Source organism: Mesocricetus auratus, unplaced genomic scaffold (assembly GCF_017639785.1).
Source record: "Mesocricetus auratus isolate SY011 unplaced genomic scaffold, BCM_Maur_2.0 Super-Scaffold_100328, whole genome shotgun sequence".
NCBI lineage: Eukaryota > Metazoa > Chordata > Mammalia > Rodentia > Cricetidae > Mesocricetus > Mesocricetus auratus.
In genome coordinates, this window is record NW_024429262.1 from 26,151 (window position 1) to 98,239 (window position 72,089).

The window sequence follows — 72,089 nt, forward strand, 5'->3', positions numbered from 1 at the left end:
TGTCAGCTAGTGAGAGCTCTACAGGTTAGATTGGGAAAGACTGCTCACAGAATTCAAATAATTTTCAAAAGTAATTTGGACACAGTATAGTTTACAATCTTTGAGTGATTTTCAGAAGTTTTTGGGAAATATTTAATGGATATGTCCTTTTTAATGGGCATCTACAAGTAATCTAAATTTACCTAGATAGTCAACCAAGGAGGGTAGACAAATCCTTCTACTATTATGGTCCAGCTTCAACAGTTCAAAAAAATTTTTTTAGAAAATAAAAAAGGGGGAATAATGTCCCCAGTTCCCATATGACTCATCAAATAATACACTCCTCATTTAAAAATTTTATAATGTGAATGCCAGTAAGCTTCAGACAGATTCTGGCATGATGGAACTTGAGCAACCATTGCTCAGGTCAAATGGAGACATCCATATACTAAACAGTGGAGAAGACCCTAATTTGGGGTCGAGGGCATGTTTGTGTTTTCTTGCAGGAAAAGAATAAAGCTTCGCCAGCTGTCAGACCATTTAGTGAGATGCATGGAGCAGAGAAAAACTGGACCTGAGACCATGGGAGCCTACCCAAGCCAGTTCGAGATCTCCTAAATCAGTGTTCCTGAACCTTGCTGTCATCGAATCTAGAGCCCAAGAAAGAAAGAAAACAGTCGGTTCGAGATTTCCAGTTTCTCAACAGACCTGCTGCATCAACCTTCCGGACCCATGAGTTTTCATCGTGAAGCCAACAGAGAAAAAAGGACCCATTTAAAACATTTGGACATTGGTATGGACTGTGATGAGGGGCAAAAGCCTCTTTTCAGTAATTGAACAGGACATGGTCACTTGAAATATCAGACTTGATGGTTCCTGTTTCTGGAATCACGACTAGGCCAGTGTATTTTTCTAGAGAGATGCAACTTGTCCTAATGCGACAAAAAGGAGACTTTGACTCAAGTCGCATAATCAGCTGACGTTAAATCAACAAACTGCATCACCACAGGAACAAATTGGTGCTCTGTGGATAGTGCAACAAGCCTATTGTTCATATTTTTCATAATGCTACATGTGTAACATCAATGATTGTACCTAATGTATCTGTGCAAGTGCACTTTCTAAATGCTTTCCTGAGCAGAACTTGGAACAATTGTAACTTTATCAAATTGTAAATCTAAGTCACATGCGGGTTACCCTTGTAACAGAATGTAAATCACGTGCATGTTACCCTTGTAACAGATGAAGGCTGGTAGAATGTTATGGCCCAAATCTGGTGATGGGTACGGTGATGGAGAGGCGCTATGTCAATGGGGGTCCTGGAAATGGTGGCAGTGGCGGTAGGCATTCTGGCTTTATGCCGAGCTCAAACGTGCCTTGTTCCAGAGGCAAGAGATCCGTAACCAAGTATTGCTTAGCCTAGCCCATGGCAATCCCGGTAGCCAAGAAGGTTGGTTACAGATGATTTAAAGTTGGGGTGCTCTGATGACGGGCCATCTGTGGGGAAGACCCTTCCCGCCTAAGACAGGGGTTCAAGGTCCCCCAAGGACGGGAAAGGGAGGGTGACCCTACTTGACCTAAGCCAGGAGTGCCTCATTTAAAAATAAAAAGGGGTGAATTGTGGGAACACCAGACCTTGAGCAGAAACCCACTTCCCCTTCTGCCTGGGAGTAGGCAGCTGTAAGACAATGTTTACTAAAAACAATACAATGCCTGGGGGCATTAAGTTCCTGGAAAAGGCCTGCCCACAGAAACCACCCTGACCTCGACCTTGTCCAAAGACTAACCACCTCTTCTGCCACGCCCAGATCAGTTTCTGGGGTCAGAGCAGAACCAGCCAGGGTAGAGGAGAGAGCAGAAGCTTCTCTGGTGGGGGCCTTTCTTGGGAAGTTGTCTTGATCCCTTTTGGAGCCTGCTTAAAGTTTTCTTTACATCGTTGAACGAGTCTCTGTGTTGTCAATCCCCGACACCCTCCGCACGTTCTCGGACACAGGCCGCGCAGCAGACGCGACAAGGACCTTCTGTTAGTAAATATATAGTATTAGTTTTTCCTTCATCTGTGCTTTTCTCACGGGAGGATAATTGTCCTATGAGATGACTTCTTAGCTTTAGGGTGTGTTTTTTTTCATGTATCTTATCTTTGAATAAAAACTCAGGATTTTCTTGTGGATAGGATTGAGAGTGTGTAAGGATGTTTATTTCTTTTTCTTACAAAGTGAAAGAATGTTTTAGAAATTATAGTTGCCCTGATTTTCAAATTTAAATTAACCAATTAATGGATATATTTGAGCTAGTTTCGATAGGTAGCTGGCCTGGATTTCAAATATGTAGACCAGGTTGGCCTCACACTTGTGGTAATCATGCTACATTCCAACAGCTGGGATTACATTTGTGAGGTCAGTATAATATTTTTTATCTTCTAGTTATTTTTATCTGCTAATATAGGTCTAAATTACTGATTTTGTATCACAGAAAATGAAAAATGGAAATTTCCTCTTTTTCAATTTGTAATTAGGAATTTCAAGTTCAGATTAGTTAAATGTGTGATACATTTTCAGTGCTATGGAAGTATAGAGAGATTATGTGTGTTGAAGTGAAGCCATTATTTCTTTTTGGTAACACTAACAATGTACTGGAAAGGTACAGTCAAACATAAAATTGATAAATAAAAGTTTTAAGCCAGGTGTTGGTGGCACACACCTTTATCTTCAGCAATGAGCAGGCAGAGGCAGGTGGATCTCTGTGAGCTTGAGACCAACATGGTCTACAAGAGCTAGATCCAGGGCAGCATCCAAAACCACAGAGCAACCCTGGCCTTTAACACTTCTCACTCCCCTCCTCCTCGCCCCTACCCACAAAAAGAAAGAAAGTTTTCCTGCAGTCACAGAATATATTATTTTAGGTCACTGAGAACAGGTTGTGATCCTTGTGGGGACACTCAGTGATTTCTTTTGTCATGTCCCTAGACCTGCTTAGTCAGCTGACTTAGGATCACTTGATGTTTGCAGTGAATGTAGGAGCCCAAGATAAAAATGAGGCAGGCAAGAAATTAAGTATAGCCAGGATCCAAGCATGCCCTGTCTCTAATTCAGCATAGTGAAACTATGTATGCAACCCTGGAGCTTGTTTTATACTATTATTTCATCTTTATGTTTCTGTTATAGCCCAAGCCATTATGTAGCCCCTTCTGCTCCACTCTTTTCTTACCAAATTTCCTATTAGAAGACATTGGCTGTTATTTATGTTTGTATGTGTTTTAACTTTGTCTGCATGTGCATCATAATGTGAATACACAGGCAAGATGAAAAGAAAAGGTGCAGATTAGGAATAGTGAGAAGCAAAAATGTTGAGGAAGTTTTTAATAACACTGATTTTTGTTGCTGGAGGCCAGGTTGAAGTTTGAAGCATAAGGAAGCTCATTAAAGTCTTAGTGATGGAATATGATTCAGAAGAGTCATTGAAGTTAAGAGAGTTAGTAGGAATGATTGAGTGTAGATTTTGGAAGCAGATGTTGTTGTGGTAATGGCTATATGATACCAGAAGGTGTCCTTTCATCAGGGGAATGAAAGAACATGAAAAGAACACTACATGTGTTGCTACTGGAAACAAGTGCATTCTGTATTACACTCTTTCCAGATAAACACATTTGACAGTGCTTTTGTGGATGCCAGAGGACTGCTATAGGGAATTTCTTTCCTTCTGATATGGTCTTGTGATTCAAACTATGCTTTAGTCTTGATTGCAAAAGACTTTATTGTCTGAAGCAACCCCTAAGCCCTCATATTTTTCATTATTTCTATTTCTTGTTCAGATCTAATTTGCATGTGTTTCTGTGTATCTGATTCAAATAATCATGCCGCATTCTGACCAAATTCTGGATCCCAAAATCACCAAGAGGACCATTTCCATGAGAAAGCAAAGAGTCTTTTCCTGTTGCTGTTTAACAAGCTAACCCCATTAGTTCAGTCCTTTCAGCCATCCACCAAAGCTGATTACTTGAGAAAAGACCCCAAGAAATCATGAGGCAAGGATCTTATAGGGCAGCATAAGGGATGTGTCTGGGGCTGTCTCAGGACTGGTGCACTTCCAGGTTTGGATGACTTGCCCTGTGTTAATTTGTCAAGTGGCTATCATGGCCAGGGTGGTTGCTCTTCTCTGCATATCTCTGTTGTGCATTTGTCCATAAGGCACAGCCAGAGCCTAAAGCACAGTCTTGCCTGCTATCTTCTGATTGGTTTCTTGCCAGGAGGAGGACATTTGGCCTCCTAGTGACCAGGACAGGAGCTGCAAGGTTATGAAAGCACATGTTAATGTGTCATGGCTCCTAAAACAGTGTGTGGGGGAGTTCTGGTCCCTGCAGCTGATGTATCCTTAATGCATTAACTATACGTATGTTTGCTTGCCATCCAACGACATTCATCAGTTGATGCAAACCTATGGTGTTTCCTTTTCCTGGATATTGTAAATAATATCACAGTGAGTGTGTATTAATAAATGTCTCTAGAGTAGGATATTGACTTTATTCAATATATATATAGGGTGGTACTTCTGGATCATCATGGTATATCTGGATTTAGCCTTCATACAAATTTTTGAAATGGTTGATCTCTTTTCTGCACTCAATGCCAGCATATGCTAATTTTTTTTTTAATTTTAGGCATTCTGACTTTGGTGATAGAAAAGTAGAGAGAAGTTACAATTTGTATTTTCCTAGTTCCTAAGTGTGTTGATCAATTTTAAATGTTTGTTAACCAGTATTATTTAATTTTCTGAAAATTCTTTTTCTCTGTAGCCTATGATCAATATTTAAAATATAAACACATAATCACTCCCATCCTCTTTGTCTAATCACTTCATGCCCCTGTTGTAGACTAATGACATAAGGTTTTATTACATGTGTTTATGCTGTGGAAAATTGCTTTATTAATATGAAGGATTTTACATTTTTTCCTGTTACATTTGTCCAATTATTTAAAGATGTGATGTTGTTTATCCTTGCCTATTTAAGGAATGTGACCTAAAAAAATGACTAGGCAATAGCTACGGAAAACAGGGATAAGTGGTCCTGGCTAGAAGGAAGGATGAATAGGAGGAGAAATATAAAAGAAGAGGAGAGAATTGGATAGACAGATAGGGACATGTACATGACCAGAGGCAAAACATATACCACACAGACAGATCCCAGAAGGAGGAAAGTAGGAAATGCAGAAACAAAGGCTAAACGGTCTGCAAGAGAAACAGCTTAAGATATAATGGCTAGCAAGAAACAAGTTAGAGCTGAGAATTAAAAACTAATGAGAAATTCCCATGTCTTGATTTGAGAGCACCTTCTTGGTCCCAAAGAAAACCTGGTACATGCCACCACTTTTTATGTCTCTAACTGGTCTTTTTTCTTCTGTCATTATTGTGTGCATATTTATGTATCCATATACATAAATGTATAAATATGAGCTGCTGATTGCATTTGGAATTTCTTCTATGTATAGGATAAAAGGAAATACCTCTTTTCTTTGGATAACAAAATATGATCACGGCAGGCAAAAAACAATTCTCCCTGTGCCAATAATAATTAGTTTCCTGTAGTACTTTGTCATGGAAGAAGGTCTCATTATATCCTCCCCCCACCTAGTCAGTTAGTATATCTACTGGCAAAGTTTTATGCCTCACTGGAAATCTTGCAGGGCTCAGGGCATGTCTAGCATGCCATCTGTGCCTTTGGCTTCCCGGGTCCTGTATGAATTCCTGGTCTAGAGGTCCAGGTCTCTCCCATGTCAAACCTCCACATAACAGTTGTTTTGAGGCATTGTATTGCATTGGGTTCTTTGGAAGAGCATCTTGTGCTCCTGACCACTGAGACATCTCTCTACCCAACCTTTCTTTGGGTGGGTTGGATTCTCTGTGTAGCTTTCCTTTTCCTGGAATTTTATGCAAATCCATATGGGGAATCATTGGATAAAGAACCCAGGAATAGAAGGGTTAAATGTAATTACATAATGCAATAATTATAATGAACTTCTGTTAAAATGATCAGGACAGTCCTCACTATATAACAAATGAAACCTTCTTATCTGTATACCAAGCACCTTCTAAGTGCCACCCAAAAATTGACTTATGCACAGATTTAAAACATAACAAGTGAATAGTCACCTGAGAAACCAATCCATACATTTTTGATGCCTCTCTTTAGAAATGGGTAAGACAAGTTAGGAACTGTTAAGAGAAGAAAGCCTGGAGAAGGTTGTTTAAATTGTAACTCTTTGGTGAATAATGCACCCTATTTGAGATTAAGAAAGCACTGCTAAATTATACACTACTAAGTGAAATGTGTGCATCATTTTTTGTCATTTTCATGGGACATTAAAATTTACAACAAAGTTAACTCTGTGTAAAGACAGATGAACAAATTTTTAGAAATTTCATGTGACACTAGAAAACAAAATATTTATGAATCCTCAGAATAGAGTCAATTTAGTGATATAATTGAAAACACACAGATCAGTGTTCATATTCAGAGTTAACAGTGTGACCAAGGGAATTTGTGTTTCTTGGTTAGTTTCTCAATTTTGTTCTTGAAGCATGGTGTCATTATTTTTCTCTGGCTAGCCAAGAACTCACTTGTATAGACTAGCCTCAAACTCACAGCAATCCTCCTGCTTCTGCCTCCTGAGTCAATGACATGTGGCACCATTGACAGCATTCATGCACACCGTGGCCCTGGCCCTGCCTGAATATACAAAATGTTATTTAAAAGACAAGCTCTGACTTTTCCCATTATCTCTCTTTTGAAGTGGCAGGCAGGTTATTAATGTTATGCATTATGTGAAATATTTTTCAGAAGGAGTTATACTTTGGTATCATAAAGCATAACTACACCACAATGTTCCTTATTTTCTTTTCATTATGTAAATTATCATGTTTTTCATTCTTAACTTACTTGCTGTTACTAACAAAATCCTAAATATAATTTAATAAACATGAAAATATTTTCTGTTACATTGCCAAAATAATTTCCATTGATGCTAACTGTCCAAAATACAAGCATGCCATGAACTGTAGAACTCTAACATAAATGATAGAAAAATGTCATTTTAATTGCATTATCTGCTATCAAAATCAAAGTGCTTTTCATATTTCAAATTTACGCAAAATATCATATATCCAAAAACCTCAGGACATTTTAATTTTAGAAGCACACAAATGAAAATGAAATGGGTGCCAAGGAGAGCTGATTACTAAGAGCTGAGTGTAGTTAGAACATTATATAATTGTATTTTTTCAAATGATAAGACATTCCTCTTTGCACGTCCAAAGGATTACACATAAGCAGTAGTGCATTTATGTACCTGTCTTAGGCCTCTAACTTTGTTTAAGACATACCAGATATCATAGCAATGCATTTAAGGTAAGCAATGATTGATCAAGAGACTACGCTAAAACTCAGATCTAAAAAAAAGGATTTTCAACAAGAAATTTACATGTAGAAGGAATGGGTAATTTTGTCACTGTAAAGAATCAAACCTCTAGATTCAGGTGTTAAAATAATGAACTGTCCAACATTTCCAGAAGAATTGTGTTTCAGTTCTCACACCCAATCTTTTGCAGACATGTGTTCCCTAATGAACTGTTTGTTCCCTAGTGTGTAAACAACTTCTGAAACTTTTCTCTTGAATACAAATGAGGGAAAATGAAATTCTGAAAAGAAAAAAAACCAGCATCAGCATCTAAACTTCATGATCTGAGCAGGGGACCACCTATCTTTCACTGAGTTAAAGAGGTAAAGTAAAGAAAAAGACACACCTGCATATTATGCTAAAGGCACTTGATTATCTGAAGAGGGCCTGCAGGAGGAGACCATCACATCAGAGCTAGTCCTCCTCAGGGGGCTCAAGCTCTGGGGGTACTCTTTGTGCACTCAGAGGCGAAGGGGATGTAGTGGCCAGAAACCTGGGAGCCATTCAAAGGAGTTAGGGGGCAGATATGTGGGCAGTGGAGCTGCTAACTCTTGGGGCAGAACTGGCAGGGAAAAGGTTCCCCCATGGGGTGACATCCTATTGCTAGCAGGAGCCAGGTCCAGGCTGTGGTGAAGTGACACAGGACTGATATCTAACAAGTTTCAGCACTGTTGATGGGAGAAGTTCTTCTGTGTGTCTGTCTGTCTCTCTGTATAATGAATAAAGCATGGTTGGCCAATAGGGAAGTGAGAGAGGTGGGACTACGAGTCAAGTCGGATTCTGGGAAACAGGCACTGTCAGTCACCATGTAGGATGCCAGAGGAGTAAGAGGTTCGGACCCTTTCTCCATTAAGAGAAAGTCACCTGGAAATACCCAGATTAGCAGTTATGGGTTAACAATTGAGTCACGGCTAACCAGTGAGAAACCAAGCAATGTGCCAACAGATTCATAATTAATATAGTGTCCTGTGTTATTTGGGGACTGAGAGAGCAGCGGGACCCAAGTAGCTGGCAGGAAGACTACACATTACACACTGTTCCTGGTGTCCCCTGCCACCCCTGCACCACAGTCCATAGCTGGTACTCCCACAGGGCTGCAGACACTACTTGCTGCTGTGTGAGGAGGATCTCCATACAGGTCTGGGTTGGAGACCATGGTTTTCTTCGGAGGACTCAGCTCAGGTTGGGAATCAGCACTTGAAGGCTCCAGGCTGCACAACCCAGGGAGAAGGCAGGGAGCTGGGAAGAGGTTGGGGAGAGGAGCAGAGAGAAAGCCAAAGCTAGGGAGTCATGGAGGCAGGGCTCAGGGGCCCCTGTTCATAGAGAACTGCCCTGAGCAAGGGCCCTTGTGCAGCTCACCTATCTGCTCACTCAGGGCAAGGCCAGGAGCCACCTCAGAGCTCTTGGTGGCAGGTGCAGTGGGTGGGGCAGCTGCCTGTCTGCTTGAACTGTTGACATAATTTGGGGGATTATAAATGCACTATTCCCACCATCATTTTTCTCACATGTTTTGGAAGTTTTGATTTCAGTCCCTGCTTATTCAGTTAATTATTTTCTTCTTGGGACTCTGAGGGACTTGAAGACTGGACAGTTATAGTTATTGTTTTCCTCATTTACCAGGCTCATAAAATAAACTCAATATAGACGTGAAATGTGTAAAAGTTTGAGAGATATTGAAAGACAATTTGATAATGCAAATTAGAATGGAAAGTTCAATTAGGTACAAGAGTTTGGACTCACCAATATTTAATAGATAATGGAGCTTTTTCCCTGTATTTCTCAAATGTAAATGGACTATACATTGATGTATTTATTACTTGTATATAGTGAAGTAACTTATTGTAAAGTATTTCTTATGTTAGTTGTCTTCCTTTTCGTGATAGACAATGAAGGGGAATTGTGGTGATATATTATTTATGATTTAATAAAAAATCTGGAGACCAAAACGCAAAGCTATTCACAGCCTTAGAGCCTAGCCTGGCAGTGGTGATACACACCTGGGATTCCAGTAGCCTTATTAATTATCTATAGAAACCACAAAGTGTTGGCACACAACTTTATTCCCAGGACTCAAGAGACAGGTAGATGTATCTCTTCTAAATTCAAGGCTACCCTGGGCTACATGAGAGTACAACAGTTTACTGAGTAACAGCTCATGCCTTTAATCCCAACACTTGATGTCACATGCCTTTAATCTCAGCACTAGGGAGGTGGAGACAGGAGGGACAAGGTTGGGCAGAGAAAGGAACATGAGGAGGCAAGAGACAGGATCTTAGAGCACTTGCCTCTGAGGATTCAGGGGAAGCATTATTCCTGAGGATGCGTGGAGATGGGATTGTCATTTCACCTTGACAGAGGTAAGATTTACATCTTCTTTGGCTACTTTGATTTTCTGGTCTTCACCTTGAACCCCAATAACTTTCTCTGGGTTTTCATTGTGTTACATTTGAATAAGGGTTTATGTATCTTGTCTCTATGTTTCAGTGATTCTGTGTATTTTGTTAATTTTAGCATTGCTGTGATAGTTCCTTCCTGTCTACTTCTCTTTGGTATGCTTTCTTCTTTTTGTTCTAGAGCTTTCATGTGTGCTGTTAAGTTGCTAGTATGAAGTTTCTTCATGTTTTTCTATATAGGCACTCAGTGCTATGTATTTTCTGCAGATTACCACTGTTGCTGTGTTCTCTTAATTGAGTATGCTCTATATACAATTTCATTGAATTTTAGAAAGTCTTTTTGCTTCTTTATTTCTTCCCTGCCCATTTATTTCAGTACAGAAATATTAACTTTCCACGATTTTGTAATCTTACATTAATTTTTATAAAGCATATACAGCTGTAATCCTTTGTGTTCTGATAGGACACAGGTAGTTATTTCTATTTTATTGTATCAATTGAGATTTGTATTTGTGTCAAGGATGTCATCAACATTGGAGCCAATTCCATTTTGTTCTTAGAAGATGATGTATTCTTGACTGGAATTTTTAAAATATATGTTGGGTTTATTTGGTTTTTACAGTTCATTATCTATTTCCATTTAAATTTGCCTGGATGACTTGTGCATGGGTGAGAGTGGGGTATTGAAGTCTACCATGATCAATCTCTGTGAGAGTAAATGTGTGATTTAAGTTTTTATTTGTTTCTTTTATACAATGGGATTCCTTGAGTTTGGGAATGCAGATTTTAAGAATTGAAATGTCATATTGGCAGTGTTTTCCTTTGAAGAGTAGGGAATAATCCTCTTCATCTCATTTGATTAATTTTTGTTTGAAATCTATTTTTCATGACTATATCAACTTGATCTTAGTTCCTTTTGCTTGAAATTTGTTTTTCTTTCCTGTTCTTGAGGTAATATCTATCCTTGATATTGAATTGAGTTTCTTGTATATAGTGGAAGGATGCATATTGTTTTGGATTCCATAATGTTAATCTCTGTCTGATGCTTGGGGAGCTGATGCCATTGATATTGAAATATCAGGAATAATGTCTATTAATAAATGTTATGTGTTGTTGTTGTTTGTGATGATGGTGGTGGTGATCTGTGTATGAGTGTACATTTTTCCCTGTTTTTGTTTTTCACAATGTCCAGTTATTTATTTCCTATATTTTCCTATGTGAATTTGACTGCCTTGGTTTGGATTTTTCCTTCTTGTACTATGAATAGGCCTGGATTTTTGCATATTGTTTAAATATCTATGATTTTTTTAATTTGGCAAAGGATGGCAAAGCCCCACAGTATTCATGACAATAATGCTGCCTGAGCCTTCTGAGTCACTGGATTAGAGGTATGTGACATTCTTCCTGCTTGATATGTTTATGTTGTGTTTATGTGTATCTTTTTAATAAACATGATTCGTTGTCTGAATACATTGATATGCATAACATGTTTGCCTGGTCCTCACATTATTCAAAAGCTGATCTTACAATGTATGAGTTTGTTATAATGGGTAATTGTGGTCCCCAATGTAAGTCGTGACATTTGAGCTCACTTATATACAAATGCAGCAAGACCTAACTTCTGAGCATTTCTCCTGGTTTGTTGGTTATTTATGATCAACATTTACACTGGTAGTGTCTTCATCTGTCTATGTTTAAATGCATAGTTCCTTTCAGTAATATTTATTTAAAATTACAATTAAAACTTGAGCATTTCAGGTTTCTTGAAGATGGATACAGAACAGGAGTGAATGCATAACTTATATGAACTTCAGAAAAAAATACACCTATCAGTTCTTCCTGTTTTTATTGTTAATTTCATTGATGTTTGTATGGGAGACAGGTTCTTAATATTTACCACTTGCTGTCCTATAACTGATTCAGCAGACTAGGTGAGCCATCACCTGATAGGCAGATATACCTATCTCTTTCCTTCTGAGTGTTAGGATTAAAGAAATGAGTCAATATACCCAGCTTGCTCAAGAGATTATAGTAAGGAATTATTCACACAATTTCTCTAAAGTAGACTCAGTCTGTTAATCTGTTTGCATGCCTCTCTGTGTCTGTTAATAGGTATTTCTCTTGCAATATAATATACCATCTGAACATTCAGAAATAATAGAGGTTAAACCCCATCAGGCTCCTTCTTAAATGACTTATATATAATACCTGTGTCATAGAGTAAGAATGAGTAAAGTGCATCATTATATGAGTATATTCTGGAAGAAGTATACAGTTACAGTGTTGTCTTTATCATGTGTTTTTGTTTTTTACATGTATGGCTTATTGTAGTATGCAGTAACCTATCAAGATTTGCATATCAACTTCACTCAGAAAGAGTGGGCTTTGCTAAATGCTTCACAGAAGAATCTTTACAAAGATGTGATGCTGGAGACCTATATGAACCTGAAGGCTATAGGTAATTCTGTGTATTTTCTTTCACTCTTCATAGTAAGGGGACAACTGTTTCTTGGTTATTGATGATCTCTTGTAATTTTGAGTGAGAATGAAGAAGACCAAGGAAATAAATCAGTCATCTTTCTAAGGATCACTGAAGACAGTTAAATTTCAAGCATTTTCAATAATATATCATACATTTTTGATGCAATATTTTAGGCTACAAATGGGAAGATGATAATATCAAAGAACATCACCAACGTTCTCCAAGGCATGCAAGGTAATTTTCATGTTTTTGCTGATATAAATTTGCCTCTGAAGATACTTTAATGTATATGGAAGTTGCAAAGAAAAGCATCAGTGTACATAATCACATCATGAAGTGCAGTGACTATCATTAAATTGTCACGAGATCATATACCTTATCAGGTAGTAACTGCATTATGTTTACAAGTCCTCTTTTAGGAAGGAAGAGAAGATATGACTGCCTTAACACCATTTGAGTCACAGCTCAATCAGAGGTGTGCCGATGAGAATTGCAAATCCATGTAGTTTCATAGGACTCATATTACAGAAGGTATACACATTGAAAAGGTAATAAGTATATTCCCAACACATTTTCATCAGCAAAAGTTCATAGTAAAGCTATTGTGACTCACATAAATGTTCTGAGTTTGCTGAGTACAGTCAGATAGATAGTTTAAATCATGATTTTAGTTGGGGGTGAACATGTACATCCTTAATCGCTGCACCTTATGTCCATGAAGAACACAAATACAAAATCCATTATTTCAGTGTGGAAACCTTTTTATTTCTTACTCTTTTAGTAGGTATGTCTTTTTGGCACTCAAAATGCAGACCATATGAACACAGAGACATGAAAAGGAGCAATGAACTTCTCTCCATCTCAGAACAATTAGAAGATATGTAGTAAACTGTGTATTTAGCACAATTGTTGAACATGATTTAAATTTACAAGTGCTTGATTTTCCAGCTTCATTTTTATATTGCAGAAAAGCTCTATGTGTACAAGCAATGTGGAAATATTTCCCATTGTGTTGATTCATCTTGTAAATGTAATTTGAGTCACAAGAGAGGAAAATTTATCAATGCTAAAAGTGCCATGAATGCATGAATTGTTTTTTTCTCGATAATTATGAAAAAAATCTATGGAGAAAAATATGCAATAATTGTAAACCAGGCAATAAAGTTTCTTAGCATGAGAATCATCAAATATGGAAAACAACCCTTAATGAAGGGGAACACCATGAATGTAAACAAAGTGAAATGAGCTTAATACCTGATTAGTTTTTGAAATTAGACAAAATTGTAAAATTAAATCATAGTTATAAGTATTTAAGTTCAAAAAATTTTTTTAATCATAAGTTAATTTTACATTCCAACCCCAGTTCTCTCTCCCACCCCTCCTCTTGCCCTCTTGCATCCTCCCACCCCTATTTCCCCCTAGTACATCCACAGTCCACTCCCCTTCAGAGGTCATGAATATAGTAAAGCTTTTACATGTGTCAATTATCCTTGCAGGCATGAAAATAGTTCAATGGGAGAGAAGCCTTCTGCATATATGCAATGTTGTAAATATTCTGTATATGACAATCAGCTTCCAAGTCATGAAAGAACACAGACTGGAGGGAAACTCCATGAATGTAATCAATGTGGTAAAGCCTACCTATGCCACAGTCATCTTCAAATGCATAAAAACACACATGCCAGAGAGAAACACTATGAAGGTCATCAGTGTGGTAAAGCCTTTGCTCGGCACAGGTATCTTCAAGTGCACAGAAGAACACACACTGGAGAAAACCCTATGGATGTATCCAGTGTGATAAAGCCTTTGCTTGGCAGTTATCTTCAAGTTCATAAAAAAAGTCATACTGTAGAGAAACCCTATGAATATACTGAGTGTGGTAAAGCCTTTGCTCGGCAAAGCCATCTTCAAATGCATAGAAGAACACACACAGGAGAGAAACCCTATGAAAGTACTCAGTGTGGTAAAGCCTTTGCTCGGCAAAGCTATCTTCAAATGCATAGTAGAACACACACTGGAGAGAAACCCTATGGATGTATCCAATGTGGTAAAGCCTTTGCTCAGCACAGTGCTCTTCGAGTGCATGAAAAAACTCATACTGGAGAGAAGCCCTATGAATGTACTCAGTGTGGAAAAGCCTTTGCTCAGCACAGTTATCTTCAAGTGCATAAAAGAACTCATACTGGAAAGAAGCCCTATGAGTGTACTCAGTGTAGTAAAACCTTCACATATCACAGTCATCTCTGAAGACATAAAAGAACACATACAGAAGAGAAACCCTATGAATGTGATCACTGTTGTAAAGCCTTCACATGTCACAAAATGCTTCAAAGACATAAAAGAACACATACTGGATGAAACACTATGAATATAATCAGTGTGGTAGAGCTTTTGCATGCTCCAGGAATCTTCAAATGCATAAAAGAACACATCCTGGAGAGAAACCCTACATATGTACTCAATGTGGTAAAATCTTTTTCAGCACAGTAGACTTCAAATATATAAAAGAAAACATACTAGAGGAAAACTCTATTGATGGTAGAATTCTGATATTTCTGAGTAATAAAATTCCTGAGTCATGTATGAGGCTAAATCTGAAAGATCAGAGAAATAGTGCAAACAAACACGAGTTCTTACCTATACAAATATTCAGAACAAATAGGGTATCCTGTTTACTATAATCTTCACATTGAATGCCTTCACTTTTAAACCTCAGACTTATTCCTGAATTTCTGTCTCTTTGCTCCATACACTCTCTCTTCACACAGTCACAGTCATCCCTGCTTCCACTCTCCTAATGCTGGGATTAACTTGTGGCTATCACCACTTGGCTCTGCTCCTCTTTTAGATTGATTGTATCATAGGGTGGTCTCAAACTCACAAACCCCATATGCCTCTGTCTCCCAAGTGGTTGCATTTAAAGTGACATCAGTGCCTGGTCTGCATGTGTCACTAGAATGACTAGCTCTCATTTTTAGTCTAATTTCCTTTATTAAAGCAACTCAATGATCCTCATGTGTCTGCCTCCTGAGTACATGTCCAAGGATAGATCATACACTATACCCCATGTGTACTGTTTTGTCAACACCATCTAAAAATGTTAATCTTAAAATGCTTAAGAGTATATAAGAAGCTGGGCATTGGTGGTGCACGCCTTTAATCCTAGCACTTGGGAGGCAGAGGCATGCGGATCTCTGTGAGTTCGAGACCAGCCTGGACTACCAAGCGAGTTCCAGGACAGCCTCCAAAGCCACAGAGAAACCCTATCTCGAAAAACCAAAAAATAAAAAAGAGTATATAAGAGACATTAATTACTTCATGTATGTATTCAAAAAAGTATTTTCATTTATCTGGTAGAGATGTAATAAAGTAGGATAATCAGCAATCAGCTGTGTATATCATATCATAACTTGATGTTACTGGCATGAGAATGCTGGTACTGGCATACACGTCATACATACATAAAATGAAATTTAATATCAGCATGTAAAAATCAATTACACTTACATATACTAGCAGTAAACTGTATAAATAAAAATTGCAAAATTAATTCAATTTAAAATAACATTAAGAATAAATTAACTTAGGAAGGTAAAACATTTTTAAAAATGGAAGTCATAAAACATCATTGAAACCAGTTATGGTAAATCTCAACACTAGGGAAGCTAAGGCAGGAAAATCAACACTCTGCATGGTAGCCTAGGCTTTGTGAGTCCATTTCAAAGATACCAAAAACAAAATACTAAAAACAAACAAAAACCCAACAAACCTGTAAGACTCACACTTCTTGACTTTAAAACTTATTATAAAGGTATAAGTAATCAAGACTACATGGAACTGACATAGACAGACATAGATCAGTGGAGCAGATGGCCACAACAAACCCTCTCATATCTGGCATATGCTTTTAGGTAAGTGTGCAAAACAGTATGAAAAGATCAGTCTTTTTAACAAATGGTGCTAGGGAAAGTGGGTATTTACACACTGAATAATGAAGTTGAATGTTCACCTAAGAAAAAATAAACTCAAAGTGGACCAAAGACTTGTACCTAAGACCTAACACTGTTAAACCATGAAAAACAAGGAATAAAAAGCCTGCCAATGTTGACTTTAGCAATGATTCATTGGATAACAGAAATAACAACATTGAAAACAGACATGGTGGCTCACACATGTACACTGTAACTCAGGAGGCTGAGGCAGGAGGACAGCATCAGAGTTCAAACCCAGCCTACACAGCCAATTCAGTTTGAGGCTAGACAGAAAGATATGTAGTGAGACCTTGCCACCAAACACAGATTCCAGACAAGTTTAATCACAGATTTGTACCAGAAATACTTCTTGACAGGGATAAGCCTAACCAGACAGGAAATAGAAAAGCCTTTCCCAAAATTATTGTACATGACAGATGAATAGTAGATATTTTTCACTTGTAAAAAATGTAAAAGAAAATTCTTAAGGCTTGACGTGTAGGAGGACAACAAGGACACACAAGATCTTTTATTTATTATTTTGAGTGATAACTAAAAACATTTTTGTTACATTGGCCTTTTATGCTTTTCAAGACAAGGTTTCTCTGTGAATCCTAGGCTTTCCTGGAAGTTATTCTGTAGACCAAGCTGGCCTCAAAGTCCGAAAACTACTTCTGCCTCCCGAGGGTTGGGAGTAAAGGCCTGCACCATCACACCACAGTTAGTGTCCTTTATAACTTTTTTTAATGCAAATATTTTGTAGGTAGCAAAGGAAATAATAGCACACAGAAAAGGTAGTACTGATCTCCTGGTTTCTCCCTCTACCCAGGTCCTGGGCAACTTGGCCTTGTTCCTGCTCCTGACTCCTCTCCTTCTCTCAGCCACGTGGTTTCTCCTGAGCACCCACCTGTCACTCCACACCAGTCCTCTCCAGGGCCTGTGCCTTCTCCTTAGGGAGTCTTTCCTGGTCTAGGGGCCTCTAATCCTCGGGTTCCCTCCCAGTCCTGGGATAAATCTTATCTGATCTTCTCCAGGTGACCTTCCCTCACCCCAGGATCTGTCTTTGATAGGTGATTGCTCCTCGCTGACAGCTCAAAGGCTGTCAAAGTTTGCATGGCTGCATTGTACATGCTTTAAGTGGCTGTATAAGGGCCAAGGGCAGCTCCATGACTCCAGTTTCAAGATCCCAAACTGCTGAGCATCGTTCTAAATCACTCCTTTTCCTTTTCCATTTATGAGCAAGCACCTTCTGTCTGTTCTCTCTCTTTCCATTTTTGCTCATGATATGTTAACAACCACACTTCGTTCCCTTTCCCAATGAACTCCATGTGGGTTTGTTGAGTTTGGTGGATCGTGTTTCACTGCCCAAAGCTGCAGCAAAGAAAAACAATAACAATCATCATCATCATCATCATCATCATCATCTGCAGAATAACTGTTAATAGGGCATCTGTTGGGCTAGCACAATACCTCAATTTAAGAGCACTTCTTGTTCTTCCAGAGGACTGGAGTTCTATTTCTACCTCCTAAACCTGATGGCTCTCAACCATGTGTATATACAGCTTCTAAAGATGATAATTTCTCCTGATCTCCACGGGTACTTGCATATGCACATAATTTTAAATAGATATTGTATATATAATTTTGAGACATGGTTTCTCTTTGTAGCACTTGCTGTCCTCTAACTCAGAGATCCACCTGCATCTGTCTCCACAGTGCTGAAATCAAAAGCTTGAACCAACAGTGTCTGGCTAAATTCTTTTTTAAGTGTATTTGCTTTACTATTGATTAACAAGAAATCCCCAAATTAAGTAACTACAGTAAAGCTCCAGAGTGCAATGGTTAAGTGTCTTTGGCTAGACTGGAGGTCACTGCCATACTTCCTCTGTGACACCTTGATTAAAAACTTGGCTGTCAGTAGGGTCTAGTAGCTCAAGATTGGATGACCTGTAACTTCAGGACTCAGGAGGATAAAGAATGGCGGTAGCCAGAGTTTGAGGACAGCCTGGGCAACACAGTAAGACATTTCTCAAAAACCCAACAAAATAAGAGGCGCACTTGTCACCCAGCACTTAGGAGGTAGAAGCAGGATAATCAAGCCTGAGAGGTCCTCTTGTGCTGTATAGAGAGCTCAAGATGAGTGTGCACTACATAAAGTCTTGTGTAAGGAAGGGAGGAGCCCACAGACTTTCACAAAATCTACACACCAAACAGAAAAAATTAAAACCTTATCATTTTTTATACCTATACTCAGTCTCTAAAGCTTAGCAAGCAATAACCTAAAAGATTTTTAAAATATTTCACTTTGGGGAATATTTTTGGGCTGCTAAAAAAAAGTTACAAGGGCATCTTTGAACAGCAAGAAAAGCAGATGTAAGATACATACACAACAATATATAGGGAAAATCTCTAAAATGTTGTGAAAAATCAATCACCACCTAAACACCATATATAACAAGTATTCTTTCTCCACTGCTTTAAAATTGGGTAATGGGGGACCTGTCACCGTGATACATAAATCCCAGTTACCCCAGAGGCTGAGACAGTAAAGTAGGCTACCTTATACTCAGGAGTTCCAGACCAGCATGGCATCATCACAAGAACTAAATAAATTTAAAAAATCGGGTAAGCATTAATTTGGATTTCAGTGAGGCAAAGAGTTGAAACCCCACATCCTCCCTTTACTCTCAATTGCATTTTGACAATAAATAAGAGAAATATGTTGCACCACATACATGTGAGCTTCATAAATCCACTTTAGCTTACAATGCTTAAATTCAGTCATGTCTACTTGGTTAATTATAGGCTAATAAGCTATTGCAACTAGAATAACGAAAACTAGCAATTACTCTTTCCAAGGTGCAAATAATCCCAAAGCAAGCACCAAAGTGCTTGCAAAGTAGGTATGAACTTTATTTCCAAACTTACAGCAGTAGCTGCTGTGGTGGAAGAGGGTACAGACATTGTATCACTTGAGAGGCCATCAATTGGGGCTCCTATTGCTAACAATGAGAAAGATGAGAGCTGAAACCCATCACTGGAGTTAGCAGCTCGCTCCTCAATCAAGGAGGACTTCATAGCAGTGGCTGGAAGTGTATCCCAGAAAGAACTGGTGGAAAGGAATTGGAGGCGGAGGCACCTCCAGAAGAGTTTGCTTTTTAGGGCAGGAGAGACTGGGTGGCTTGCAGAAGGAAGCAAGAAAATAGATCAGAAACGACAACACAGGGGAAACACCTCTCCCTGAGCTGGAGGGCTGGACTCCATTGAATCGGATGAAATGGAAAGGTCAAGGAGTCCAGGGAGGAACAGGAATTCTGTGCTGGGTCTGGAGCAAAGCCCCCCTCATTTTCTAGTCTTATTTTAATCCAGCAGGAGAGGTAGCTCTTGGTGGGGGTGAGGGGAAAAATGTTTGGGGGCAGGTGCACCTGGGGGCGCTTGGATTCTCCTGCCTATGTGTAATGTTCTTTGGCTGTGCATGGGAACTTTAGGTGGGCTCACATGTTCTAAACTGAATCCTCAGCATACGATAAATTGTCAGATTTTTGGCTGCATTTGTGAACACGGGCCGGCACTAGCACCTGTAGCCATCCTGAGTGTGGTTTAGGCACCATCACTTAGCAACGCCACCCGGGTTCTGCCCAGATGCTTTCTGGAACCTGTAATTCGCAGCCACCCTCTCTGGGTGTGTGTCCTGGGCAGGCCGTGGTATGGCCCTGGCCGGGGATTGGCGGCCGCACTTAGCATTCATGCATAGCACGCCTGGATCTTCTGAGCCTGTGCAGCCACTGCCGGTGCGAGACACCTGCAAGCCACGAGGTGCCAAACACCCAGTTAGGGTAGGGGCTTTTAACATCCCTCAGGGGTGGCCCCAGGGGTAGAGCCTTGAATGGTGGGTTTTCTAAAGGTGGAGTGCTCGCCTTGGCACCCTGAGGACTGGGTTTGGAAAGGTGCTACCAAACACCATCCGGACTCACACAAGCCTCTCTCTACCTGCACCTCCCTATTATGGTGGAAGCTTAACCCAATCTGCCTTCTCTGACTCCTCAAGGAAGATACCTGAGGTGTACAGAATGGCAGTTAACTGATTACTGCTCCACCCATACCTCCTGTTGAATGTGAGCCCACCAACTCCTGACTCCTCCTGCCTCCAACATGCACACATTTGCTCTTGTCAGCAGGAGGAAGCCAGACTTAAACCGACGCCCCTATACCCGAGGAGTCTACGTTGTTTAGGTGGAAGGCCTACAGGTTTCTATATACAAAGAAGTTGGAATGTTTGGTAGACCCGTTCCAAACACCGCCCTCCAGGTGACAAGGGTAGGCCCTCCCCTGGAGTCATCTCAGTCCAGACTCCACCCTTAAAAAGTCTGCCCTTTGCGGCTTCACCCCTGGAGGGCATTAAAATCCGCACTCCTGGATTCACCTCTTGGCTTCTGGTTTTCTGTTCCCCTGGGGCCACCCAGGAATTCTTTGATCAGGTTAAACCTTTATGCTGTGCCTCTTCCGCTCACCTGGTCCTGTCATGTCCTGCGCTACTGTCTCGCCAGCAAGAACGACGCAGGACACTCGGATCCTTCTGCAGTAAAGCTTTAATACATCTTGAGAGATAGATGATCAGCTTCTGAGAGGGAGACCCCAAGCTAAGAAACCCAGCCCCTTATATAAGCCTAGGAGCTCCGAGTGAGACGTGTAGAGCCGGGATTGGTGGTTTGCTCATCACCCCAGATGACGGGTGAGGCACAGCTTAAACGGTAAACTCCAACTGACAGCAGATGTCAGCGCCATCTTCTAATGGCGATAGCGATAGCGAGGGCGGCTCCTCACATCTCCCCCTATTCATTTATTTTTGAAGCCATAGGACACCCACAACTTTGGAGTGGAGATAGAGGTCAAATCCCCATGTGCAAATTTGGAACATGTACAAAGCTCCTCTCCAGGGTCTTATCCCCAGAGGGAGCCCTGACCAGTCCCGATGTCGTTTTTCTGGGGGAAGGAGATCATGACATAGAACCTTCATGCAAGATGACTTATCTCCCAGGAGAAAGTCGTTATACCGCAGACCTCTCCTGTGCAGTGCTTAGCCTTGCAACTCCTTGGGCTGCTGAAGCCTACCCACTCTATCCTGTGCAATGAGACTAGCCTCGTGGGGTGCAAGAGCCGGGAGGCCAGCGACCTATTGCTTTAACATGGTTAACCAAATGTCAGGGGAGGCTCCGTGTTCTAAGGCAGCAAGTGCTTGTGCCACCATCACTTTGTCTCTTTTGTTTGGGCTCTGAGCTTACACACCATCCAAAGCATCAACACTATTCCACAGCAGAGAACTAGGCTAAATGATCCCACCCCCACCCATTCCTTAAAATAAGAAAATGCAGATGAAATCCAGGAGGAGAGGCCTTCCATCAGAGAAAGATCCAGACGCGTCGAATTCACTTGCAGGATCGCCACTCTCAACTCACGGAGTGTCTGCTCAAACTCAAAAGTCCAATTCTGTAATAAATGTTGAGACAGAGCTTTTGACAGGTTAGCTGCTCTTGTAAAATTCTCATATTGTACTGAAGTGACACAAAGGCCAGGCAACTTTTGTTCACATCCCAATTGGGCCATCTGCCACAATATATCCAATTGTTCCTGAACCAAATTAATCTGTTGGTTTACCAACATCAGGCCTCCTTGTATCTGAGAATTGGCAGTGGCCTGTTTATCTAGGGCCATGGTCACAGTGGCCGATAGTTCATTAATGGTTTGAGTTGTCTGCACAGTGGCGGAAAGTGCAAGGGCCGAGGCGGTAACCGAAGCAGTAACCGCGGCGGCGGCTATCAGGCCCACAATAATAGCAGAGATCCCAAAAATCTCGCTTTTCCCTAAACAAACTCAAACTACTTGGCACCTCAACAGGAACTGGAACAAATCGAGGCATGCGCATTACCAAAGCAAAAGGGTGCTTAATAGCATCCCAGCATAATGCATAAAAACAATTCTAAGCAGAGCAATTTATTTCTTTCTGATTCTTACCTAAGGTATCATTACTCACAACCCAAATAAAGGGCAGCCAAACACAAATTGGAGCAGCTGAATAATTAGTTCTCTTAAAAGGGGTATACTTAACATTGGAGGAGGACCAATCAGATGATCCAGAGCTCTGTCCCTCACTCAGACTGTTGCCTAATGCCCCTTTCCAATCAAAAGTAATCTGTCCCTTCTCACTATATCCTCCAGCAATCATTGCCATAGGAGAAAGATCAGTACAGCTTCCATTAATTCAAAAGGATTAGCATTAGATCTTTCTGGATCCATATGAATAAAATTATCCTTTAATGAAGAAATCACAGTAAAGCACAAGCTTCCTACCAATGACAAGGTTCTCTCATCCTGAAAACTCTGTATCTGAGGATCTAAAGGCAAAAAGGCAAGCCCCAACTCTCTATTAGTTGTGAAAAATCTAGGGAACACCTGGGCATTATGCATCACTGGCATCGGTAGGGGAAGGTAGACATGATGGCCCACCGTAACTCTCCCATCATACTAGGAACCATCATCCCGAGTAGGAGAGTCTTCATCACCCACTTGGCCTCCATCCTTCTTATTCTGGAGTTGTGAAGGAGCTCTTCGAGTGAGTCTTTCAGGGATCCACAGGGGTTTTCTTCCTCCTGTGGAAAAACACACACAGCTCCCCTGGATCTTATTAGAATAGGATCCGGGCCTTTCCATTCATTAGTTAGCACATCTTTCCATTTTACAAATTCTTTTGGCCTATCAGGCTCTAAACTGTGGCGATCGGCCGCAGTGTGGCCTTGGGCATCAGAGTTCAAGAAATTAAGGGTAAAAAGTGCCATGGACACAGCAACTCTTGGTACCGAGGGTAGAACATCCTCAATACTCCCCTTTTGTTTAATCAGATATGATTTGAGTGTACGATGGGCACGTTCCACAATGCCCTGTCCTTGAGGGTTATAAGGTAGGCCAGTTAGATGGGTAACATCCATTTGCCGACAAAACTGTCGGAATTTTTGAGAGGTATATGCTGGTCCATTGTCTGTTTTTAAAATTCTGGGTTTTCCCCAAGCACTCCAGGCCTCAAGGCAATGTTGAATCACATATGAGGCCTTTTCCCCTGTTAGGGGCGTGGCAAACATTACGCCAGAACAGGTGTCAACAGAAACATGAACATATTGAAGCCTTCCAAAAGAGGGAATATGAGTAACATCCATCTGCCACATCTGCAATGGTCTAATGCCACGTGGGTTTATTCCCACGTGGGGAGCAGGTAAGAATTCGCAGCAATTCTGGCATTGAGTAACAATTTCCCTAGCCTCTTTCCTGGATAGAGCAAAACGACGGCGCAAGGTCTCAGCCGTCACATGAAAGCGCTGATGGAACTCTTTTGCTGCTTGTGCGTGGGTAGACAAGGCAGCGGCCACCAGCTTTGTAGCCTTGTCTGCTAAGTCATTCCCTAAGGACATGGGACCTGGGAGTCCAGAATGTGCTCGGACATGGGTAATGAAAACAGGAAATCTCCTATTTAACAAGGCAGCTTGTATCTTCTGAAAGATGTTAGCAACTCTGCTGGAGGATCTTATTATTCCAGCTATCTCAAGGAGATTAACTGCATTAACCACATAAGAGGAATCTGATACAATATTGAGGGGTCCTGGAAAAGCCTCAAGAACCTCCAGTACTATCAGACATTCTACAACTTGAGGTGAAGTTTCATTATATTGTTTAGATATAACCCTATCCTTGACCACATAAGCTCCCATACCAGTTTTCGATCCATCAGTGTACACCACAGTCCCATCTGGGAGTGGGTCTTTAGCTGTCACTTGTGGAAACACTATAGCCTGGTTTAGGGCAAACTGTAAAATTGGATGCTTTGGAAAATGATTATCAATTTGTCCTGAAAAGGAAGTAACTAAAACTGCCCAATCACTAGATGTGGCTGCCAAGGTCTGAACTTGTGCAGCAGTATAAGGCACAATCAAGGAATCAGGATCCCTGCCAAAATGCGTAACAGCTGCTTTTATTCCACGAAGCGCGAGCTGTGCAACAGCATCAGGGTACCAGTCAATAATCTTAGCAGGGGAAGCATTTGGATGAATCCAAAGTAATGGTCCATGTTGCCACAGGACTGCAGTTGGCAATTGAGCTGTCTTAAAAACACACAGATTAAAAGGTAGTGACTCCTCAATACGTTGTAATTGTGCTTCCTGTAAGGCCTCTTCCACCATCTGTAAGGCTCGGTGGGCGGCAGGGGTAAATTTTCTGGGTGAGGAGATATGAGGCTCACCCTCCAGGAGATCGAAGAGGGGTTTTAGATCAGCAGATGGAATTTTTAAAAAGGGCCTCAACCAATTTATATCTCCCAGAAGTTTCTGAAAATCATTTAATGTTTGTAAGTGGTCTTTGCGAATTTCTATTTTCTGAGGAACTATATTTTTGGGAGTAATCATTGAGCCCAAAAAGAGGCCTGTATCTGCAATTTGAACCTTTTCTGAGGCAATCTCTAATCCCCACTGTTTTAATTCAGCCACCAGCATGGGAAAAGCCTTTTGTAAAACATCTAACTCTTTGTGACAAATAAGAATATCGTCCATATAATGGATCATGATTAAAGATGTAAATTGCTTCCTAATTGGCTCCAAAGCCTCCTGCACATACAGCTGACATATTGTTGGGCTATTGGCCATGCCTTGCGGCAGTACCTTCCACTGAAATCTCTTGTCTGGTTCCATATGATTAAGAGAAGGGATAGTGAAGGCAAACCTTGGTCTATCCCGTGGGTAAAGTGGAATAGAGAAGAAACAATCCTTAATATCTATAATAATAAGCTTCCAATCTTGAGGAAGTGCAGAAAGCAAAGGAAGTCCTCTTTGAACAGGGCCAAAAAGATGCATCTGATTGTTAATGGCCCGCAGGTCATGGAGTAATCTCCACTTCCCAGATTTCTTCTTAATAACAAAAATTGGTGTATTCCATGGGGAGGTAGAAGGCTCTAGATGCCCCAGCCGTTCCTGTTCTTGCACTAATCTTGTGACAGCCTCTAATTTTTCAGAGGATAGAGGCCATTGAGAGACCCATAACGGCTCCTCTGTTTTCCATGGTATGGGTCGTGAAGCCTCAACGGCCCCTAAATAAAACCCAGTCCTTTTCTACCCCGATTTCCATGTTGCGTAATGGGTTTTATTCTGCCTTGTTCTTGCCTACCCAAGCCTCTACCCTTTGTATACCCCATCTTTGCCATAATGGCTGATGCCTGGGGGGAGTATTCATTAGTTAGGGTCATGCCCATGGCTTGTAACACATCCCGTCCCCATAAATTTACAGGGAGTGGCAACACATAGGGGGTAAAACATCCCTGTTTGCCCTCAGCGTTCCGCCAGGTTAAGGCTGAGGCACTGATGGCAGGAGAGGACTGGTATCCAAGACCTTGTAGAGAATGAGATGAAACAACAGTGGGCCAAGACTTCGGCCACCAATGGAGTGAAATAATGCTTTTGTCTGCTCCCGTATCCATTATCCCTTCAAATTCTTTTCCATTAATTAACAATTTTATTGTAGGTCTCTCATTTAGGGGTATAGCCAGATAGGCTGAATCACTTCCAGAAGATCCCATAGCCCTTTTTTGTAAAGTGTAGGTTTCTCCATCCCCGAGGGAGGGCAGCAACACCAGTTGTGCAATTCTATCTCCCTGCTTTATAGAAAATACACCCCGAGGGCTAGAACAGAGAACTTGAATCTCCTCTTTATGATACGGGTCAACAATCCCAGGATATATAATGAGTCCCTGTAAAGTTAAGGAGCCACGGCCCAGAATAAGCCCAATGGTGGCAGGGGGCAAAGGTCCAGGGGAATGGACTGGGACCGGTTGAACATTCATTTGGGGCATGAGTAAGAAGTCGGAGGCGGCACGCAAGTCCATTCCGGGGGTTCCTCGGAAGCCTCTACTTCCTCTTGATTGCTTTTCTGAAATCGGTTCCCATATTTCTGAGGGCCCTGGGACCATGGGCCCCGTGACCCGTTTTTTGATTGGGGTACCTTGGGTTCTTCAATAGGGGGCAGAAGCCTCCTTTCATATCCCGGACTGACCTGCATTCACTAGCCCTATGATAACCTTTACCACAACGACGGCAAAGCTCCAGTTCTCTTGTTCTTTCAGGGGCTTGACAATCTTTCTTAAGGTGCCCCATTTTCCCACAATTAAAACAAGCTTTTCGACTAGATAAATCTCTACGCCTGTGCGTTTGTAAAATGGCGGCAGCTAGTCCTGCATTGGTTAGGGGTCCCCCAGCTCCCTGCACACTCTGAGCCAATCTTGTAAACCTTTGCTTTTGCGAGGGGCGATAGCCGCTCGACATTCCTGGGTTGCTTGTTCATAGACAAGTTGCTCAATCAGGGGCATAGCTTGTTCTGAATCACCAAAGATGCGACCAGCGGCCTCGGTCATTCTGGCCACAAAGTCTGAAAATGGCTCTTGGGGTCCTTGGACAATCTTTGTAAGGTGTCCACTGGATTCTCCCCTTTTTGTGAGGGCCTTCCATGCTTTAATAGCGGCGGCCGACACCTGACCATAGACGCCCCAGATGTAGTTGGTTTGATTAAGGGCATGTTGACCCTGACCTGTCAGCATTTCAAATGTCCACTGCCTCTGATTCTCATCTTCAGCTGTGGCATTAACTCTAGCTTGTGCCTGGGCTGCATCATACCAGAGAGCCTTCCATTCCATGTATTGTCCCATGTTGGGAAGCACTGCTTTCACTGTGCTCATACTGTGCTCATACTGAGCTCATACTGTGGAGGCGCCGAGGGGGCGTGAGCCCGCCGGATTTATAGGCGGTGGCCTCACATTCATTTTTGTTTTCAGCGGCCGGTGTCTATCAGGGTGATATCTTTCTTCCTCATACCGTGCCACCTCCTCCTCTAGACCACCTTCTTCGCTAGAATCCAGAGTGTCAGAATCGGAATTATCTAGCTCCAAGGCTTCTAGCTCTACCGTAGGGTATAGGCTAGATTCTGGCTTTTTCTTTTTCTTAGATTTGTTAGGGGGTGAATGATCACTCCCTTCTTTCTCTCCCCCTTTCTTAACTTCTTGGGGAGGGCCTTTTTTCTTAGACATGTCTTTCCTTTTGCGAGCTCCCATTCTCTCACTCCGTTCAGTTTCTGACATGCTATCCTGAACTTCCTCTAAGGTTCCCTGACTTTCTACTATAGCAGGGTGACAGGCCTCATCCTCCAAGCAGTTTTTAACTAGCTTCCAAATGGCTTTGGTACCTAAGTGGAGATCTCCTTCTGCATGCTTCCTGTCTAGTTCTTTACCTAGCTTGTTCCATGAGGCCACAGTGAGGGACCCGGAACAAGCATACCATGGTGCCACTCTATCTACCTCCTTCACAAAATTTTGAAGTGCTCGTGGTGCAATTTTAAGATCTCTTTGTTTTAGCACAGTCTGTAGGGCAGTAACCACTGACTGTGACAACCCCATCGCGCTAGCGGCTTATCTAAAAAACAGCACTTGACTCCTTTACCAGACTGACAGCACCGTTCTGTAGCACCAGCCATGATGAAGAAGGTCAAACAGGACTAGCACCAAAGCCTCCACTGACCTGTCCCACGGTGATGACAAACTAAGGCCAAAGTTGAGAAAAGGGGTGTTCAGGATAAAGCATACCTCTCTGAACTTACGTCCCTGCAGTTCTGAATCCGCCCCGTCTTCCGAGGGGTCTCCCGCGGCGCCAGCGATGTTGAAGAGTTCCTGGGTTTCGGCACCAGATGTCCCGCGCTACCGTCTCGCCATCAAGAACGACGCAGGACACTCAGATCCTTCTGCAGTAAAGCTTTAATACATCTTGAGAGATAGATGATCAGCTTCTGAGAGGGAGACCCCAAGCTAAGAAACCCAGCCCCTTATATAAGCCTAGGAGCTCCGAGTGAGACGTGTAGAGCCGGGATTGGTGGTTTGCTCATCACCCCAGATGACGGGTGAGGCACAGCTTAAACGGTAAACTCCAACTGACAGCAGATGTCAGCGCCATCTTCTAATGGCGATAGCGATAGCGAGGGCGGCTCCTCACACTGTCACTCAGGCCTCACTAGCCAATCAGAGCCTCTAGCGGACCCGCCAGTCAGATGGGCGGGTTCTTCCTGGAGTCAGGCTTTCTGCTCAGCTCTTTGCCTCAGGAACTTAGAAGTTGTCTTCTGTCCTGTGCCTTTGGTTCTGGGGAGAACATTGGTCATCTCAGCAGCTGCACTATGGTGAGTGAGGTGCTGCGCTTCACAAACCGAAAGGAGCGGTGGGCCAATGTGAGTGAGGGACTGCTTCCCCCATGTGCGGAGAGTGGCTGGCCATGATGAGTCAGGTCCTACTGTCCTCAGAGTAGGTGGAGTGTCCGACTGAGGCTCGGAAGCCGGCGTAGTTGGTTTTCTCTAGGCTGGGTGGGAGCCAGTGTCCAGACACAGAGTTCACCATATTCTTGCCTGGTCCTGCCTGGTCCAGCGTGGTCCTGTGTGATCCGTGCAACTCCGTGAGCCGGGCTGGCAGCCTCTGAATAACTTCACTTCCGGGCAGAGGATTGGGAGAGAAACTGTGTTTAGAAATATCCTAGTTATTGATATCTCTGTGGTGCTCATATCGTCACACATTTGCTAAAGTCGGAGAGTACTAATCTCTCTAGTATCTTCCAGAAGTTCTGCACTTTTAACATTTAGGTTTAGGATCCAGATGAAGGTAATTTTTTGGAGCTTGTAAACCGTATCTCCAAGTGTGGTAGTATTTTGTTTGTACAAATAAAGCCTGCCAGGCCATGGTGGCACATACCTTTAATCCCAGCACTTGGGATGCAGAGGCAGGTGAATCTCTGTGAGTTCAAGGCTACCCTGGGCTACACTAGATTTTCTAGTCTAAAAGAGAAACAGAACCAGGTGATGTTGGTTCAAACCTTTAATCCCAGTACCTGGAAGATGGAAGTGCAGAGGCAGGTGAATCTCTGTGAGTTCAAGGCTACCCTGGGCTACACTAGATTTTCTAGTCTAAAAGAGAAACAGAACCAGGTGATGTTGGTTCAAACCTTTAATCCCAGTACCTGGAAGATGGAGACAGGAGTAATACGGCTGGGTGGAGAGAGGAATATAATGCAGGAGGAGACTGAAGCTCATTGTGTTCAGTCTGAAGATTCATAGGGACAGGATTGCTCTTTTGTTCTGAGGATTCAGTAGAGTTAAGAACTAGGGGTTGACTGCTCTGCTTTCCTGATCTTTCACCATTAACCCCAATATCTGACTCTAGGTTTTTATTATTAAGACCAATTATAATTAGTGCTACAATCTCCATTGCTAACCTGTAATGCAGAAGAGTAGAATTCATGGTAATAGAATTGATGGTTTAAGGATTTACCAATTCTTAGAAGGTGTTAAGTCACACAAAGCAGAATTTATGTAAGGGAGGGTTGTTTCCCAAATACCCCAAAGATAAGTATGCTAACCACACCTGTTAGAGATTAGTATTTTTTAGATGTAATGCTTGTTCACCAGGATTAAGTAACCTTTATAGTCCCATAACCCTGACTTACAACCAGCCAAAAGGACCACCTCCCCATCAAAGGCCTCTAACATGCTGCACAAGAGGACATTATAGGGTCACAACCAACATTAAGTCCCAGTGTGCAATAAACTTATAATAATTCTAGAACAGTGGCTTCTCCAGTCTTTTTGAAAATTAGTTTTGAGACAAAGTCTCCTATATTAATTGAGGTGGACTTGAACCCTGTCTGAGGTCACACAGGGCATTGCTTTTGTTTTCCTCCTGACTAAACACCATAAATTCTTGGATTACAAGTCTATAGCATCACATAGTTCTAAAATTACCAGTTTGAGTAATATAGTTGACTGTCCATTGCAGTACCAGGAAAAGGAATTGTGTGTGGAACATGACTTCTCCCTTCAGACAGAAAAGGAGGAACAGTGCACTGTGTACATTGCAGGGAGAAACAGTCTAGACAATAACTATATCAGAGAGTGGAGTTTAAGGCAGTGAGCTGCAGTGGTCTCCATTATAAAAAAGGGCCTGATGGGGCAGGGTGAGTGACTTTCTGTATAATTTCCCTGCTTGTACTAATTCCTTCTATGTGAATGGAGACAGGCAGAATTGGTGGGTGTACAGTTTAGTGAGGATAGCTTGAACTACTAAATATTCAATTTTCAATTAGCCAACTCTTAAGCAGATATGTACAATTCTGGTTGACATAGTTAAGTCAACTCAGAGTTTTGAGACACAGGCTATTGCCTATAACTCCATGCATCAGCATACAGCACTCATGTTACACGTGACAAAGTCACACAATGTCTTATTAATGTCATTATCCCTACCAGGAAAATACCTACTCTGTTTCAAAGTCAATATAGGTAAGTGTTCTTTCAAATTTCTTTTATCTTTTTAAAAAAGTCAATTATTGATAACATTTTTAAAATTTCATTGTCTTTAAATGCATTACTCCCATAATCCCTTTAAATTTTTTTCCATTGTTTCCTGCTTTAAGAATTTCATTCCATTTTTTTCTTAAGTGCCACTTATTCATTTCTTTATCTATTTATTTATATGTATCAGTTTAGAGCAGTGCTTCTCAACCTGTGAGGTCACAGCTCCCTTTGGGGGAATCCAATGACCCTATCACAGGAGTGACCTAAGATCACCGGAAAACACAGATATTTATATTATAATTAATAACAGAAAAACAATAGTTATAAGTAGCACTGAAAATAATTTTATGGTTGGGGGTCACCACATCATGAGGAAATGTATTAAAGGGTCACAGAATTTGAAAGGTTGAGACCCACTGGTTTTTATCAATGTCTCCTATTGCTTTAAACACCTAATCCTACTTCTGCTGCCCAGTGCTGGAAAGACAGTCATGTAACTCCTTTCAGGCTGGGCCTTGACTAGTCTCTGGGAAGGAAAAATAACCAGTAAATGAATATCCTCCAAGTTTTCTAGATTTTATTGTGAATTTACTAATGAAGTGATAAACTGTGTAAGAATTTCATTCACTCACCAACTGTAAAGTAGGTGTAGTCACAGCACAAAAAGGGAGGGACAAGAAGAAGGAAGAAAGATTTCCTGCCATGACAGTGGTTGTCTTTAGCAGTGTGGAGTCAGGTAATCATTTAGGTGTTCCATGAATGTCATGACTGTGCATTTCTCATTTTCATGGATCAGGCAATCAAGAATCTAGATAAAGAACATAATTTTTCATAACACCAAATTACTGTAGCTACACGATTTCAACCTAAATAGAATAACTGGATAAAAAGGTGTTGCCCTGCCTAACATAACTGTATTATCCAGGTTTAAAATGATTACCCTGAGAGAAATAGTGTGACTCGTACTTGTTTTGCTCTAATACAAGTCCCTAGTCTCTGGAGCACATAACCATAACTCCTGTTTCAACTTTGTAACATAATTTTTTGGGATTACATTAATTCCAATGTCTCTTTCTGCCTCCAAGGCCTCCCATGGCCCCTTCCTTGTGTTCTCATCATGACCTCTTTTTGTTTAACAACAGAGGTTGTTTGAATGTGTTTGGTTGCAGAATCTCCCAGCTATGAAGCAAAGGGTTGGCTATGCAGGACATTGAGTATCTAGTTGAATGTGCACACATAGGACCCTGTGCCTTATAAGAGGAACAGGGAGTGCTCTGGGAAAGTGGAGGATTTTACTGAACTATGAATTTCCCAGATTAGGAACCTCTCTGACTGTAGTGTGGAGGGCAAAGCTGGGAGGGCTTGTGTGGTTTGAGTCACTTGATCTCTGCTCACCCAGTAGGATAACTGCTAATGTCCTGAAGCCCAGCAATGTTGTACTAACTAATGAGAAACTTTTGGAAGGCTTAGCCAACAGGAGCACCAGTGAGAGGTAGCTTACAGGTTCTTTCTAGGATTCTCCTCTTTTTCTGCTGTGGAACCACAGTAGACCACAAGCCATGCCATGGTGAGTGTCTGGGCCACTGTATCCAGACCAGGAAAAGCAGGTTGGCTAAGCTATCAGAATCATGACTGCTTGGACTGGGATGGACCATGAGCCAGATTGAGGTTCTGTTGGTCCCTGTGTTGACCTAGGCAGTTGACCTTGGCCTCTGAGCTTTGTTGAGTGTGGATTCCCTGGGGAGAAGGAGGTTCTGCCATCCTGGCATGGGAGACTATGAGCTGGTAATATAACTGTCCATGTGTACACACAGGCATTGCTTTTGTTGTGCAGTAGGAAGACTGATTGGAAAACAGAAGGTCTGGTTTCTAGAAGTTCTGGATATTACATTCCACTTTTAGGTTTGTCTTACAAATGTTACAGATAGTTTAATAACTGATAGAAAGGAATGGATGGGCATCATCCTTTAGAAAGACAGGATTAGAATGCTTTCTACTTTCTGCTACTGACAGTCACCATGCTGTGATTCAGTGAAGTTCAGTTCCAGGGCACAAAAGGAGTTTCTGAGCTGTAGAGGTATTTCAGGTTAGTATAGTATTTTGCAGGTGAATAGGGAATGCCACATCTTGTAACATCATCCATGTGTCAGGAAGCAGACATTAAGTTATTCTTCACATTATTTTTTGATTGGACATCATTGAGGCTGGGTTTGCCTGAAACCACGAGGGGCACGAGAGGCTATAGAGCCATAGAAGGCTCTGGAAGAGATCGCCTATATTTGCTGGGAGGGCTCTAGAGCATGGAGTCTCTCTGTAAGAAGTATCAGTAGCTAGTGGGTCAGAAGATTAACAGTTTAAGGGTCACTTTTAATTAATTTTGTTGGAGTTGTGAAATCTGTGTTTATTTAATTTCTGTACACATAGAATCATAGGTAGCTGTGTTTGGCTGAGTTTCCTTTGGTATTTTGGTTAAAAGGTGATTTTCCTGCTTTTGTTCTTGGCTTTTTCTCTCCATTCTCTATTCTTGTACAAATATTGTACACATTCTTGAGTATTGTAGCTTCCCTGGTAAATATAGAAGTCAGATTGTATCAATGTGCGTGCTGTTGTGTATATATATGTGTTTGCATTGAGTATTCTGAGTGTTTCCACTTTGCATGCAGCTTTGGTATCAGCTGTCCTTTTATAAATTATTTGGCATTGTCTTTGGCTTGTATTCAATTTATGGTGCAAAGTGACCATAAACAACATCTTAATATTAATGCATCATGTTCCCTAGTATCATTTATATACTTTATTTATTTACATGTTGTTAATTTGTGAAAGACTTTTAGAGTTGTGGATAAAAAGTATTATTGGGCTTGGAAGATGATTCAGCACAGTTCAGATCCCAGCACCCAAATTAAGAGACTCATAACTACCTGCTACTCTAGGTTCAGGATATGTGATAGATTCTTTTCTGGTGTGTCACCTGTACACAAATGGAAGACATTCTCTCTAACATACAAACATACACATAAAAAATGGACAAATGTGTTTTCAAAATTTCTTTTTACTCATAAAGTAATTAGAGCAAAACAAGTTTTTTAGGTGTATAATAGAAATCATATATTGGTTCTTTAGAAATCTTTTCTCTTGCATTTGTTTTGGAAAAGTTTTCCTTTCCTCATCCTGATGTATACTTAAGTCAATCATCACTCATAGAAAAGTGTTCCTGACTTTTGTGAGTAAGAAGGTAGATATGCCCAGTTAGTATAACAAAGGTCATCACACAAGGTTCACACTCTGAATTCCCAATTATAGTCTTAAGCGTATCCCACCAGGGCTGCTCATCTGTGCAATGTATTTTAGCTGATGTTCAGGTTCAGTCTCTAACAGAAGTCTCTGATTCATGGGTCATGATCCTGTGGGAGATGCTCTATCCCTAGGGTTGATCAAGGTGATGTCTCTTCACATGTCTATAACACAGCTTTGGTCTCTGTTTATATACTGTCCAGTGGATGTCATGTGGTTCTAAGACCTTGTCTGTGTATCTAGAGTGAGTGATACCACTGAGGTCTGGTTATCAGATACAGCCTTGGGTGAAGTGGGGTTCATGATTAAGCTGTTTTTACATGTCTAAAAGGTCTTTTTTAACATCTAATAAGATGATCCTTTTTTTTCTTTCAGTTTGTTTCTATGACAAAATTTCCTATGTTGAACCATCCATGTATCTCTGCGATGAAACCTACTTTATCAGGGTGGATGATTTTTTTCATGTGCTCTTGGATTTGCTTTGCCAGTATTTTATTGAATATTTTTCATCAATGCTCATGAGGAAGATAGGTGTGTAATTCTCTTTCTCAGTTGAGTCTTTGTGTGGTTTGTGTATCATGTTAACTGGGTCCTCATAAAAAGAATTTGGCAATGTTCCTTCTGTTTCTATTGTGTAGAACAAATTCTGGAATAATTCTGCATTGAAACCATTCATCCCTGGGCTTTTTTTGGGTACTTTTAGTGACTTCTGTTTCTTTAGGGATTATAGGTTTAATTTTGGTATGTGCTACTTATCAAGATAATTGTCCATTTCTTTTAGATTTTCCAATTTTGTGGAGTACAGGTTTTTGAAACATGGCCTAAATATTGTCTGGATTTCTTCAGTGTCTGTTGTTTTATCACCCTTCTTATTTCTAATTTTGTTAATTTCTATATCTTCTCTCTGCCTTTTAGTTGGTTTGGATATCTTGATATCACTGATTCTTGTTATTGTTCTTTATTTCTATTTTACTGATTTCAGCCTGGAATTTGATTATTTCCTGCTGTCTACTCCTTCTGGATGAGTTTGTTTCTTTTTTTCTAGAGCTTTTAGGTGTGCTGTTAAGTCACTAGTGTGAGATTTCTCCAAATTCTTTATGTAAGCACCTAGTGCTATGAACTTTCTTCTTAGCACTGCTTTCATAGTGTTCCCTAAGTTTGGATATGCCATGGATTCATTTTCATTGAATTTTAGGAAGTATTTAATTTCTATTTTCATTTCTTCCTTAACCCATTGGTAATTCATTTGAGAGTTGTTCATTTTCCATGTGTTTGTATGCTTTCTTTAGTTTGTGTTGTGATCTGGTAAGATTAGTGGGGTTATTCCAAATTTTTTCTGTCTTTTGAGATTTGCTCTGTCACCAAGTGGACAAATTTATAGAAGATCCCATGATGTGATGAGAAGAAGGTATATTCTTTTGTTTTTGGGTGAACTTTTCTGTAAGTATCTGTTAAGTATCTTTAGGTCATAGCATCTATTATTTCCCTTATTTCTCTGTGAAATTTTGGTATAGTAGACCTGTCCACTGGTGACAGTGGCATGTTGAAGTTTCCCACTATTAATTGGGGCATAAATGTCAACAATTGAGACTTCATTTTGATGGATTTCTTCTTTGAATATGAAATGTCCTTCAGTTCTTTAAGTTAGTTTCAGTTAGAAGCCTATTTTGTTAGATATTAAGGTAGCTACACTGGCTTGCTTCTTAGTTCCATTTGATGGGAAATTATTTTTCTGACTCTTTATTTAGAGGTAATGTCTGTCTTTCAAGTTCATGTGTGTTTCCTGTATGCAGCAGAAGAATGGATCCTGTTTTCATATCCATTCTGTTTGTATGTGTCTTTTTATTGGTGAATTGATATTAAGAGATATTAATCCCAGTGATTGATAATTCTTGTTGGTTTTTGATTTTTGTCATGGTGGTGATCGTGTGTGTGTGTGTGTGTGTGTGTGTGTGTGTTTCCTTTTTCTGTTTTGCTGTTGTGATAGTATCTATTGCCTGTGTTTTTGTTAAGCACAGCTGACTTCCTTGGGTTGGAGTTCTCCTTTTAGCACTTCCTGTATGGCTGGGTTTGTGGGTAGGTATTGTTTAAATCTGGTTTTGTTATGAAATATCTTGTTTTCTCTTTCTGTGGTCATCTAAAGTTATGTTGGGTGTAGTAGAAGAGAATTTCTGGGTAAACTCGGGGCAGTTTGGGTAGGTGGGTAAGATGGCAACAAGTAGTGTCTTGTTGGCTTGGTTGGGGGTGGAAGGAATGGCAGAGTAATTAAAGGTATATCTAGATGGGTGCATTTTGGGGATAGGGAGGAACCTGGTGCTAGGGAAACACCCAGGAATCCACAAGGATTACCCCAGCTAAGATTCCTAATAATCGTGGATATGTACCCTGAAATGGCCATCTCCTATAATCAGATCGGTGACTAGTTGTCATCAGAGAGCCTTCATCCAATAACTGATGAAAGCAGATGCAGAGATCCACAGCTAAGCACTGGGTTGAGCTCTGGGAGTCCAGCTGAAGACATGGAGGAGTACCCAGGAGAATCAAGGTCACAACAGGGGAACCCATGGAGACAGCTCACCGGAGCTCATGGGAACTCATGGACCCTGGACTGAGAGCTAGGCATAGGACTGACCTAGGCCCTCTGCATGTGTGAAAATTGTGTATCTTGGTCTGTTTGTGGGGCTCCATGAAGTGGGATCACAAACCATGATGGTTTGCCTCCTCCAGCTTTGATGCAGGGGGAGGAACTTGGTCCTGCCTCAACTTGATGCCATGGTTTGTTGACTCCTATGAGAGGCCGGCCCCTTTCTTTAAGTGGGTGGAGGAGGAGTGGATGGGGGCTACATGGGAGGTGAGGGGAGGGAGTGTGAGAAGAGGAGGGAGGGGAAACTGTTCAGTATATAAAATAAATGAAAAAAATTTAATAAAATTAATGAACAGAATGAAAATGTATCAAAGTTATAATACTGTGCGAGAGGTACCTTGGCTGGTGGGTACAAACCACAGCAGGTAAGGGACAAATACTCCCTGAAGACAGAGCTTACAGGAAGTTTTATGACAGGAAGGCCCCCTAGTCCTTGAGGCAATACACAGTGCCAATGGGGACCACATATAAGAATTATTAACAGTTACATAGCAATCTTCAACTTTGGGCCCCAACAAGAAAAGGAGAAAGCATACACTATATATTAAAATTAATAATAAATAAATGATGGAAAATAAATCTCAGGCACTAAAACATACAATTATTAAGCAAAATAATTGTGACAATACAGATGACAGGATATTTATATTTTCTCCATGTTTTGTATGTAACAAGTTGAAAACACATTCAGAAAAAAAAGGAAATACAATCAATCCCAAACAAAAATGTTGTTAATGGTGTAGGGTTGGAGCTGTAGGGCACTGAGCTAAGCCAATCATTGCATAGCATCATCCTAGGAGAATGTGGTTCTTGGCCATGGTAGAGGTTTTTCTTATTTTATTAATGAAAAGAACTCAGAGTCCAATGATCTTAATAATTAGCATCTAATGTTTCTTCTAAGCCTTCTTATTTTTGTTACCATTATAAACAAACAAATGATAAACATAAAGCACCAGGAATCATGATTTATGCCATATGGTGTGATAGTAGTTTGTTGAGGATGTTGAGGCTGGGATGTGAGTTCATTTGGCTCTGTGGAAAGAAGACTCTGATATACTTTTAATAATGAACTTAGCCTTTCATAGCTGCTGGGGTCTCCAGCCTCAGTGGACTGCAGTGCTTTCCCTATGGTCAGGGCATTTTACTTTTCTCAGTATTTACACTTTAGCCAGTTGATTACCATATGCTCAGAACAACTTGAATGAGGCTTCCAAAACCACGATGCCAACTGCAAATCTTGATTCATTGGGTAACACAGGTATGTCTACTAACAGGCATTACTTTAACATGGTGATATCCCATTCAAGGAATTCAGAAATAACAGAGGTGACCCTTCTATTCATTGTTCTTTTTAAGTGACTTGGTGATTGTTACATTAGCTGTGTTGTCAGTATAACTTTCTTTTCATACATTTATGGTATAATTTAGAACACCGTGAACTGTGTTGATGTTCATTTTGACTTCATTCAGGAAGAGTGGGCTTTGCTGGATCCTTCCCAGAAGAATCTCCATAAAGATGTGATGGTGGAGACTTAGGAACCTCACTGCTATAGGTAAGACTATGAATTTTCCTTCACATTTTAAAATAAGGGGGCAACTGTCTCTTGGTTATTGATGCTCTTCTGTAATTACAGTTGAAACTGAGCAAGGATGATGTGAATGAATCAGGCATGTTTCTAAGGTTCACTGAAAGTAATAACTTAAATGTTGCACAATTTCCAATAATATATCATATATTTTCTGGTACTATATTTTATGCTACACAGAAGGTAATTTTAATGTACAAGCTAATACAAATATGCCTCAGAACAAATTTCAAGGTGTCTGGAAGTTTTAAATAAAGTAAGTATAATTAAAGTGCATTGATGATTATTAAATTCTCAAAAAACTATATACCTCAGTGTCAAGTAGGTGAATTGTGTTCACAAGGCATAAATTTAAGAGAACAGACAAGGAAACCATACCTTAATAGATACTACCATTTTAACCATAGCCTCATGATAGGTATGTTGTGTACCTGCCATTCCATTTAGTTTCATAACACTCATGTTACATAAGGTATGCTCATTGAATAAGTCAAAAATACATGTCCAAAATCCTCTAATAAGCAAATAGTTCATAGTAAAGCTTGTGTTATTCACATACTTGTGACTGTGCTAATTTTAGTGAGAGGAGGACTCAAGAGACAAGGGTGGCTGTTGTGGAGAAACCTTATTATCTATACCATATGTCCACGAGGAATAGAAAGTTAAATGGTGTGAATGTAATGTGGACACCTTTTATTTGTTACTCTTCCTTTATTAAGTATGTTATATGTCATTCTTGTTATAAGCCATAAGAACATAGGGATATCTAAAAAAGCAACATAGCTTTCTCTCTATATTTGTTGAATGTGATGCAAGTTATAAGTAATTGCTTTTCCAGCTTAATTGGAAATATATCAACAAACTCACTCTTCAGAAAAGCCTTATCATACTAGGAATATGGAATATGTATATACTTCTGTTTGTCCTGGTTCATACTATAGTAAAATATATGATTTTTTTTCTGTTCTCTTCAAACATGTGAAAAAATCTCATATATACCAAAGATGCTATGCGAGTATTAAATATATTATTATTATTATTATTTTTAGGTTTTTACGAGACAGGGTTTCTCTGTATTGTTTTGGAGGCTATCGGTCCAGCCCAGCCTCGAACTCACAGAGATCCACCTGCCTCTGCCTCCCAAGTGCTGGGATTAAAGGCGTGTGCCACCACCGCCCAGCTTAAATATATTATAACAAAGATTATTATTAAAAATTTTCAGAGTTAGTCAATATTTTGATTTTCTAATCAGCAACTCTTAATTTTCATTTGTTATAAACATGCAATACAAAGTGGCAGAAGAATTTTTAAGGCTACTTTGGGAATTGTTGAAATGTTTTATTTAATACAAGATAAATTCCATTGATTTTGTAATAAAATTTAAGTCCTAACAAAAGATGCAATAAATGTGAACCATCACAGGTATATTCAAAGATCCAAACCAACCTTAATGAAGCAGAACAGCATGAGTGTAAACAGTGATAAAACCTTAAGATCTGATTCTTCTTTATAATTAGACCAAATGGTCATACTGGAGAGAAACCTGAATATTCTTGAGGTGTTAAAGTCTATGTATATCATAATCATCTTTTTTTTTCTTTTGGTTTTTACAGACAGGGTTTCTCTGTATTGTTTTGGAGGCTATCGGTCCAGCCTGGCCTCGAACTCACAGAGATCCTCCTGCCTCTGCCTCCCGAGTGCTGGGATTAAAGGTGTGCATCACCACTGCCTGGCTATCATAATCATCTTAAAAGGCATGAAAGAATCCATAATGTAGAGAAACCTTATGAATGGAATGAATGTGGGAAAGCCTTTTTACAACAGAGTTATATCCAAATTCATAACATTACCCTTAATGGGGAGAAACACTATGAATGTAATCAATGTGCCAAAGGCTTTACACAGGACAGTATTCTCCAAACACACAAAATAACACATACAGGACAGAAACCATATGAATGTAGTCAAAGTGATAAAGCCTTTCACATCACAGTATTCTCTTAATGCATAAAAGAACACGTATTGGAGAGGAACTCTATGAAAGTAATGTTGTAAAGCCTTTGTACATCATTGTAGTCTTTGAAATTATGATAAAAAATCATACTGCAGAGAAACTATAAATGTAGTCAGTGTGGTAAGGTTTTACACTTTGTGGTGGTATACAAGAGTAAAACTTTTAGTGTTCGATCATTCTGTTAAAGTCTGTTCATATCACAATAGTTTCTGACGAACCGGAAAAACTTGTACAGAAGAAAGTCTGGCTATAAAGGATCTCTAGGCAACACGTTTTAGGTACACAAGAGCATTCTGGAGAAAATAGTTTCACTGTGTCAACTATCTGTTTAAGCAGTATAAGGCCTGTCTTTATTTTGTTTGCACTTGAAACTCATATGGACAAAATCCTACAAATTTAAATGATAAAGTAACCCTTTTAGATTTCCTCTTCAATGACATGAAATCACTAATTCAGATATAGAACTTTATGGATGTTTATTTGTGCCTTTTCTGTTGTGATATAACATAATGTCTACATCACCTCATGAAAGAATTTAATCTGACTCTTGGTTCCAGAGGGTTACAGGATCACCATGAAAACAGCAAGGCAACAGGTGTCAGACATGGCAGATATAGCAGGATGCTAAGATCTCACATCCTCAACCTGCAGAATGAACCAGACAGTGGGAACTGGAAATGGTATGCAGATGTCAATTATAAAACCATACCCCCAGTGACATATTACCTCCAGCAGGGCATCATTTCCTTAATCATCTCAAATGATACCACCAACTGGGAAGTATTGATTTCTCTGACTTCAGACCTACATGCTCGCTTTTTGTTATATGAAGCAGATCATGATACAGAAAAACTGTAGGTAAGCCTTTATCAGCCTCAACATCTGGGTTATAGGAATGAATGCTTTGAAAAGAAAAATAGTCATGATTGGAAACGTTTAATGATTTTTGTTAATTTTTATTTTGTTATGTCAGTGTGTCTTTAGATATGTGCATGTTCTTAGAATGGTAAATCCTTTAGTCTTCATGTATTTATTTTTAACAGAAATCACAGAATGTTGTCAAAAACCTCACCTTGATTCTGGGCAGGGATATGTCTTAACTGCTTGACCCTGTCTTTATCCCTCTCAATATTTTAGACCTTGGTCCTGGAAATGAACTTTTAACTGCTTGATCATATCTTTAGCCATATGGTATTTTAAACCTTTATATGTCATCTTGACATTAGGAAACAGGGAGGAATGAGAAAAATCCTGTTCATGTAAACAATATGGTAAAGAATTTACATATCACAGTTGACTTCAGTTTCAATGGAAAGAATCTGTTTCATCTATTTCATTCAAGTATGATGGCAGAGATCACAGCATTGTAGTTTCTGATATTGAAAGTTTTGTATGAGGTATTAAAATGTCCTGTATATGTGGCAAATCCACATACTGAAGTTTATTTGCTAGTTCATGTATTCCTTCAGTTTATCTGCTGGTTCAAATATTCCTTCTTTGACTCTGTTCATCTTCTGTTGTGCTTTCACTTTGATGATAGGCAATTTTTTTACTGAAATGTATAGAATGGGTTGATTATTATCTAAGTGGATCATTGTTTACTTAACTATTAGGTAGTGTTATACTTTTCACATAAAGGTCTGTGAAAGGTTGATGGCTTCTTGTTCCTGTTTTTTTTTTTTATGTTTCCACAAATTTCCTTCAGACGTCATTGTTTGTTATCCATCCTGGTTTGGATGTCAGTACTTTGTCATGGCTACCTTTGAACTCCTATGTCTCATGTTTCATCCTCATGAGTTCAAGACCAAGGGTAGATGATGTACCCCCGATGTGTGCTCCTTTGTTGACATGTTTCAACAATGTTAATATTAACATGCTTAAGAAGGTAAGAAAATACTTCATGTGTCTATCCAAAGAATTGTTTACATTTTACATCTGTCTGTTAGAGATATAATAAAATAGAATAATCATCAATCAACTGTGTATTTAAAAACATAGCTTGTTGTACTATGGATATGTATAGTTTTCAATATCCTGCTTCTTCATGATGCAGTTTTTTTTTTTGTTTTTGTTTTTGTTTTTTTTTTGCTTTTTGAGACATGGTTTCTCTGTGGCTTTGGATGCTGTCCTGGATCTAGTTCTTGTATACTATGGTGGTCTCGAACTCACATAGACCCACCTGCCTCTGCCTCCCTAGTGCTGGGAATAAAGGCGTGCATCACCACTGCCCGGCCATGATACAGTTTTGATTCATTTGGTGCTCATCTTGAAGTATTGCTTCCTAATGGAATTATCTTGAGATGCCATATATTGTTAAGATAGATTTATTTTTAAAAAACATGTCTGGTGTGTGTGTGTGTAAAATGTGATTATGGCTTAGAATGTGTAACATATATGTTTGTGGGTTTTCTTTTAGCCCTTTCAAGGTCACGTTGTCAGCATTATACACCACAGACATTTTTCCTTCTAAGGCAGCTCACTATTGCTAAAATAAGCTTAGAAACATCATGTCAGTATAATATTGTATTCTATTCAAATTGTAATTGACATTTAAGAAAAGAGCAACATGGTATATATTTATGCTGCCATCTTTTTTGCATTTTTGTTAGTTTATTCTGAGTACTAAACTCTTGTGGCACTGATGTCCCCAAGAGCCAGGGAGATGAAATGCCAAGTCAAGGGCTGGTGTGATGAGCCACCACATCTGCTGTTCCCATTGTAGGTAGGGGGTGTCTGAGAGCATTGCTTGTTTTCTTGGTCACTGTTGTTGGAGAGGGGGATATTTAAGGACCAAGCTTTCACTGCACCTCTGATGTCTTTTGTCACAGGAGCTCCATGGCAGGTTTTTTATCTTTCCACACTGGAATGCTGATGGAGTGACAGGGAGAGTCTTCACTGAAGACAAGACCTCAGCAGTTAGTGAGGAGAGGGGCTGATGCCTGCCACCTATCTGGGTATGTGAGAAAGGCCTTGGCTACACTTTTTTGCCCATAGGCTGACCCGACAGGGTCCCTGTGGTCAGATGGGTAAGGAGTCAGCTTTTTGTCCCTTGCCCTTCCTGGTATGGTGAGCATTCTGGGCTGAACCAAGGCCATGTGTACTTTACCACAGGGTCACCCAGGGATAAAGGGGGCTCAGAGGTCCTCCACCCACACCCAGGCTGTTCTTGTTCCTCAGGGGTTCTGCAGTACTCTTTTTTGTAAGTTTGTAGCATTAAACTAATTTGGAAGATGAAGTTGGCTTTGCCATGCAACTCTTAATGTGCTGGCTAACTGGCATTTGAAGCTGGTATGTTTTTTGAATAATTTGCCTTATACTATTCTCAAATTACAGCCGCCCCTGCACCAGTAACTGGCATTAATCCTTCACTCCTCCCGTCTCCTTTCCCCCTGCCTCCTCTTTCCCCTACTTCCATCTGTCATTTCCTCCTAAGTTTCCTTGTGTCCTTTCCCTATCTGGCCCCTTGACCTTTGCCTTCTCCTCCCCCTCCTCATTCCCTTCCCTTGACTGTCCTCTGCTCAGGTACATTTGATGAAGTAACACTGAGTGCATATGTTCATCTGTGCTGTCTTCCCCAAAACAGTCAATGCTAGTGTAAAAGCAGCCATTGTAGAACCTGTTCCATTGGACACCCCAAATAAAATCAAGACAAACAGGAGCTTTGGCTGCTGCATGAGCATTTGATAGTTATTGAGTTTTCTAATTTGATTATATTTTTCTTAACACAACACATGCCAGAGAGTAAAGGAGGAAAATATCAGACTTGTAGGTGTGTAAACAGAAGACACAACCAGGAAGAAAGGTAACAAGAAAAGTAGAATGCCCTGAAACCTTCCTCAACAGTGACCTCTTTGAAGATCGAAGGATTGAAAAAGAGATATGATCCCAGAAAGGTAAGTAAACACAAAGTGGGTTAGGGTTAGGGTTAGGGTTAGGGTTAGGGTTAGGGTTAGGGTTAGGGTTAGGGTTAGGGTTAGGGTTTAGGGTTAGGGTTAGGGTTAGGGTTAGGGTTAGGGTTAGGGTTAGGGTTAGGGTTAGGGTTAGGGTTAGGGTTAGGTTAGGGTTAGGGTTAGGGTTAGGGTTAGGGTTAGGGTTAGGGTTAGGGTTTAGGGTTAGGGTTAGGGTTAGGGTTAGGGTTAGATTTCATGAAGTTAAGCACGTAGTTTCACAGACTGTGTTTTATCGTTAGTTTTCATGAAGTTAAGTACGTAGTTTCACACACAGTTTTGTACTGTTAGTTTTGAAGAAGTTTAGCATGTAGTTTCACACAAAGTGTTGTATCGTTAGTTTTCTTGAAGTTAAGTACGTAGTTTCTCATATGGTGTTATATATTTGGATTTCAAGAAGTTAAGCACACAGTTTCACACACAGTGTTGTAACGTTAGTTTTGAAGAAGTTAAGCACGTAGTTTGTTATACAGTGTTATATCGTAGGTTCTCATGTAGTTAAGCACATAGTTTCACATACAGTGTTGTATCGTTAGTTTTTAAGATGTTAAGCACATAGTTTCACACACAGTGTTGTATCGTTAGTTTTCATGAAGTTAAGTACGCAGTTTCTCATATAGTGTTATATAGTTTGATTTCATGAAGTTAAGCACGTAGATTCGCAGACTGTGTTGTATCGTTAGTTTTCTTGAAGTTAAGGACGAAGTTTCTCTTATAGTGTTAGTTAGATTTCATGAAGTTAAGCACATAGTTTCACACACAGTGTTGTATGGTTAGTTTTGAAGATGTTAAGCATGTAGTTACACACACTGTGTTGTAACGTCAGTTTTGAAGAACTTAAGCCCGTAGTTTCTTATACAGTGTTATACGGTGGGTTCTCATGTAGTTAAGCACATTGTTTCACATACAGTGTTGCATCGTTAGTTTTGAAGAAGTTAAGCACATAGTTTCACACACAGTGTTGTATCGTTAGTTTTCTTGAAGTTAAGTACGTAGTTTCTCATATAGTGTTACATAGTTGGATTTCATGAAGATAAGTACATAGTTTTCACACAGTATTGTATTGTTAGTTTTGAAGAAGTTAAGCATGTTGTTTCACAAACCGAGATGTAAAGTTAGTTTTGAAGAAGTTGAGCATGTAGTTTCTAACACAGTGTTATATGGTAAGTTCTAATGTAGTTAAGCACATAGTTTCACATACAGTGTTGTATCGTTAGAGTTCATGAAGTTAAGCACGTAGTTTCTAATACAGTGTTATATGGTAAGATCTCATGAAGTTAAGCACATAGTTTCACACACAGTGTTGTATCGTTAATTTTGAGGAAGTTAAGCATGTAGTTTCTACACACAGTGTTGTATAGTTAGTTTTCAAGAAGTTAAGCACATAGTTTCACACACAGTGTTGTATCGTTAGTTTTGAAGAAGTTAAGCATGTAGATTCACACTGTGTGGTAACGTTATTTTTGAAGAAGTTAAGCACGTAGTTTCTTATACAGTGTTATATGGTAAGTTCTCATTTAGTTAAGCACATACTTTCACATACAGTGTTGCATCGTTAGTTTTGAGGAAGTTAAGCATATAGTTTGACAACAGTGTTGTATCATTAGTTTGCATGAAGTTAAGCACGTAGTTTCTCATATAGTGTTATATAGTTGGATTTCATGAAGTTAAGCACATAGGTTCACACAGTGTTATATTGTTAGTTTTGAAGAAGTTAAGAACTTAGTTTCACATACTGTGTTGTGTCGTTAGTTTTCATGAAGTTAAGCACATAGTTTCTAACATAGTGTTATATGGTTAGGTCTAATGAAGTTGAGCACATAGTTTAACACAAAGTGTTGTATTGTTAGTTTTCATGAAGTTAAGTACGTAGTTTCTCATATAGTGTTATATATTTGGATTTCATGAAGTTAAGCACACAGTTTCACACACAGTGTTGTAACGTTAGTTTTGAAGAAGTTAAGCACGTAGTTTCTTATACAGTGTTATATGGTAGGTTCTCATGTAGTTAAGCATATAGTTTCACATAAACTGTTGTATCATTAGTTTTCATGATGTTAAGTACGTAGTTTCTCATATAGTGTTATATAGTTAGATTTCATGAAGTTAAGCACTTAGTTTCGCAGACTGTGTTGAATCGTTAGTTTTCATGAAGTTAAGTACGTAGTTTCACATATAGTGTTATATCGTTGGATTTCATGAAGTTTAGCACATAGTTTCACACATAGTGTTGTATCGTTAGTTTTGAAGAAGTTAAGCATGTAGTTTCACACACAGTGTTGTAACGTTAGTTTTGAAGAAGTTAAGCACGTAGTTTCTTACACAGTGTTATATGGTAGGTTCTCATGTAGTTAAGCACATAGTTTCACATACAGTGTTTTATCCTTAGTTTTCATGAAGTTAAGTACGTAGTTTCTCATATAGTGTTATATAGTTGGATTTCATGAAGATAAGCACATAGTTTCACACACAGTGTTGTATTGTTAATTTTGAAGAAGTTAAGCATGTAGTTTCACACACAGTGTTGTAACTTTAGTTTTGAAGAAGTTAAGCACGTAGTTTATCATACAGTGTTATATGGTAGGTTCTCATGTAGTTAAGCACATAGTTTCACATACAGTGTTGTATCGTTAGTTTTGAAGAAGTTAAGCACTTAGTTTCACATACTGTGTTGTGTCGTTAGTTTTCATGAAGTTAAGCACGTAGTTTCACATATAGTGTTATATAGTTAGATTTCATGAAGTTAAGCACATAGATTCGCAGACTTTGTTGTATCGTTAGTTTTCATGAAGTTAAGTACGTAGTTTCACATACAGTGTTATATAGTTGGATTTCATGAAGTTAAGCACATAGTTTCACACACAGATGTTGCATTGTTAGATTTGAAGAAGTTAAGCATGTAGGTTCACACACAGTTTTGTAACTTTAGTTTTGAAGAAATTAAGCATGTAGTTTATTATACAGTGTTACATGGTAGATTCTCGTATAGTTAAGCACATAGTTTCACATACAGTGTTGTATCCTTAGTTTTGAAGAAGTTAAGCACTTAGTTTCTCATACTGTGTTGTGTCGTTAGTTTTCATGAAGTTAAGCACGTAGTTTCTAATACAGTGTTATATGGTAAGTTCTCATGAAGTTTAGCCCATAGTTTCACGCACAGTGGTGTATCGTTAGTTTTGAAGAAGTTAAGTATGTAGTTTCTCACACAGTGTTGTATTGTTAGTTTTGAAGAAGTTAAGCACTTAGTTTCACATACTGTGTTGTGTCGTTAGTTTTCATGACGTTAAGCACGTAGTTTCTAATACAGTGTTATATGGTACATTCTCATGAAGTTGAGCACATAGTTTCACACTCGGTGTTATATTGTTAGTTATCAAGAAGTTAAGCACATAGTTTCACATACTGTGCTGTGTCGTTAGTTTTCATGATGTTAAGCACATAGTTTCTAGTACAGTTTTATATAGTTAGTTCTCATGAAGTTGAGAACCTAGTTTGACACACAGTGTTGTAATGTTAGTTTTGAAGAAGTTAAGCACGTAGTCTCTTACACAGTGTTATATGTTAGGTTCCCATGTAGTTAAGCACATAGTTCCACATACAGTGTTGTTTCTTTAGTTTTCATGAAGTTAAGTACGTAGTTTCTCATACAGTGTTATATAGTTAGATTTCATGAAGTTAAGCACGTAGTTTCGCAGACTGTGCTGTATCGTTAGTTTTGAAGAAGTTAAGTATGTAGTTTCTCACACACTGTTGTTTTATTAGTTTTGAAGAAGTTAGGCACTTAGTTTCACATACTGTGTTGTGTCGTTAGTTTTCATGACCTTAAGCACGTAGTTTCTTATACAGTGTTATATGGTAGGTTCTCATGTAGTTAAGAACATAGTTTCACATACAGAGTTGTATCATTAGTTTTCATGAAGTTAAGTACGTAGTTTCTCATATAGTGTTATATAGTTAGATTCTTGAAGTTAAGCACGAAGATTTGCAGATTGTGTTGTATCATTAGTTTTCCTGAAGTTAAGTAACTCGTTTCACATATAGTGTTATATAGATGGATTTCATGAAGACAGAACATAGTTTCACACACAGTGTTGTATCGATAGTTTTGAAGAAGTTAAGCATGTAGTTTCCCACACAGTGTTGTAACATTAATGTTGAAGAAGTTAAGCACGTATTTTCTTATACAGTGTTATATGGTAGGTTCTCATGTAGTTAAGTATATAGTTTCACATACAGTGTTGTATCATTAGTTTTCATGAAGTTAAGAACGTAGATTCTCATATAGTGTCATATAGTTAGATTTCATGAAGTTAAGCACGTAGATTCGCAGACTGTGTTGTATCGTTAGTTTTCATGAAGTACGTAGTTTCACATTTAGTCTTATATAGATGGATTTCATGAAGTTAAGCACATAGTTTCACACACAGTGTTGTATTGTTATTTTTAAAGAAGATAAGCATGTAGTTTAACATACAGTGTTATATGGTAGGTTCTCATGTATTTAAGCACATAGTTTCACATACAGTGTTGTATCGTTAGTTTTGAAGAAGTTAAGGACGTAGTTTATTAAACAGTGTTATATGGTAGGTTCTCATGTAGTTAAGCACATAGTTTCAGATACAGTGTTGTATCGTTAGTTTTGAAGAAGTTAAGCACTTAGTTTCACATACTGTGTTGTGTCTTTAGTTTTCATGAAGATAAGCACGTAGTTTCTAATACAGTGTTATATGGTAAGGTCTCATGAAGTTGAGCACATAGTTTCACACACAGTGTTGTAACATTAGTTTTGAAAAAGTTAAGCACGTAGTTTCTTATACAGTGTTATATGGTAGGTTCTAATGTAGTTAAGCACATAGTTTCACATACACTGTTGTTTCATTAGTTTTCATGAAGTTAAGTACGTAGTTTCTCATATAGTGTTATATAGTTAGATTTCATGAAGTTATTCAAGTAGTTTCGCAGATGGTGTTGTATCCTTCGTTTTCATGAAGTTAAGTAGGTAGTTTCACATATAGTGTTATGTAGTTGGATTTCATGATGTTAAGCACATAGTTTCAAAAACAGTGGTGTATTGTTAGTTTTGAAGAGGTTAAGCATGTAGTTTCACACACAGTGTTGTAACGTTACTTTTGAAGAAATTAAGCACGTAGTTTCTTAAAGATTGTTATATGGTAGGTTCCCCTGTAGTTAAGCACATAGTTTGACATACAGTGTTGAATCGTTAGTTTTGAAGAAGTTATGCACATAATTTCACACACAGTGTTTGTTTTCATGAAGTTAAGTATGTAGTTTCTAATATAGAGTTGTATAGTGGGATTTCATGAGGTTAAACACATAGTTTCACGCACAGTGTTGTATCGTTAGTTTTGAAGAACTTAAGCATGTAGTTTCACACACAGTGTTGTATCGTTAGTTTTCATGAAGTTAAGTACTTAGTTTCTCATATAGTGTTATACAGTTGGATATCAAGAAGTTAAGAACATAGTTTCACGCACAGTGTTGTATCGTTAGTTTTGAAGAAGTTAAGCATGTAGTTTCAAACACAGTGTTGTAACGTTAGTTTTGAAGAAGTTAAGCACTTAGTTTCTTATACTGTGTTATATGGTAGGTTCTCATGTGGTTAAGCACATAGTTTCACACACAGTGTTGTATCATTAGCATTCATGAAGTTAAGTACGTAGTTTCTCATATAGTGTTATATAGTTAGATTTCATGAAGTTAAGCACATAGTTTCACAGACGGTGTTGTATCGTTAGTTTTAATGAAGTTAAGTACGTAGTTTCACATATAGTGTTATATAGTTGGATTTCATGAAATTAAGCACATAGTTTCACAAACAGTGTTGTATTGTTAGTTTTGAAGAGGTTAAGCATGTAGTTTCACACAAAGAGTTGTAATGTTAGTTTTCAAGAAGTTAAGCACGTAGAATCGCAGACTTTGTTGTATCGTTAGTTTTCATGAAGTTAAGTACGTAGTTTCTCATGTAGTGTTATATAGTTAGATTTCATGAAGTTAAGCACATAGTTTCTCGCACAGTGTTGTATCGTTAGTTTCAAGGAAGAAAAGCAAGTAGTTTCTAATACAGTGATATATAGATAGATTTCATGAAGTTAAGCACATAGTTTCACACACAGTGTTGTAACGTTAGTTTTGAAGACGTTAAGCACGTAGTTTCTTATATAGTGTTATATGGTAGGTTCTCCTGTGGTTAAGCACATAATTTCACATACAGGATTGTATCATTAGCTTTCATGAAGTTAAGTACGTAATTACTCATACAGTGTTATATAGTTAGATTTCATGAAGTTAAGCACGAAGTTTCGCAGAATGTGTTATATTCTTAGTTTTGAAGAAGTTAAGAACGTAGTTTCACGTACTGTTTTGTGTCGTTATTTTTCATGAAGTTAAGCACGTAGTTTCTAATCCAGTGTTATATGGTAAGGTCTCATGAAGTTGAGCACATAGTTTCACACACAGTGTTTATATCGTTAGTTTTCATGAAGTTAAGTACTTAGTTTCTCATATAGTGTTATATAGTTAGATTTCATGAAGTTAAGCACATAGTTTCACACACAGTGTTGTAACGTTAGTTTTGAAGAAGTTAAGCACGTAGTTTCTTATACAGTGTTATATGGTAGGTTCTCATGTAGTTAAGCACATAGTTTCACATACAGAGTTGTATCGTTAGTTTTCATGAAGTTAAGTACGTAGTTTCTCATATAGTGTTATATAGTTGGATTTCATGAAGTTAAGCATATAGTTTCACGCACAGTGTTGTATCGTTAGTTTTGAAGAAGTTAAGCATGTAGTTTCACACACAGTGTTGTAACGTTAGTTTTGAAGAAGTTTAGCACGTAGTTTCTTATACAGTGTTATATGGTAGGTTCTCATGTATTTAAGCACATATATTCACATACAGTGTTGTATCATTAGTTTTCATGAAGTTAAGTACGTAGTTTCACATATAGTGTTATATTGTTAGTTTTGAAGAAGGTTAGCACGTAGTTTCTTATACAGTGTTATATGGTATGTTCTCATGTAGTTAAGCACATAGTTTCACATACAGTGTTGTATCGTTAGTTTTCATGAAGTTAAGTACGTAGTTTCACATATAGTGTTCCATTGTTAGTTTTGAAGAAGGTAAGCACGTAGTTTCTTATACAGTGTTATATGGTAGGTTCTCGAGTAGTTAAGCACATAGTTTCACATACAGTGTTGTATCGTTAGTTTTGAAGAAGTTAAGTACTTAGTTTCACATACTGTATTATGTCGTTTAGTTTTCATGAAGTTAAGCACGTTGTTTCTCATATCGTGTTATATAGTTAGATTTCATGAAGTTAAGCACTTAGTTTCACATACTGTATTGTGTCGTTTAGTTTTCATGAAGTTAATTACGTAGTTTCACATATAGTGTTATATAGTTGGATTTCATGAATTAAACACATAGTTTCACACACAGAGTTATATTAGTTTTGAAGAATTTAAGCACTTAGTTTCACATACTATGTTGTGTCGTTAGTTTTCATGAAGTTAAGCACGTAGTTTCTAATACAGTGTTATATGGTAAGGTCTCATGAAGTTGAGCACATAGTTTCACACACAGTGTTTATATCGTTAGTTTTCATGAAGTTAAGTACGTAGTTTCTCATATAGTGTTATATAGTTGGATTTCATGAAGTTAAACACATAGTTTCACACACAGTGTTGTAACGTTAGTTTTGAAGAAGTTAAGCACGTAGTTTCTTATACAGTATTATATGGTAGGTTCTAGTGTAGTTAAGCACATAGTTTCACATACAGAGTTGTATCGTTAGTTTTCATGAAGTTAAGTACGTAGTTTCTCATACAGTGTTAAATAGTTGGATTTCATGAAGTTAAGCATATAGTTTGACGCACAGTGTTGTATCGTTAGTTTTGAAGAAGTTAAGCATGTAGTTTCACACACAGTGTTGTAAAGTTAGTTTTGAAGAAGTTTAGGACGTAGTTTCTTATACAGTGTTATACGGTAGGTTCTCATGCAGTTAAGCACATAGATTCACATACAGTGTTGTATCATTAGTTTTCATGATGTTAAGTACGTAGATACGCAGACTGTGTTGTATGGTTAGTTTTCATGAAGTTAAGAACGTAGTTTCACATATAGTGTTATATTGTTAGTTTTGAAGAAGGTAAGCACGTAGTTTCTTATACAGTGTTATATGGAAGGTTCTCGTGTAGTTAAGCACATAGTTTCACATACAGTCTTGTATCGTTAGTTTTGAAGAAGTTAAGCACTTATTCACATACTGTGTTGTGACGTTTTGTTTTCATGAAGTTAAGCACATTGTTTCTCATATCGTGTTATATAGTTAGATTTCATAAAGTTAAGCACTTAGTTTCACATACTGTATTGTGTCGTTTAGTTTTCATGAAGTTAATTACGTAGTTTCACATATAGTGTTATATAGTTGGATTTCATGAAGTTAAGCACATAGTTTCACACACAGATTTATATTAGTTTTGAAGAATTTAATCACTTAGTTTCACATACTATGTTGTGTCGTTAGTTTTCATGAAGTTAAGCACGTAGTTTCTAATACAGTGTTATAAGGGTCAGTTCTCATGAAGTTGAGCACATAGTTTCACACACAGTGTTGTATCGTTAGTTTTGAAGAACTTAAGCATGTAGTTTCACACACAGTGTTGTAACGTTAGTTTTGAAGAAGTTAAGCACGTAGTTTCTTATACAGTGTTATATGGTAGGTTCTCATGTAGTTAAGCACATAGTTTCACATACAGTGTTGTATCGTTAGTTTTGAAGAAGTTAAGCACTTAGTTTCACATACTGTGTTGTGTCGTTAGTTTTCATGAAGTTAAGCACGTAGTTTCTAATACAGTGTTATATGGTAAGTTCTCATGAAGTTGAGCCCATAGTTTCACGCACAGTGGTGTATAGTTAATTTTGAAGAAGTAAAGTATGTAGTTTCTCACACAGTGTTGTATTGTTAGTTTTGAAGAAGTTAAGCCCTTATTTTCACATACTTTGTTGTGTTGTTAGTTTTCATGAAGTTAAGCACGTAGTTTCTAATTCAGTGTTATATGGTGTGTTCTCATGAAGTTGAGCACATAGTTTCACACACAGTGTTGTATCACTAGTTTTGAAGAAGTTAAGCACTAAGTTTCACATACTGTGCTGTGTCGTTAGTTTTCATGACGTTAAGCACGTAGTTTCTAGTACAGTGTTATATGATTAGTTCTCATGAAGTTGAGCACATAGTTTCACACACAGTGTTGTATTGTTAGTTTTGAAGAAGTTAAGCATGTAGTTCAACACTCAGTGTTGTAAAGTTAGTTTTGAAGAAGTTACGCACGTAGTTTCTAACACAGTGTTATATGGTAAGTTCTCATGTAGTTAAGCACATAGTTTCACATACACTGTTGTAGCATTAGTTTTCTTGAAGTTAAGTATGTAGTTTCTCATATAGTGTTATATAGTTAGATTTCATGAAGTTAAGCACATAGTTTCGCACACAGTGTTGTATCGTTAGTTTTGAAGAAGTTAAGCAAGTAGTTTCTAATACAGTGTTATATAGATAGATTTCATGAAGTTAAGCACATAGTTTCACACACAGTGTTGTAACGTTAGTTTTGAAGAAGTTAAGCACGTAGTTTCTTATACAGTGTTATATGGTAGGTTCTCATGTAGTTAAGCACATAGTTTCACATACAGTGTTGTATCATTAGTTTTCATGAAGTTAAGTACGTAGTTTCTCATATAGTGTTATATAGTTAGATTTCATGAAGTTAAGCACATAGTTTCACACACAGTGTTGTATCGTTAGTTTTCATGAAGTTAAGTACGTAGTTTCACATATAGTGTTATATAGTTGGATTTCATGAAGTTAAGCACATAGTTTCACACACAGTGTTGTATGGTTAGTTTTGAAGAAGTTAAGCATGTAGTTTCACACACAGTGTTGTAACGTTAGTTTTGAAGAAGTTAAGCACGTAGTTTCTCATACAGTGTTATATGGTAGGTTCTCATGTAGTTAAGCACATAGTTTCACATACAGTGTTGTATCGTTAGTTTTGAAGAAGTTAAGCACATAGTTTCACACACAGTGTTGTATCGTTAGTTTTCATGAAGTTAAGTACGTAGTTTCTCATATAGTGTTATATAGTTGGATTTCATGAAGTTAAGCACATAGTTTCACATACAGTGTTGTATCGTTAGTTTTGAGGAAGTTAAGCACATAGTTTCACATACAGTGTTGTATCATTAGTTTTCATGAAGTTAAGTACGTAGTTTCTCATATAGTGTTATATAGTTAGATTTCATGAAGTTAAGCACATAGTTTCACACACTGTGTTGTATCATTAGTTTTCATGAAGTTAAGTACGTAGTTTCACATACAGTGTTATATAGTTGGATTTCATGAAGTTAAGCACATAGTTTCACACACAGTGTTGTATCGTTAGTTTTGAAGAAGTTAAGCATGTAGTTTCACACACAGTGTTGTAACGTTAGTTTTGAAGAAGTTAAGCACGTAGTTTCTTATACAGTGTTATATGGTAGGTTCTCATGTAGTTAAGCACATAGTTTCACATACAGTGTTGTATCGTTAGTTTTGAAGAAGTTAAGCACATAGTTTCACACACAGTGTTGTATCGTTAGTTTTCATGAAGTTAAGTACGTAGTTTCTCATATAGTGTTATATAGTTAGATTTCATGAAGTTAAGCACATAGTTTCACACACAGTGTTGTATCGTTAGTTTTGAAGAAGTTAAGCATGTAGTTTCACACACAGTGTTGTATGTTAGTTTTGAAGTTAAGCATGTTTCTAACACAGTGTTATATGGTAAGTTCTCATGTAGTTAAGCACATAGTTTCACAACAGTGTTGTATCATTAGTTTTCATGAAGTTAAGTACGTAGTTTCTCATATAGTGTTATATAGTTGGATTTCATGAAGTTAAGCACATAGTTTCACACACAGTGTTGTATCGTTAGTTTTGAAGAAGTTAAGCATGTAGTTTCACACACAGTGTTGTAACGTTAGTTTTGAAGAAGTTAAGCACGTAGTTTCTTATACAGTGTTATATGGTAGGTTCTCATGTAGTTAAGCACATAGTTTCACATACACTGTTGTATCATTAGTTTTCATGAAGTTAAGTACGTAGTTTCTCATATAGTGTTATATAGTTAGATTTCATGAAGTTAAGCACATAGTTTCACACACAGTGTTGTATGGTTAGTTTTGAAGAAGTTAAGCATGTAGTTTCACACACAGTGTTGTAACGTTAGTTTTGAAGAAGTTAAGCACGTAGTTTCTTATACAGTGTTATATGGTAGGTTCTCATATAGTTAAGCACATAGTTTCACATACAGTGTTGTATCGTTAGTTTTGAAGAAGTTAAGCACATAGTTTCACACACAGTGTTGTATCGTTAGTTTTCATGAAGTTAAGTACGTAGTTTCTCATATAGTGTTATATAGTTAGATCTCATGAAGTTAAGCACATAGTTTCACACACAGTGTTGTATCATTAGTTTTCATGAAGTTAAGTACGTAGTTTCTCATATAGTGTTATATAGTTAGATTTCATGAAGTTAAGCACATAGTTTCACACACAGTGTTGTATCGTTAGTTTTGAAGAAGTTAAGCATGTAGTTTCACACACAGTGTTGTAACGTTAGTTTTGAAGAAGTTAAGCACGTAGTTTCTTATACAGTGTTATATGGTAAGTTCTCATGTAGTTAAGCACATAGTTTCACATACAGTGTTGTATCGTTAGTTTTGAGGAAGTTAAGCACATAGTTTCACATACAGTGTTGTATCATTAGTTTTCATGACGTTAAGTACGTAGTTTCTCATATAGTGTTATATAGTTGGATTTCATGAAGTTAAGCACATAGTTTCACACACAGTGTTGTATCGTTAGTTTTGAAGAAGTTAAGCACGTAGTTTCTTATACAGTGTTATATGGTAGGTTCTCATGATAGTTAAGCACATAGTTTCACATACAGTGTTGTATCGTTAGTTTTGAAGAAGTTAAGCACATAGTTTCACACACAGTGTTGTATCGTTAGTTTTCATGAAGTTAAGTACGTAGTTTCTCATATAGTGTTATATAGTTGGATTTCATGAAGTTAAGCACATAGTTTCACACACAGTGTTGTAACGTTAGTTTTGAAGAAGTTAAGCACGTAGTTTCTTATACAGTGTTATATGGTAGGTTCTCATGTAGTTAAGCACATAGTTTCACATACAGTGTTGTATCATTAGTTTTCATGAAGTTAAGTACGTAGTTTCTCATATAGTGTTATATAGTTAGATTTCATGAAGTTAAGCATATAGTTTCACACACAGTGTTGTATCGTTAGTTTTCATGAAGTTAAGTACGTAGTTTCACATATAGTGTTATATAGTTGGATTTCATGAAGTTAAGCACATAGTTTCACATACAGTGTTGTATGGTTAGTTTTGAAGAAGTTAAGCATGTAGTTTCACACACAGTGTTGTAACGTTAGTTTTGAAGAAGTTAAGCACGTAGTTTCTTATACAGTGTTATATGGTAGGTTCTCATATAGTTAAGCACATAGTTTCACATACAGTGTTGTATCGTTAGTTTTGAAGAAGTTAAGCACATAGTTTCACACACAGTGTTGTATCGTTAGTTTTCATGAAGTTAAATACGTTGTTTCTCATATAGTGTTATATAGTTGGATTTCATGAAGTTAAGCACATAGTTTCACACACAGTGTTGTATCGTTAGTTTTGAAGAAATTAAGCATGTAGTTTCACACACAGTGTTGTAAAGTTAGTTTTGAAGAAGTTGAGCACGTAGTTTCTAATACAGTGTTATATGGTAGGTTCTCATGTAGTTAAGCACATAGTTTCACAACAGTGTTGTATCGTTAGTTTTCATGAAGTTAAGTACGTAGTTTCACATACAGTGTTGTATAGTTAGTTTTGATGAAGTTAAGCACATAGTTTCACACACAGTGTTGTATCGTTAGTTTTCGAGGAAGTTAAGCAAGTAGTTTCTAATACAGTGTTATATAGTTAGATTTCATGAAGTTAAGCACATAGTTTCACACACAGTGTTGTATAGTTAGTTTTGAAGAAGTTAAGCACGTAGTTTCTAATACAGTGTTATATGGTAGGTTCTCATGTAGTTAAGCACATAGTTTCACATACAGTGTTGTATCATTAGTTTTCATGAAGTTAAGTACGTAGTTTCTCATATAGTGTTATATAGTTAGATTTCATGAAGTTAAGCACATAGTTTCACACACAGTGTTGTATCGTTAGTTTTCATGAAGTTAAGCACGTAGTTTCTAATATAGTGTTATACAGTTGGATTTCATGAAGTTAAGCACATAGTTTCACACACAGTGTTGTATTGTTAGTTTTGAAGAAGTTAAGCACTGTAGTTTCACATACAGTGTTGTATCGTTAGTTTTCATGAAGTTAAGCACGTAGTTTCTAATACAGTGTTATATGGTAAGATCTCATGTAGTTAAGCACATAGTTTCACAACAGTGTTGTATCATTAGTTTTCATGAAGTTAAGTACGTAGTTTCTCATATAGTGTTATATAGTTGGATTTCATGAAGTTAAGCACATAGTTTCACACACAGTGTTGTATGGTTAGTTTTGAAGAAGTTAAGCATGTAGTTTCACACACAGTGTTGTAACGTTAGTTTTGAAGAAGTTAAGCACGTAGTTTCTTATACAGTGTTATATGGTAGGTTCTCATATAGTTAAGCACATAGTTTCACATACAGTGTTGTATCGTTAGTTTTGAAGAAGTTAAGCACATAGTTTCACACACAGTGTTGTATCGTTAGTTTTCATGAAGTTAAGTACGTTGTTTCTCATATAGTGTTATATAGTTGGATTTCATGAAGTTAAGCACATAGTTTCACACACAGTGTTGTATCGTTAGTTTTGAAGAAGTTAAGCATGTAGTTTCACACACAGTGTTGTAACGTTAGTTTTGAAGAAGTTAAGCACGTAGTTTCTTATACAGTGTTATATGGTAAGTTCTCATGTAGTTAAGCACATACTTTAACATACAGTATTGCATCGTTAGTTTAGAGGAAGTTAAGCACATACTTTCACAACAGTGTTGTATCATTAGTTTTCATGAAGTTAAGTACGTAGTTTCTCATATAGTGTTATATAGTTGGATTTCATGAAGTTAAGCACATAGTTTCACACACAGTGTTGTATCGTTAGTTTTGAAGAAGTTAAGCATGTAGTTTCACACACAGTGTTGTAACGTTAGTTTTGAAGAAGTAAAGCACGTAGTTTCATATACAGTGTTATATGGTAAGTTCTCATGTAGTTAAGCACATAGTTTCACACACAGTGTAGTATGGTTAATTTTGAAGAAACTAAGCAAGTAGTTTCACACACAGTGTTGTAACGTTAGTTTTGAAGAAGTTAAGCACGTAGTTTCTTAATAGTGTTATATGGTAGGTTCTCATATACTTAAGCACATAGTTTCACATACAGTGTTGTATCGTTAGTTTTGAAGAAGTTAAGCACATAGTTTCACACACAGTGTTCTATCGTTAGTTTTCATGAAGTTAAGTACGTTGTTTCTCATATAGTGTTATATAGTTGGATTTCATGAAGTTAAGCACATAGTTTCACACACAGTGTTGTATCGTTAGTTTTCAAGAAATTAAGCATGTAGTTTCAAACACAGTGTTGTAAAGTTAAGTTTTTTCTAACACAGTGTTATATGGTAAGTTCTCATGCAGTTAAGCACATAGTTTCACAACAGTGTTGTATTATTAGTTTTCATTAAGTTAAGTACGTAGTTTCTCATATAGTGTTATATAGTTGGATTTCATGAAGTTAAGCCCATAATTTCACACACAGATTTGTATCGTTAGTTTTGAAGAAGTTAAGCATGTAGTTTCACACACAGTATTGTAACGTTAGTTTTGAAGAAGTTAACACGTAGTTTCTTATACAGTGTTATATGGTAGGATCTCATGTAGTTAAGCACATAGTTTCACATACACTGTTTAATCATTAGTTTTCATGAAGTTATGTACGTAGTTTCTCACATAGTGTTATATAGTTAGATTTCATAAATTAAGCACATAGTGTCACACACAGTGTTGTATGGTTAGTTTTAAAGAAGTTAAGCATGTAGTTTCACACACAGTGTTGTAACGTTAGTTTTGAAGAAGTTAAGCACCTAGTTCCTTATGCAGTGTTATATTGTAGGTTCTCATATACTTAAGCACATAGTATCACATACAGTGTTGTATCGTTAGTTTTGAAAAAGTTAAGCACATAGATTCACACACAGTGTTGTATCGTTAGTTTTCATGAAGCTAAGTACGTTAGTTTCTCATATAGTGTTATATAGTTGGATTTCATGAAGTTAAGCACATAGCTTCACACACAGTGTTGTATCATTAGTTTTCATGAAGTTTAGTACGTAGTTTCTCATATAGTGTTGTATAGTTAGATTTCATGAAGTTAAGCAAATAGTTTCACACACAGTGTTGTATCGTTAGTTTTGAAGAATTTAAGCATGTAGTTTCACACACAGTGTGGTAACGTTAGTTTTGAAGAAGTTAAGCACGTAGTGTCTTATACAGTGTTATATGGTAAGTTCTCATGTAGTTAAGCACATACTTTCACATACAGTGTTGCGTCGTTAGTTTTGAGGAAATTAAGCACATAGTTCCACAACAGTATTGTATTATTAGTTTTCATGACGTTAAATACGTAGTTTCTCATATAGTGTTATATAGTGGGATGTCATGAAGTTAAGCACATAGTTTCACACACAGTGTTGTATGGTTAGTTTTGAAGAAGTTGAGCACGTAGCTTTTTATACAGTGTTACATGGTAGGTTCTCATATAGTTAAGCACATTGTTTCACATACAGTGTTGTATCGTTAGTTTTGAAGAAGTTAAGCACATAGTTTCACACACAGTGTTGTATCTTTATTTTTCATGAAGTAACGTACGTTGTTTCTCATATAGTGTTATATAGTTGGATTTCATGAAGTTAAGCACATAGTTTCACACACAGTGTTGTAACGTTAGTTTTGAAGAAGTTAACACGTAGCTTCTTATACAGTTTTATAGGGTAGGTTCTCATGCAGTTAAGCACATAGTTTCACATACACTGTTGTATCATTAGTTTTCATGAAGTTAAGTACGTAGTTTCTCATATAGTGTTATATAGTTAGATATCATGAAGTTAAGCATATAGTTTCACACACAGTGTGATATCGTTAGTTTTCATGAAGTTAAGTACGTAGTTTCACATATAGTGTTATATAGTTGGATTTCATGAAGTTAAGCACATAGTTTCACATACATTGTTGTATGGTTAGTTTTGAAGAAGTTAAGCATGTAGTTTCACACACAGTGTTGTAACGTTAGTTTTGAAGAAGTTATGCACGTAGTTTCTTATACAGTGTTATATGGTAGGTTCTCATATAGTTAAGCACATAGTTTCCCATACAGTGTTGTATTGTTAGTTTTGAAGAAGTTAAGCACATAGTTTCACACACAGTGTTGTATCGTTAGTTTTATGAAGTTAAATATGTTGTTTCTCATATAGTGTTATATAGTTGGATTTCATGAAGTTAAGCACATAGTTTCACACACAGTGTTGTATCGTTAGTTTTGAAGAAAATAAGCATGTAGTGTCACTAACAGTGTTGTAAAGTTAGTTTAGAAGAAGTTGAGCACGTAGTTACTAACACAGTGTTATATGGTAGGTTCTCATGTAGTTAAGCACATAGTTTCACAACAGTGTTGTATCGTTAGTTTTCATGAAGTTAATTACGTAGTTTCACATACATTGTTGCATCGTTAGTTTTGAAGAAGTTAAGCACATAGTTTCGCACACAGTGTTGTATCGTTATTTTCGAGGAAGATAAGCAAGCAGATTCTAATACAGTGTTATACAGTTAAATTTCATGAAGTTAAGCACATAGCTTCACACACAGTGTTGTATCTTTAGTTTTGAAGAAGTTAAGCACTTAGTTTCTAATACAGTGTTATATGGTAGGTTCTCATTTAGTTAAGCACATAGTTTCACATACAGTGTTGTATCATTATTTTTCATGAAGTTAAGTACGTAGTTTCTCATATAGTGTTATATAGTTAGATTTCATGAAATTAAGCACGAAGTTTCGCAGACTGTGTTGTGTCGTTAGTTTTCATGAAGTTAATTACGTAGTTTCAAATATAGTGTTATACAGATGGATAGCATGATGTTAAGCACATACTTTCACACACAGTGTTATATTGTTAGTTTTGAAGAACTTAAGCACTTAGTTTAACATACTGTGTTGTGTCGTTACTTTTCACGAAGTTAAGCACATAGATTCTAATACAGTGTTATATGGTAAGATCTCATGTTGTTAAGCAAATAGTTTCAAACAGTGTTGTATCATTAGTTTCATAAAGTGAAGTACGTAGTTTCTCATATAGTGTTATATAGATGGATTTCATGAAGTAAAGCACATAGTTTCACAAACTGTGTTGTATGGTTAGTTTTGAAGCAGTTAAGCATGTAGTTTCACACACAGTGTTGTACGTTAGCTTTGAAGAAGTTAAGCACGTAGTTTCTTATACAGTGTTATATGGTAGGTTCTCATATAGTTAAGCATATAGTTTCACATACAGTGTTATATCATTAGTTTTGAAGAATTAAGCACATAGTTTCACACACAGGGTTGCCTCGTTAGTTATCATGAAGTTAAGTACGTTGTTTCTCATATAGTGTTATACAGTTGGATTTCATGAAGTAAAGCACATAGTTTCATACACAGTGTTGTATCGTTAATTTTGAAGAAGTTAAGCATGTAGTTTCACACACAGTGTGGTAACGTTAGTTTTGAAGAAGTTAAGCACATAGTTTCTTATACAGTGTTATATGGTAAGTTCTGATGTAGTTAAGCACATACTTTAACATACAGTATTGCATCGTTAGTTTAGAGGAAGTTAAGCACATACTTTCACAACAGTGTTGTATTATTACTTTTCATGAAGTTAAGTATGTAGTTTCTCATATAGTGTTATATAGTTGGATTTCATGAAATTAAGACCATAGTTTCACCCATAGTTTTGTATCGATAGTTTTGAAGAAGTTAAGCATGTGTTTACACACACAGTGTTGTAACGTTAGTTTTGAAGAAGTAGAGCACGTAGTTTCATATACAGTGTTATATGGTAAGTTCTCATGTAGTTAAGCACATAGTTTCACACACAGTGTTGTATCGTTAGTTTTCATGAAGTTAAGTACATAGTTACTCATATAGTATTATATAGTTGGATTTCATGAAGTTAAGCACATAGTTTCACACACAGTGTTGTATCGTTAGTTTTGAAGAAATTAAGCATGTAGTTTCACACACAGAGTTGTAAAGTTAGTTTTGAAGAAGTAGAGCACGTAGTTTCTAACACAGTGTTATATGGTAAGTTCTCATGTAGTTAAGCACATAGTTTCACAACAGTGTTGTATCATTTGTTTTCATCTAGTTAAGTACGTAGTTTCTCATATAGTGTTATATAGTTGGATTTCATGAAGTTAAGCACATAGTTTCCCACAGAGTGTTGTATGGGTAGTTTTGAAGAAGTTAAGCATGTAGTTTCACACACAGTGTTGTAACGTTAGTTTTGAAGAAGGTAAGCACGTAGTTTTTTATACAGTGTTATATGGCAGGTACTCATGAAGTTAGGCACATAGTTTCACATACACTGTTGTATCATTAGTTTTCATGAAGTTAAGTACGTAGTTTCTCATATAGTGTTATATAGTTAGGTTTCATGAAGTTATGCACATAGTTTTCCACACAGTGTTGTATCGTTAGTTTTGAGGAAGTTAAGCACATAGTTTCACATACACTGTTGTATCATTAGTTTTCATGAAGTTAAGTACGTAGTTTCTCATATAGTGTTATATAGTTAGGTTTCATGAAGTTAAGCACATAGTTTCCCACACAGTGTTGTATCGTTAGTTTCGAGGAAGATAAGCAAGTAGATTCTAATACATTGTTATACAGTTAGATTTCATGAAGTTAAGCACATAGTTTCACACACAGTGTTGTATCGTTAGTTTTGAAGAAGTTAAGCATGGATTTTCACACACAGTGTTGTAACGTTAGTTTTGAAGAATTTAAGCACGTAGTTTCTAATACAGTGTAATACGGTAGGTTCTCATTTAGTTAAAAACATAGTTTCACATACAGTGTTGTATCATTAGTTTTCATGAAGTTAAGTACGTAGTTTCTCATATAGTGTTATATAGTTAGATTTCATGAAGTTAAACCAAAGTTTCGCACACAGTGTTGTATCGTTAGGTTTCATGAAATTAATAACGTAGTTTCACATATAGTGTTATACAGATGGATTTCATGATGTTAAGCACATACTTTTACACACAGTGTTATAATGTTAGTTTTGAAGAACTTAACCACTTAGTTTCACATACTGTGTTGTGTCGTTAGATTTTATGAAATTAAGCACGTAGTCTCTAATACAGTGTTATATGGTAGGTTCTCATTTAGTTAAGCACATATTTTCACATACAGTGTTGAATCAATAGTTTTCATGAAGTTAAGTACGTAGTTTCTCATATAGTGTTATATAGTTAGATTTCATGAAATTAAGCACGAAGTTTCGCAGACTGTGTTGTGTCTTTAGTTTTCATGAAGTTAATTACGTAGTTTCACATATAGTGTTATACAGTTGGATTTCATGATGTTAAGCACATACTTTCACACACAGTGTTATATTGTTAGTTTTGAAGAACTTAAGCACTTAGTTTCACACACTGTGTTGTGTCGTTAGTTTTCATGAAGTTAAGCACGTGGTGTCTAATTAAGTTTTATATGCTAAGTTCTCATGAAGTGCAGCACATAGTTTCACACACAGTGTTGTATCGTTCGTTTTGAGGAAGGTAAGCATGTAGTTTCACACACAGTGTTGTATTGTTATTTTTGAAGAAGTTAAGCATGTTGTTTCACACACAGTGTTGTAACGTTAGTTTTGAAGAAGTTTAGCACGTAGACTTATACAGTGTTATATGATAAGTTCTCATGTAGTTAAGCACATAGTTTCACATACACTGTTGTATCATTAGTTTTCATGAAGTTAAGTACGTAGTTTCTCATATAGTGTTATATAGTTAGGTTTCATGAAGTTAAGCACATAGTTTCACACACAGTGTTGTATCGTTAGTTTTCATGAAGTTAAGTACATAGTTTCACATATAGTGTTATATAGTTGGATTTCATGAAGTTAAGCACATAGTTTCACACACAGTGTTGTATGGTTAGTTTTGAAGAAGTTAAGCATGTACTTTCACACACAGTGTTGTATCGTTAGATTTGAAGAAGTTAAGCACATAGTTTCACACACAGTGTTGTATCGTTAGTTTTCATGAAGTTAAGTACGTAGTTTCTCATATAATGTTATATAGTTAGTTTTCATGAAGTTAAGCACATAGTTTCACACACAGTGTTGTATTGTTAGTTTTCATGAAGTTAAGTACGTAGTTTCACATATAGTGTTATATAGTTGGATTTCATGAAGTTAAGCACATAGTTTCACACACAGTGTTGTATGGTTAGTTTTGAAGAAGTTAAGCACATAGTTTCACACACAGTGTTGTATCGTTAGTTTTCATGAAGTTAAGCTCGTAGTTTCTTATACAGTGTTATATGGTAGTTTCTCATATAGTTAAGCACATAGTTTCACATACAGTGTTGTATTGTTAGTTTTGAAGAAACTAAGCACATAGTTTCACATATAGTGTTGTATTGTTAGTTTTCATGAAGTTAAGTACGTTGTTTCTCCTATAGTGTTATATACTTGCATTTCATGAAGTTAAGCATATAGTTTCACACACAGTGTTGTATCGTTAGTTTTGAAGAAATTAGCATGTAGTTTCACACACAGTGTTGTAAAGTTAGTTTATAAGAAGTTGAGCACGTAGTTTCTAACACAGTGTTATATGGTAAGTTCTCATGTAGATAAGCACATAGTTTCACTACAGTGTTGTATCATTAGTTTTCATGAAGTTAAGTACGTAGTTTCTCATATAGTGTTATATAGTTAGATGTCATGAAGTTAAGCAAATACTTTCACACACAGTGTTGTATCATTTGTTTTGAAGAAGTGAAGCATGTAGTTTCACACACAGTGTGGTAACGTTAGTATAGAAGAAGTTAAGCACGTTGTTTCTTATACAGTGTTATATGGTAAGTTCTCATGTAGTTAAGCACATACTTTCACATACAGTGTTGCATCGTTAGTTTTGAGGAAGTTAAGCACATAGTTTCACAACAGTGTTGTATTATTAGTTTTCATGAAGTTAAGTACGTAGTTTCTTATATAGTGTTATATAGTTGGATTTCATGAAGTTAAGCCCATAGTTTCACACACAGTTTTGTATCGTTAGTTTTGAAGAAGTTAAGCATGTGGTTTCACACACAGGTTGTAACATTAGTTTTGAAGAAGTTTACACGTAGTTTCTTTTACTGTGTCATATTGTAGGTTCTCATGTAGTTAAGCACATAGTTTCACATACATTGTTGTATCATTAGTTTTCATGAAGTTAAGTACATAGTTTCTCATATAGTGTTATGTAGTTTGTTTTCATGAAGTTAAGCACATAGTTTCGCACACAGTGTTGTATCGTTAGTTTTCATGAAGTTAAGTACGTAGTTTCACATATAGTGTTATATAGTTGGATTTCATGAAGTTAAGCACATAGTTTCACACACAGTGAGTATGGTTAGTTTTGAAGAAGTTAAGCATGTAGTTTTACACACAGTGTTGTAAAGTTAGTTTTGAAGAAGTTAAGCACGTAGTTTCTTGTACAGTGTTATATGGAAGGTTCTCATATAGTTAAGCACACAGTTTCACATACAGTGTTTATCGTTATTTTTCATGAAGTTAAGTACGTAGTTTCTCATATAGTGTTATATAGTTAGATTTCATGAAGTTAAGTAAATAGTTTCACACACAGTGTTGTATCATTAGTTTTGAAGAAGTTAAGCATGTAGTTTCACACACAGTGTTGTAACGTTAGTTTTGAAGAAGTTAAGCACGTAGTTTCTTATACAGTGTTATATGGTAAGTTCTCATGTAGTTAAGCACATACTTTCACATACAGTGTTGCATCGTGAGTTTTGAGGAAGTTAAGCACATTGTTTCACAACAGTGTTGTATTATTAGTTTTCATGAAGTTAAGTACGTAGTTTCTCATATAGTGTTATATAGTTGGATTTCATGAAGTTAAGCACATAGTTTCACACACAGTGTTGTATGGTTAGTTGAAAAATTTAAACACGTAGTTTCACACACAGTGTTGTAACTTTAGTTTTGAAGAAGTTAAGCACGTTGTTTCTTATACAGTGTTATATGGTAGGTTCTCATATAGTTAATCACAGAGTCACACATACAGTGTTGTATCGTTAGATTTGAAGAAGTTAAGCACATAGATTCACACACAGTGTTGTATCGTTAGTTTTCATGAAGTTAAGTACGCTGTTTCTAATATAGTGTTATATAGTTGGATTTCATGAAGATAAGCACATAGATTCACACACAGTGTTGTATCGTTAGTTTTGAAGAAGTCAAGCATGTAGGTTCACACACAGTGTTGTAACGTTAGTTTTGAAGAAGTTAACACGTAGTTTCTTATACAGTGTCATATGGTAGGTTCTCATGTAGTTGAGCACATAGTTTCACATACACTGTTGTATCATTAGTTTTCATGAAGTTAAGTACGTAGTTTCTCATACAGTGTTATATATTTGGATTTCATGAAGTTAAGCCCATAGTTTCACACACAGATTTGTATCGTTAGTTTTGAAGAATTTAAGCATGTAGTTTCACACACAGTGTTGTAACGTTAGTTTTGAAGAAGTTAACACGTAGTTGCTTATACAGTGTCATATGGTAGGTTCTCATGTAGTTAAGCACATAGGTTTACATACAGTGTTGTATCATTAGTTTTCATGAAGTTAAGTACGTAGTCTCTCATATAGTGTTATATAGTTAGATTTCATGAAGTTAAGGACGTATTCGCAGACTGTGTTGTATCATTTGTTTTCATGAAGTTATGTACGTAGTTTCACATATAGTGTTATATAGTTGGATTTCATGAAGTTAAGCACATAGTTTTACACACAGTGTTGTATGGTTAGTTTTGTAAGAAGTTAAGCATGTAGTTTCACACACAGTGTTGTAACGTTAGTTTTGAAGAAGTTAAGCACGTAGTTTCTTATACAGTGTTCTATTGTAGGTTCTCATATAGTTAAGCACATAGTTTCACATACAGTGTTGTATCGTTAGTTTTCATGAAGTTAACTACGTAGTTTCTCATATAGTGTTATATAGTTGGGTTTCGTGAAGTTAAGCACATAGTTTCACACACAGTGTTGTATCGTTAGTTTTGAAGAAGTTAAGCATGTAGTTTCACACACAGTGTTGTATCGTTAGTTTTGAAGAAGTTAACACGTAGTTTCTTATACAGTGTTATATGGTAGGTTCTCATGTAGTTAAGCACATAGTTTCACATACACTGTAGTATCATTAGTTTTCATGAAGTTAACTACGTAGTTTCTCATATAGTGTTATGTAGTTTGATTTCATGAAGTTAAGCACATAGTTTCGCACACAGTGTGTATGGTTAGTTTTGGAGAAGTTAAGCATGTAGTTTCACACACAGTGTTGTAAAGTTAGTTTTGAAGAAGTTAAGCACGTAGTTTCTTATACAGTGTTATATGGTAGGTTCTCATATAGTTAAGCACACAGTTTCACATACAGTGTTGTATCGTTAGTTTTCATGAAGTTAAGTACGTAGTTTGTCATATAGTTTTATATAGTTAGATTTCATGAAGTTAAGTAAATTGTTTCACACACAGTGTTGTATCGTTAGTTTTGAAGAATTTAAGCATGTAGTTTCACAAAGTGTGGTAACGTTAGCTTTGAAGAAGTTAAGCACGTAGTTTCTTATACAGTGTTATATGGTAAGTTCTCATGTAGTTAAGCACATACTTTCACATACAGTGTTGCATCGTGAGTTTTGAGGAAGTTAAGCACATAGTTTCACAACAGTGTTGTATCATTAGTTTTCATGAAGTTAAGTACGTAGTTTCTCATATAGTGTTATATAGTTGGATTTCATGAAGTTAAGCACATAGTTTCACACACAGTGTTGTATGGTTAGTTTTGAAGAATTTAAGCACGTAGTTTCACACACAGTGTTGTAACGTTAGTTTTGAAGAAGTTAAGCACGTAGTTTCTTATACAGTGTTATATGGTAGGTTCTCATATAGTTAATCACAGAGTCACACATACAGTGTTGTATCGTTAGATTTGAAGAAGTTAAGCACATAGTTTCACACACAGTGTTGTATCGTTAGTTTTCATGAAGTTAAGTACGCTGTTTCTCATATAGTGTTATATAGTTGGATTTCATGAAGTTAAGCACATAGTTTCACACACAGTGTTGTATCATTAGTTTTGAAGAAGTTAAGCATGTAGTTTCACACACAGTGTTGTAACATTAGTTTTGAAGAAGTTAACACGTAGTTTCTTATACAGTGTTATATGGTAGGTTCTCATGTAGTTAAGCACATAGTTTCACATACACTGTTGTATCATTAGTTTTCATGAAGTTAAGTACGTAGTTTCTCATATAGTGTTGTATATTTGGATTTCATGAAGTTATGCACATAGTTTCACACACAGTGTTGTATCGTATAGTTTTCGAGGAAGTTAAGCAAGTAGTTTCTAATACAGTGTTATATAGTTAGATTTCAGGAAGTTAAGCACATAGTTTCACACACAGTGTTGTATCGTTATTTTTGAAGAAGTTAAGTATGTAGTTTCACACACAGTGTTGTAACGTTAGTTTTGAAGAATTTAATACGTAGTTTCTTATACAGTGGTATATGGTAGGTTCTCATGTAGTTAAGCACATAGTTTCACATACAGTGTTGTATCATTAGTTTTCATGAAGGTAAGTACGTAGTTTCCATATAGTGGATATAGTTATATTTCATGAAGTTAAGCACGTAGTTTCACAGACTGTGTTGTATCATTAGTTTTCATGAAGTTAAGTACGTAGTTTCACATATAGTGTTATATAGTTGGATTTCATGAAGTTAAGCACATAGTTTCACACACAGTGTTGTATGGTTAGTTTTGAAGAAGTTAAGCATGTAGTTTCACACACAGTGTTGTAACGTTAGTTTTGAAGAAGTTAAGCACGTAGTTTCTTATACAGTGTTATATGGTAGGTTCTCATATAGTTAAGCACATAGTTTCACACACAGTGTTGTATCGTTAGTTTTGAAGAATTTAAGCACACAGATTCACATACAGTGTTGTATCGTTAGTTTTGAAGAAGTTAACACGTAGTTTCTTATACAGTGTTATATGGTAGGTTCTCATGTAGTTAAGCACATAGTTTCACATACACTGTTGTATCATTAGTTTTCATGAAGTTAAGTATGTAGTTTCTCATATAGTGTTATATAGTTAGATTTCATGAAGTTAAGCACATAGTTTCACACACAGTGTTGTATCGTTAGTTTTCATGAAGTTAAGTACGTAGTTTCACATATAGTGTTATATAGTTGGATTTCATGAAGTTAAGCACATAGTTTCACACAGAGTGTTGTATGGTTAGTTTTGAATAAGTTAAGCATATAGTTTCACACAAAGTGTTGTAACATTAGTTTTGAAGAACTTAAGCACGTACTTTCTTATACAGTGTTATTTGGTGGGTTCTCATGTAGTTAAGCACATAGTTTCACATACAGTGTTGCATTGATAGTTTTGAAGAAGTTAAGCACATAGTTTCACACACAGTGTTGTACCGTTAGTTTTCTTGAAGTTAAGTACGTATTTTCTCATATAGTGTTATATAGTTGGATTTCATGAAGTTAAGCACATAGTTTCTCACACAGTGTTGTATTGTTAGTATTGAAGAAGTTAAGCTTGTAGTTACAAACAGTGATATAAAGTTAGTTTTGAAGAAGTTGAGCACGTAGTACCTAACACAGTGTTATATGGTAAGTTCTAATGTAGTTAAGCAAATAGTTTCACATACACTGTTGTATCATTAGTTTTCATGAAGTTAAGTACGTAGTTTCTCATATAGTGTTATATAGTTATGTTTCATGAAGTTAAGCACATAGTTTCGCACACTGTGTTGTATCATTAGTTTTGATGAAGTTAAGCACGTAGTTTCTAATACAGTGTTATATAGTTAGATTTCATTAAGTTAAGCACATAGTTTCAAACAGAGAGTTGTATTGTTAGTTTTGAAGAAGTTAAGCACATAGTTTCACACACAGTGTTGTATCGTTAGTTTTCATGAGTTAAGTACGTAGTTTCTCATATAGTGTTATATAGTTGGATTTCATGAAGTTAAGCACATAGTTTCACACACAGTGTTGTATGGTTAGTTTTGAAGAAGTTAAGCATGTAGTTTCACACACAGTGTTGTAACGTTAGTTTTGAAGAAGTTAAGCACGTAGTTTCTTATACAGTGTTATATGGTAGGTTCTCATATAGTTAAGCACATAGTTTCACACACAGTGTTGTATCGTTAGTTTTGAAGAAATTAAGCATGTAGTTTCACACACAGTGTTGTAAAGTTAGTTTTGAAGAAGTTGAGCACGTAGTTTCTAACACAGTGTTATATGGTAAGTTCTCATGTAGTTTAGCACATAGTTTCACAACAGTGTTGTATCATTAGTTTTCATGAAGTTAAGTACGTAGTTTCTCATATAGTGTTATATAGTTGGATTTCATGAAGTTAAGCACATAGTTTCACACACAGTGTTGTATCATTAGTTTTGAAGAAGTTAAGCATGTAGTTTCACACACAGTGTTGTAACGTTAGTTTTGAAGAAGTTAACACGTAGTTTCTTATACAGTGTTATATGGTAGATTCTCATGTAGTTAAGCACATAGTTTCACATACACTGTTGTATCATTAGTTTTCATGAAGTTAAGTACGTAGTTTCTCATATAGTGTTATATAGTTAGATTTCATGAAGTTAAGCACATAGTTTCACACACAGTGTTGTATCGTTAGTTTTCATGAAGTTAAGTATGTAGTTTCTCATATAGTGTTATATAGTTGGATTTCATGAAGTTAAGCACATAGTTTCACACACAGTGTTGTATCGTTAGTTTTGAAGAAATTAAGCATGTAGTTTGACACACAGTGTTGTAAAGTTAAGTTTTGAAGAAGTTGAGCACGTAGTTTCTAACAGAGTGTTATATGGTAAGTTCTCATGTAGTTAAGCACATATTTTCACAACAGTGTTGTATCATTAGTTTTCATGAAGTTAAGTACGTAGTTTCACATATAGTGTTATATAGTTGGATTTCATGAAGTTAAGCACATAGTTTCACACACAGTGTTGTATCGTTAGTTTTGAAGAAGTTAAGCATGTAGTTTCACACACAGTGTGGTAACGTTAGTTTTGAAGAAGTTAAGCACGTAGTTTCTTATACAGTGTTATATGGTAAGTTCTCATGTAGTTAACCACATACTTTCACATACAGTGTTGCATCGTTAGTTTTGAGGAAGTTAAGCACATAGTTTCACAACACTGTTGTATTATTAGTTTTCATTAAGTTATGTACGTAGTTTCTCATATAGTGTTATTTAGTTGGATTTCATGAAGTTAAGCACATAGTTTCACACACAGTGTTGTATTGTTAGTTTTCAAGAAGTTAAGCATGTAGTTACAAACAGTGATATAAAGTTAGTTTTGAAGAAGTTGAGCATGTAGTATCTAACACAGTGTTATATCGTAAGTTCTAATGTAGTTAAGCAAATCGTTTCACATACACTGTTGGTTCATTAGTTTTCATGAAGTTAAGTACGTAGTTTCTCATATAGTGTTATATA

The 72,089-nt window shown here is 37.3% G+C and overlaps 2 long non-coding RNA genes across 5 annotated transcripts; one reads left to right on the top strand and one right to left on the bottom strand.

The window, feature by feature from the left end:
- Positions 1-16,886: 16,886 nt before the first annotated feature.
- Positions 16,887-20,899, bottom strand: LOC121136480. Its single transcript, XR_005873531.1, has 3 exons — positions 20,788-20,899; positions 18,836-18,879; positions 16,887-17,647 (listed from the first exon to the last, which is right to left on the bottom strand). It is a non-coding gene; the product is annotated as an uncharacterized LOC121136480 (long non-coding RNA).
- Positions 20,900-38,153: 17,254 nt separating this feature from the next.
- LOC121136479 lies at positions 38,154-43,513 on the top strand. Of its 4 annotated transcripts, none has more exons than XR_005873527.1 (4): positions 38,154-38,173; positions 40,778-41,078; positions 41,926-42,105; positions 43,049-43,513. It is a non-coding gene; the product is annotated as an uncharacterized LOC121136479 (long non-coding RNA). The 4 variants fall into 4 exon arrangements; XR_005873530.1 differs by lacking the exon at positions 38,154-38,173 and adding an exon at positions 42,830-42,942 and having other exon boundaries at positions 40,485-41,078; XR_005873529.1 differs by lacking the exon at positions 38,154-38,173 and adding an exon at positions 42,830-42,938 and having other exon boundaries at positions 40,485-41,078.
- Positions 43,514-72,089: the final 28,576 nt, after the last annotated feature.